This window comes from Bidens hawaiensis, unplaced genomic scaffold (genome assembly GCF_021521415.1).
Source record: "Bidens hawaiensis isolate Kalapana, Puna unplaced genomic scaffold, B.hawaiensis_p1.1 tig00004864_1, whole genome shotgun sequence".
Taxonomy (NCBI): domain Eukaryota; kingdom Viridiplantae; phylum Streptophyta; class Magnoliopsida; order Asterales; family Asteraceae; genus Bidens; species Bidens hawaiensis.
In genome coordinates, this window is record NW_027491306.1 from 156,680 (window position 1) to 228,768 (window position 72,089).

Below are 72,089 nucleotides of genomic sequence, written 5' to 3' on the forward strand. Positions count from 1 at the left end.
TGATTGAAGTAATTCGGGAACCACTTCATCCACCCATTCTACTTAAAACACAATACAGAAAACTGAGTTTAGCCACGTATCACCGTGAATTCGGTTATAAATTAAGGGTGTGATCGTCACATGGCCACGATTGATACAATGAGAGTATTTGATTTGTGAACGTTTTGGTGTGACACGCTTTGGCCTAATAGGTTTCACACCCACACCAAACCCTCCAGGAAGACAACCGGGCCTCGCAGTTGATCGAGATTTGTGCGCATTAGACTTCTTTAGGCTCGCAAGCCTTGGCGTCAAGAGTTCGGTGTACAAGTGTGTCTCCCTTCTGGTTACTACGTATCAGTCACACGAATCATCGTCAAGGAGAGGGGAAAATGTGGGATTTCTTAAGGAAATTCCCAATTAAAAATCGTTATAAAGTTTTGAAAATAACTTTGAGGGTGAGGAGTAGCCTCGGAATGAATGTGTGCTTTTGTGTACAATTATATATGATAAAAAATTAAAATAAGCTAAGCCATGTACAAAAATTTAAACAAGTAGGGTGCCCATATAGGAACACGCATAGGGATCCTAAGTATGCTACTAGGTCGTACCGTCTAACCACCTATCTTAAAGCCTTCATCTCTTATACCAATTTGTCACAACCCAACCTACGACGGAACATGCCGGGGCGTGACATAATTTGTATCATAACTCAAAGATACTAAATATAATAATATAAGTGTCAATATGAAAATTTATTTATTCACAAAAACCGTACACAAATATTTCAAAATTAAAGAATTTAATACAACATTTAAAGTTTATAATTTTTAGCATAAGGTCCAAGTCTATGTCTTCGCTTCAAATCACTTCTTATTACAACCTGCATTATGCGTAAAAATAATTTGTCAACAACACATGTTAAGCGAGTAACCACGGTTTAGTATAAATATAAGAATAATAATGAGAAATAAACAAATCCTTGCGTATGTGAATAGCATCAATTAATTTAAACAAGTATAAGTGTCTTTTCAATCATGCCTCTAGATTACGGACATGTCTACTCGAACGGATTCACTACCAATAAACAACATAAAAGTATAAACTTGTGTCTTTTCGAACATGCCACTAGATTCGGACATGTCTACTCGGACGGCGTATAATCATACTATGAGGATAAGATATCAACCAACCATAAAAGCAATAAACACGTAAGTCACATAGCAATCAGTAAGTAATCGAGCAACATCATAACCACGCAATTAATGGAATTGTGATTGAGTGAAATATTATAATATTAGTTGGTAGCTTAGTACGCATAGTGCCCCCCCCCCCCCCAAACAAAAATAGGAAAAAGGGGATGTGATTACTCATCTTGGATAAGGTGGACGGTAACGTGAAGATGGTAATGGTTAAAGCTAACAAGTTAGTTTCCACAGGGAGTCTGGATGATAAATCCTAAATATAACTGTACAACAAAATAAATAACCAATCATAAAAACGAACAAGACTCGATAACAAGGGTTTATAACAGATTTGGGATTGATCATGCGGTAATTAATTATATCTAATCAAATTATTATAGCGTGAGTTAAAAATGTGAACAATTTTATTAGTATTACAAGCTACATATAGATTTAAAATCAATAAACACTAATATTAATCTATCTACTCTAATAAAAGACTACTACTTTTTCCACTTGTCAATCTCATAGCTATCTTCACATTTTTTTCAACCAATTTTATATATGGTCCTTATCTTTTAAGCCATTTCAATACATGACTTCAATATGTTTATTAAATGTAAATTATAACCGATTCATTTATTAACATTAATGTTGAAATAAGAAAATAAGGAAATATAAAAATTGAATTTGCAGGTCTGCTAAAAAAATTTTTAAAGTCACGGTTAATTGCAAATAAAGAAAATAAAGGCGCATCATTGTCGAAGAATTTGGATTTTTATGATAAACTATAAATTGTTTTTAAACTGGGATTCGGGCAGTAGTCATAGTTTTTTATATAAGATTGGTTTCAAATTTTGATTTAATAATTTTCTCATATGCATTTGAACTCAAGAAAATGTGTATTTTCTTAATTTTCTTCAAACATCTATCTACTCTAATAAAAGACTACCATTTTTGTCACTTGTCAATCACATAGCCCTCCTCACATTTTTATTAAATGTAAATTCTAACCGATTCATTTATTAACATTAATGTTGACATAAGAAAATAAGGAAATATAAAAATTGAATTTGCAGGTCTTGTTATAATAAAAGTTTTAAGTTACGAGTAATTGCAAATAAAAAAAATAAAGGCGCATCATTGTCGAAGAATTTGGATTTGCATGGTAAACTACAAATTGTTTTTAAACCAAGATTCGAGCAACAGTGCATAGTTTTTTATATAAGATTGGTTTCAAATTTGGATTTAATAATTTTCTCATATGCATTTGAACTCAAGAAATTTGTATTTTCTTAATTTTCTCCAAACATTTTGTATAAATATTGCAAACATAGAGAATACCTATTATATATATCTTGGTGTTTAGATTTAAATCATTGAAGTTTATTAAAACTATAATCCATATGTATAACGATTTACTATATGAACTATTGTCATTTTGTAAGGATACATATGAAATTAATCCTTTATTTATATGACTTTTTTTGTGTAGTATAAAATGTTTTAGCAATAACAAGATCAATATTTAGCTTTCAATATTTTCTTCCATAACTCAGATCAAAATGCTTCATAAACATATATTTCATGACTTAATTTATACTTTTTTTATACACTTAAATATAGTTAATTTAATATGTCTTATATGACAAATTACTTAATTAAATAATTCAAAATTTTAAACCAAAAAATATGCTTTAATCCCATTCCACTATTTTCGCTTACCAAAATCATTTATGATATTGAAACCTAGGATATCGTTTTCATAAATTATTTACGTAAATTCAATATTATATTAACTTATTAATTTTATTTTTATACAAATACAACGAATTGGGTTTACGTTAGTGTTACATGTGGGTTAGTATATAATTAAAGTGTTTGAAAGAAAAAACTTGTAATTCAATAAACAATCATATATATTTATTACATTGAAGTTTGTTGAAATTTTAAATTGTAAGTTAAGCTTGCTATTCATATAATATTATTTCTTATAAAACATTAATATTAATTAACTAATATAATATATTTAAAACCTTAAAATTTTGGAATAATTATTCAAAATTAACGTGAAAATTGATTACTTATAAAAGCTTAACATTAATAACTAATACAATATATTTATGTAAAACAAAATAATATATTTATGTTGGTATTTAATTTTTTAAATTAGAAAATAATTATTAAAAAGAAAATCGATATATTAAAGACAAAAGAAATATAAAATAACAACCACTAGTTTGGTCTACTGGCAAATGTGTATGGCTTACAACCAAATGATTGTGAATTCTAGTATCACTTGAGATATGGGGTGAATGGTGGGGAAAAAAATAAAAAATTAGTTGTTCAAAAAAAATAAATATGAAATATAAAATTATTAATAAGAAAAAGAAATCTTACTACACTAATAAAAGAAAATGTTGAAGCTTAGGTATTAAGCTCACATTTCTTCTAATTTATAATCTCTCTTCTCATTCATTCTAGCTATTCATGGGTCATGGGTTATAACATAGTGTGTATTTTATTCATTGTTGAATTAAGTGTTATTTTCATACATGAGATTTGACCAACTACGCAACTTTAGCACATCTTTTAAATTTCTTGCAAATCAACACGTGGCGTTTCTAAAATTATGCTATTTTAGTACTTTCGTTAACCCCGTTTGTTTTTTCCAGCCATTAAGTCTACGTTAAATTAATTCATAATTATTTTGAGAATCACAACTGAAATAACGGACTTTATTTATCTTTATTATTTGACAAAACCCGTGTAATACACGGGTGCAAAAGCTAGTGTATTTAATATAAGAGAGAAAAGGAAAACTTTTGTAAGGATCAATCTAGTGTGATGGCATGCGAAATTTAAAAAACATTTATTTATCATACAGTGTAGATTAAGCTATTTAATTGTTTTTTTTAATTTATTAAATATATTTAACTAAAAAAATAAAATAACTAATTTGCCCTCATGTGCTTTGCACATAATCTAACTTAATAAGAAAAACTAACTGGGTTAGGTTCAAAAGACAAACGATGTAACATTTACAGACGTAAAGTACAAATCACGTCAGTTTTAAATATAATAAACAATTACTTAAATTAAGTATAATCAAAAAGGACAATATTTATAAGTTTCTCTACAACTTATTCTACTGAGAATTTCATTTTTTAATACTTCGACCATCCCTGGTCCTTTATTGGTATGCAAAGATTTGATAAAAGTCTTACTTTGAAATTTTGTTATTAAATAATCTTTTTTTTTCTTATTCAGAAACGACCAACTAAGTAATGCCGGGTATTTCATACGCGGCCTCCAATGACTAAAGGTAGCCCGAGCCGATCACGAGTCCGGACAGACGGAGCCCCTAGCGGTCCACCTATTGAGGGATTCCCTGAATAAAACCCGACCTCCACGACCGCCAAACGACACGACAGCGAGGAGCCGGTAAAACCAGGTGAGATCAGAACTCGAACCCTGGCAAGCCAGGGTCATCCCTCATATCTCCCATATAAATTGATGATAGTGAGGTTTGAACCACCTACCTCTCACTAGTAAAGTAAGTGCTTTACCATTGAGTCATATCCGATTTATTAAAAGCATATTTCTACGTGATAAAAAAATATTATATACTTATATAAACTTAGAAAATAGTAAAAGGTATTATGAAATGTGACGACAAAGAGTTTTGCTCTTGTGATGGCACAAAGACTGTCAAGTGTCATCCGGTGGCATGGTTTCTAGCCTCTAGAGAGAACACTCAAGTCAAACTCTGAAACCAGTGTGGGCTCGATTAAGACAACATAGTCTGGCCAGAGTGGGGCAACTAGGCTCTTCAAACTGGAGAGTGCGGTGACCTAACAAGCAAGAAAGTCGTCACTCTAAAAAAGGTGTTAAAGCTTAAATCAAGCATAGATCCGTAAACTAAACAAAATAGTCCATTTCATTATAAACTAAATAAACTACAATAATGGGAATTAATTTTCGGGGTGAGTTCATGTATAAAATTATCTTAACATGAGAACGTAAGAAACATATAAATTTACCAAAAATGAGAACGTAGGAAACAATACCAATCCACATTGCTTTATTATAACAAAGAAAAAAAAACTAATAATAACAATAAAAGAATCTTAAACAACAACAAATAATTATAACGTCAAAAGAAAAAAAATCAAATAAAATAACAACAAATACGAACACAAAATAACAACAAACACTTATAAAAACAAACCTAATAATAATAGCAAATTGGTTCACACTATTTTCATCTTAAGAAGTATTTGTATTTGATTCTGAAACTTCATTTTTGTTATAAAAAAATGGTTTATTGTATTATAATTTAAAAAAAATTGTCTCTCAGTGGTTCCTCATTAAAAATAACTTAACGATAAGTATTTTTCGAATTTCAAATTGATTCGAAAAACCAATTTGAATAAATTCCTTTAGAATTATTATCCGTCAATAATATTTAGTTGAGATTATTAAAATCCAATAAAAAAATAAAAGAAATAGCGTCTTCCTTTTCTTCATTTCACAAGCGGAGGTGAGGTTAATAGTCGGCCGAAAAATCTTTTATTGGGTTAAGTTAAAATAATAAGTATGATATTTGTAGAAAGGATAAGAAACAATCTAGTCTATTGATTTTGAGTTTGGAGTGTGGAGATAAGTTTGGGAGAACTAAAGATAAAATAAGGGGAAAGACATAAAAGGAATAATACATGTTGTTGACTTTCTCTCTCCACTTGCAAGACACATGATAATTTTTCCCATCATTTTAAGTTGTACATAACTTTTTTATACGACGTTTTTTTTTTCAAAAATGAAAATCACCATAATAACGAGTGTTCTTTTATTTTTAATATGTGTACCGTTTTGATAGATAAAAATATAAAAAAAATAGTGAGCTTTTTATACATTATGTCATTGTGTTTTTTCTCTATTATGTTTTACCAAAATTGTGTTAGTATAGTGTTTTTTTACTATTGTGTTTTTTATAGTGTGTTTTCAATATGCTTTTTTAAAATTGTCAATTTGTATTGTGTTTTTTTTCATTGGGTCATTTAATATTATGTTTTTTATTGTATATTTTCTTAGTGTTTTTTATGTTGTCTTTTATCATTGTGTTTTGTGAATAAACACAATCCAAGCCTGCCAACAATTATCTAATTGAGTTTATCAAAAAACTGAAAAATGTAAGCTTAGAGACTAGGTCAATTATGGGTACAAAATTTTTTATCCAAAAATTGAAAAACGCAAGCTTAGAGACGAGGTCAATTATGAGTATAAAATGTTTCTTTCAAAAAAGATAAAAAGGAAATTATTTTTAATATGATAACACCAAAATAAGTGATGGAGGTGACTGACTTTGTGGATGGCCATGTACCATTCGTTTCAGTAACCACTTTTCCAATCTAACTACTTCCTCACATTTTTGTTCCTTTCACCTAAACATAAATTGAATCAATTTTGACCTAATTTTGATCTAGATTGTGTTTGTTAACAAAAATTAGTTCAACATTAGCCGCCGGAGGCTACTAAGATCGCGGCTTTCAGATGCATAGAGGAAGTAGAGAGAGAGTAGGAGCGGTTGTGGTGGCAGTGGAAGGTGTTTCCAATTGAACGGAAGGCGGAGGAGATGCCGTTGTGGGATCAACAGTAAGAGATGATCGGAGACGGATCGCACGATGACGACGGCCACGGAGACATATCGGAAGGTGGCGGCGGTGGCAGAGACAAATAGGCGGTAGCGATGGATCAGACGGTGGCGGCAAGGGAGACAGATCTGAATAAGTGGCGGACCCAAAAAAAATTTTCACAGTGATCAGAAATTTTGAGGGTTCGGTTGTTTATCGCAATATTTTTTTTTTTTCTCACACCGAGGCGATAGGGCCCAATCGGGGCATAAAAACGCGCTAGTTGTGATAAAATATAAATAAACTTGATATGGCTTTATATATAATTCACCTCTATGTATAAATGTATAGACTATATATGCAACTTGTGTGTAGCAAATTTTTTAACTAAATAAAGTTTGCAATGACGGAATAATAAACTTTCAATTGGAGATCACAAGATATAACTTTTGAATGTTTTCATAATATTTTTTTTACTGAGTTTAAAATAAATAACTATATTAGAGAAGTAAAATGCTATAGAAATAAAAATTAGTTAAATTATATAAAACTAAAAGAATACAAATAAATCATAAGCAAAAACCGAAACTGAATAAAAAGAAATGAAACTTTTAAGTGTTTTCATTATCAACTAAAATATTATTTTATCTTGAAAAGAAAGAACATATGTAGATTTTAGTGCTTGAACCAAGGATCTTTTACTTTCTATCTTTCAGTGGGTGAAAACAATTTTTTATAGCACCTATCATCTTCTACATTTCATCTCACACCACGCCCGCAACTACTAATTTAGTCGGAAAAACATTTCGGTGAACCTTTCTCATTTCTGTTTGTTTATTTCAACTTCTTTCCTTCTCTTTTCTTAATATTACAGGGTCGGTATCAAAATTTCACAGGAGTCGGGTGGGATTTTAACACAAGTACTAATAGAAAACAATTCACAAGGGACGGCTGACCCCGTACCTTTATAGTGCGTCCACCCCTGATCTAAATGAAGCTTGGTGGTGGTGCCATGGTTGATGACCTAGAAGTTTAGGATGAATAATGATGATCAGTATCACACTGAGTTATAATCTTATAGAATCAAATTAAAAATTAAAAAAACAATACGGAGAAAAACGCCTTTTTTCCTAGCCTTTTTAGAAAGCCCAACTCATCTTTTATAATATACTAGGTTAAGGACCCGTGTGTTACACAGGTTGATCAATTTAAATTGTATAAGTCATAGCTATATAAATTAAAAAAAATGATAAATAAAGTCGTCTAATTCATTTACAAGGCGAGGTGTTATCTTAAAAATGATTTTTAAGGGGAAAAAAGGCAATATAGGCAATAACAGAACAATTTACCCTTTAAGGTGTGGAGCCAACGAACTGAAAAGCTTGCTAAATTTTATCTTATTCATTATCCAGTTGAGCATGATTTACTTTAAAACTGTAAATGTTACACATTAACAAACATATACCTATTGCATATTTGAATCAACTATAGTATGGCGAAAGTAAATGAAATATACAAACATTATAATGTAGACTTTAAGTATTCGATTCAAATCAAAACAATGATATACCAATCAAACTACTCTTGCAGCAAAGGCGTCTGTTAACTCTTAATTCTTTTTGTAGTCTTCAACTATATGATCTGCAATGCAAATACAGATCCCACTATTGCACTTGTATTATTTGTTGCCTTGACCTAACCCAAATTTATTGAATAGTTTGAACCGTATAATTCAAAATGCTCCAAGTATAATTTGAAGATGACCAATGTGCGTTGTGAAACTTGCAACCATCAATTTTCACATTCCCATCTAATTTTCAATTAAGTGTGCATGATTTTGCACACTCTTTTTTATATATATAAGTTGGTTTATATATAAATCTTTTCATTATTATTTTGACCTTAATGATTCCTACTATAAATCATTATACTGGGTACCACCACCACAAGCATCTGGAATAGAAGATGTTTAAAAGCATTCGAAAGCTTTTTACCTTTATATAAGGCTTTACAAGCAGAAACAAATATTCACCTCCAAAGCAAACCGATTGAAAGAAAGAACAGTCAAGAAGCTACAATAATGATCTGTGACCAAATTATGCATCTTGATTCTAAGAAAGAAGGCATGCATGGACTATTAGTAATTTAGTATATAGTTCTTTTTTATAAAACGGCAAATTTCAGCTTCTTCCTTGTGCCTATGATCTAGCAACATGATTAACTCCAATCCATATATTTACTATATTTCTAGTAGAATTCCTTATATTCATTTCAAAGAGCACAAATTATGAACATTTAGACTTTTATCAATTTGTCCTTTATCCCCAAAGTAAACTGTTGTTTTGACATTTTATTTCTACCTCAGTTGACCTGTTAGTCAAAACAGTTTTGTGAGTCAATATGTAATTATACTATATAATTCTGGTAATTTTAGAAAATTCCCTGATAATTTCAAAGAGCTCAAATTAAGGATAAAATGAAATGCATATAAAATATAGAAAAAAAAAACGCTCACAGTTCAACCCAAAGCAGCCCACTTGCTACCCAACCTGGCTTAACTTGTGACCCATCTAGTATGTCAAGACTAAGAGGCTAAATAAATTAAATTAGTTATAATAATGAAACACACATCCATGTTGAAAGAAATTAAACTTTTGTTTTGCAAACATAATAATGTAAATTAAATAGCCTAACCTTAGCAAATTCGGTTGTTGATATTCAACAATTTCTTCAGATCTTCAGCTTGTTTTTTGTAAAATTGATCCTGAAATCCTGCAAATAAAACATAACTTGTAAAAGATATTAGGTAAAATTGAAATGCATATAATATCATTATGTCGTCTAACGCAAATAACTTGTCACCGATTAATGCATAATTTAATTGTTTTAATTTTCATATTAAATGGAAGTTAGATCACAAAAGAAGCAAATCAATTTTGCAATAAAAATTTGACTTTTAAAACAATCAAATTCACAATGAACACATATATAAAAATAATTAAAAAAAAAAACACAAAAACAAACCTCAATGGCAACATTTTTCAATTTCCAGCATAGCTTATCGGAGTTGGCCCCAATTTCTTTTCAGATTGAAGTCTTCACCATCATTACCGATCACCACCATATATAACAATTGAAAAATCGAAAACCTTCACCAAATTGTCCAAACATTTTGTTTGAGAGAGAAATCGATTGATCAATTGTATAATATCGATTAAGAGGTGGTTTGATATTATTCGTTATCAATCGAAACCCTTCACCAAATCAACCAAACAAAACATTTGTATGAAAAAGAAATAGCATATAGGACATAGCCTTCTGAGATGCAAGCCAGAGATGGAAAATCCGTAGATTGTGTATTGTTTGTTTTGTGAATAAACCCTAAAAAATACATGGGCGGGAAAATAAGAAGTTAGATGATCATTAGAATGACAGGTGGATACGGAAGAGAGGCGGCGACGGCGGTGGCGATGAAGGAGGCTACGGCGGTGGCTGTTCAGCAGAATACGGCGATGGTGGTGGCTGTTCAGCAGAATGAAGGCGATGGCAATGGCGATGGCACACAAAGAACCAGATCCGATTTTGATTTTGATAAAATCAAACTGGAATTAAGGTAGGTGATGGCGTAGATGCTAGAAGGAGAGAGGAACTGGAATTAGGATCGATAGAAAACGAAAAAAAGAACGAAAAAACTGGATCTGGTTATTTCTATCAGAGCAGGTTAAACCGAATGAGATACCATTTAATGAAAATGAGTTACAATTGATGAAAATAGCTAAGAAGATGACAAGTGGCATATTAAAGTACTTATTTATTAGTATAGATAGATTATTATTATTATTATAATAGTAAAGAAGACGTAAATGATCAAAACTTTGTGTTTGTTTTGACTTTTGACCACTTCTTTGAGAAATATAACTTCAAAACATTGGATGTGATTTTAACATGAAAATTAGTGTTAGTGCCTGAATAATAAGTTTTACTTCAAAAGGCACGTAATAAACTTCCAAATTTTAAATACGTCCTGTTAAACATCTTTTTGTTAAAAAGTCTTCCAACTTCTATGTAATACCAGCTAGTCGTCTAACTTTTTCTTTTTTTAAAATCCAACAAGTTTTATAAATAGTTTCAATATATTTGATCCATGGAGACTCGACCATTTTAGGACCTAAAGTGATTAAAAACTTCGAGGCCTTTAAAAAAAATTGATCTGTGCTTTCAAAGTCTACATTTTCATGAGACACAAGAAAAAATAAAATTGGGATGCTGTAAGGATTCAAACATACGCTCCCCCCACAAGAGCGGAAGTGAAGTTTTAGCATTATACTAGAGTTGTGTTTTAGTTTGTAACTCTCAAAGTAACACTAACATGCATTAGTTACTCATTAATATTTCATAAAAATGTGGCCTTATTCATGCAGGGCTAAAGTCCTTAGCAGCGGAGGAGCACGCGCTTTTCGGTGGGGTTGTAAGAGACTGTTAGAAATAACGTATTTGTTACCTAGCATATCCATGGAACCAGTTGATCCTGTCAAAACCAGAATCAAGAACTGAGTAACCTACAAAATATTTGTGGTTATTTATTTAGTATACAAATAAATATCGATGAACTGCTAACTTAAAGAATATTTAAATTTGTTAATCTTAAATAAGGGAAAACCAAAAAAGAGATTCATGTTTTAACTTAAACAGGTCCAATTGGTGAAAACATGTAATAACTGTCTCAAATGGGTCTATTGAAAGTTTTCAAAGTTAAAATCAATTTAATAGCCTCAACAATAACACTAATCAATTTTAACATCAAATTTGTTCGGAAGTGAATAAATGTTTTGACTTACAAAACTCAAAACTGATGAATAAGATGTTTTCAATTTGACTTTTCAAAGTCAGACCGTCATAAAACAATATATCTAGACGTCATGTTATAAACGAATAACGGGTCAATCTGCTAAATAATACAATACGATTGAAAGCTTAGACTTTGTAACGGACAAGATTGGTCACACTGTACTCGTTTAAAACCGGAACGAAGCGCTAGATCTGCATTAGCATCATGTATATTCACATCAAACATCTTCATATTCAAGAAGGCTAGCAGGGACATAATTCTTTTTGAACCATTCATGGCTCTTAATTTCTTTAATACAAATACGCTGCATATCCACATACAACAAAAGTTATAAGAGGTTTGCAACATAATATAAGCCATATACAGTCACCAACATGGATTATACTGTTTCAGGATTTGGATCCAAAATTCGATGAATTAACAATTTTGCTCCTATCGGAAACCATGATGTGCATGAAAAATCATCTTTATTAATCTGCATAAAGCAATAAAAAAATAAGTTAGTACTTTTTTAGCATGTACATAACCACCTGCTTGAAACAAAGGAACTCAAACTCAAAATGTTGTTAAAACACAAATAGTTATTCCTAATAAGCCATAAACCAAATTAGTCAAAATTAACAAAAACTGATTGTAATATGTATAACAATTAACTAGAGATGTAAAAATAAAAAAAAATAAAATAAATGAGCCAACTCGAACGCGAAACATGTAAGGGATTCAAGGCGGCATACCAGAAGATAAATATAAATCAGACGAAAATCTCATCTCGTTTTTCATTCTCTTCGTTGAAGTCAGCATTGAACTTGAAACAATCATCGATCCCATCATCGGATAACCACCTGTCAATAACTACTTTGAAATGGTTAAGAACCAACAAATGGCAAATGGGGTCAAGTATTAATTTAGTTGTTCCATCATTCATGACTCATGAGACCATACGTAGTGAGCGCTTTGAAGGGGGACAAAACATCCCATAGCTCCGGGAACACCGTCCCTGGGGCGCTATGGGGGGAAGGCGGCGGGCGGGAGAGAGCTTGGCCAATCATATGCTTTCCTTCACATTTATTGTTTTATTTATATTAGAAAATTAGGGGGAAATTTTTAAAAAGTCATAATTACGTAATGATTGAAAGAGGGTTATGGGGCTTTATGCCACTACAACACTTTTTGCATAAAGCACCTTTAGACGCGTACGCCACGTGTCGTATAACGTCCTAAGTGGGGCTTTACCACTACACATGGTTTGATACTCGGTAGATCTTTCACTACCCGTCGGACAAGCTCAGCATGCAGTCGCTATCAATTTCATAATCAACGGGTTCAAAATCGATATCGATATCATAATCATTGGATTCAAAAAAACAGTTTGTTACATAAATTAAAACGTGAAAATAAGTTGCATTTAGTTGTAATAAGTTTGAAAACCGAGATTATAACTAAAATGGCATAATATTAAAAATCATATCTAACACGTAAATTAGATATAAAATATATAAGTATAAAGACATTAAGCGTTTTTGGTCAACCCAACATGACCCATTTCATGTTTTGAACTAATACCCAATCAGCCCGTTTAAATAATACACACACACATGTCAAATAAATCACAATCACGCTTACTTGATTACATGCATATGATTAAGATTTAATAAACATAACCTACTTGACCAACATCTGTAGTTTTGATCAGAACACTGTCATTGTCAGTTTTGTAAGACTCCACAATGTCCGGAAGGTCCAATAAAGACACTGGAAAATGGTCATCGCTAATAACAAACGTGCCATTTCTGCCATCATTTGCATTAAATAAAATAACAAATATGTAAATTAACAAAAAAAAAAAGTTTAATAACGAAGTAACACACACAATGCTGCCATACCAGAAAATATCAAATCCAATGACTTGTCATTCGAAGCACCCTCGTTTAAAAGGTTCTTTATACACTCAGCAACAGAGGGTGGGGCTCGATATAGTGTTCCTCCATTCTTTTACCAAAATGATAAGATCTTTACAGCGTCAAGTTTCATCTTATGCACGTGCAGGAACCGCCTTTATGATGATATCAAATTATAATTTATGTATAGCAATAACATATAATTCAGCTTCTTTGAACTTAGAACTTTAGTCAATGCAATGAGAAGCATATACTAATATTGATAGCAGCCAAAATATCCACTAACCCAAAATCAGTCTGATTTCATGGTCTCCTACAACAAATAGTTTCTAAAAGAATATTAAAGAGCGTGCTCTATAAAACCGCTAGCCCTTTGTTGAAAGAAGTATTACCTGTTAGGATTAAACGCACACACGAACTGAACAAACACTCGAAAGAAATAATCGAACACGAGGATTTAACGTGGTTTGGTCTAAACTGATCTACGTCCACGGGTGGCAACTAGGTATTCTTTATTGAGTGACAATGATTACAAGTACATAATGTGGTTTAAATAGAGATTGAACTAGTTAATAAATTATTAAGCAAGAAATCTAAACCGGGCTGGGCTTGGGCCCGACCGCCCACACCCGTCTCCTCTTTTGACTTCATATAATAAACCGGGCCAACAAGGCCTACGAACCTAACAATCTCCCACTCGAAGGCCTTGAGTACTCTCGTCTGCACTCCTAATCGTACTTATGTAATCTAAACATTAAACTTCTTCTAGCTGCCACCGTCTTCTCATCAATGAACCTGAAGGCCCGTTGAAGCTCCCCGGAGCTCCAACATATCAGTCACGGCTAAAACTGCCCCTGACCCGTCCTCTGTCCCTACTGGCTCCCACTGTAACGAACTACCGGATCCTAAGATAACCTGAGAACAAACACTCTCCATATTCAGCAAGTAATTCACCGGAGAGACTTTTACAGCTGGAATACTGGTTTTCTTAATCCGCTGTCGACTTGGAACTGTAACTGAAACACGACCTGTGCTCCCACTGTCACGATGTCCTCTGACTGATTTAACCTTCTTAGCTCATTCATCCTGAATCTTCACTTTAGCTCTGGTTTGTTACTTGCAAAACGAACCTTCTTCTATCCACGAGATTTTGTGAACCGGATCTTGTCTTTCATCGGAACTGGATCAACTCCTTCCGGTGATACATCGACCATATACAACGATCCCTTTTTCTTGCCACGAGCAACCACGAGATTCCATTTGATTACCTTCCACTGTCCATTCCCGAACTTAACATCATGACCCTGGTCATCCAACTGCCCAACTGAAATTAAGCGTTTCTTCAAACTTGGAATAACCCTCATGTCTTTCAAAGTCCAAGAAGTACTGATTGAAGTTATCAAATCAACATCTCCCATACTCGTAACCTCTAGAATATTATCGTTTGCTAGTCTAACCTTTCCAAAATCCCCAAACTTTAGATTCTTCATCGTTTCACTACAGTGAGTGGCGTGAAACGATGCAGCAGAATCCATCACCCAAGCATCAACGTTACTCTCAACACTTCAAACCAAAGCCTCATCACTACTGACCCCATCATATGTGTCGTCTTCTGTAACGTTCACTTCTTTCTTACCATTCGGACACTAATTCCTGAAGTGTCCATTCTCTTTACAACTCCAGCCTTCTATATCTTTACGTGTCTTAGACTAACTCCTCTTCCTGCTCCCACTGCCTCGTTGTTTTCCCTACCTCTACCTTCTGTGACTAACATATTTCCTGATGATTCACCTGAACTTCTACGTCTTGAATCTTCTCCTAGAATCAGATCCCGAATTCCATCAAAGGTAATTTTTTTAGACGAACTACAAACTACAGTCACTGTTTGCGATCAACTGTCGGGTAAAGAGGATAATAACAAAAGGCCTTGAACTTCATTGTCAAACTTAATGTCGACTGACACTAAGCGGGACAGGATCGAATTAAGATTATTAATATACGTTGTAACTAACCCGCCCTCTTTCATTCTTGTTGTCACTAGCTCTTGGATAAGATAGACCTTATTCGCTGCCGAAGGCTTCTCATACATGTTGGATAGTGCCTCCATCATACTATGCGCTGTGGTTTCTTTCATGATATTAAACGCCAAGTCTTCCGACAACGACAAAGTAACACAAGCCCTAGCTTTCTTGTCTAACTTCTTCCGCTCTGCTTCTGACAACTTTTCTGGTTTTTCATCCTCAAGCACCACATCCAAATCTTTCTGACAAAGTAGCGCTTCAATCTGCATCTTCCACCAACCAAAGTTTTATCCATCAAACTTCTGTATCGAACCCTTTCCGTCTTCTGCCATGACAATAACCAAAACGAAAACCTGGATAAAAACAAAGACAGACACAGTAATGGCACGGGCCTGAACTTAATGGCAGTTCTACTGAACTCTGTTAAACAATCAACCTATTCAATGCAGCGGAATAACGAACTGAAAATCAGAAACTGAAACTTTAAACTAAAATGATAAAACCTGACAAACACGGTTGTCACTGGTTTTCGGTTTCGTTAAACTGTTTCTTCTGATATGACAACTGTTCTTCAAAAATAGGATCTTGATTCAACTGTTCTACTCGTTTTTTGCTTAATTGAAAACTGATAAAAATAATGATCTTCAAACCAAGCCCAAACTGTTTAAGCCCACTCAACCAAAGAAAATACAAACTGCTTGGGCCTGCTGCCCCTTTGTGTTCAAAGCCCAAAAGAGAGTTGTGTCTTGACAACTGGGCTTCTGCCCTAGTCACAGCCCAACAACAAAAGTTACTGTTGTTTGTATTCTGCTCAAACTCAAAGAACCCTTCACAATCAAGAAAAAAACAAAGTTTCCTATTGTTTCCTTGAATGGCACGACTTCCAATGAAACAATAATACAATTTCCCTTTCTCTCTCCAATTGCATACAATAAACGATGGTTCTTCGGGCAATAAAACGGTGGTGATTAACTTACTAAAAAACGGCGATGATTCTGGCAGTTGGTCTTTCTCTTTGATTTTGTCGGCTGAAATCTACCTGAAAAAACAAGCACACGACTGAAGCAGTGGTGACTTGATAAGCGGTCAAACGGTGGTGATGCGTTACTCGACTTTCGGAATCGAACCGATAAACCAGATTGTTGGTGGCGATTGACCGCGACGGCCGGCTGCTGTGGCGGTTAAAATCAGACGGCGACAATGGTGGAACCCTAGTGACTGCTAGCATTGACGTGGTGGTGTAAAAAACTGGTTCAAGTGTTCTTCGTGTGATCCCGATCGAGAGCCAAGAATCTGATACCACTTGTTAGGATTAACTCACACACGAACTGAACACACACGAACTGAACACACACTCAAAAGCAATAATCGAACACGAGGATTTAACGTGGTTCGGTCTAAACTGACCTACGTTCCCAGGTGGCAACTAGGTATTCTTTATTGAGTAACAATGATTACAAGTACATAATGTGGTTTAAATAGAGATTGAACTAAGGTTAAAAAATTATAAGGAAGAAATCTAAACCGAGCTGGACTTGGGCCCAGCCGCCCGCACCTGTCTCCTCTTTTGACTTCATATAATAAATCGGGCCAACAAGGCCTACGAACCCAACATTACCAATGTAGAATAGTAAATTCAGTTCAAAGATGAGAATTTTAGCTGATTGTCGTCGCATCAGGGCAATAGGTTGGTCCATGCCAAAAACCTCATCAGATGCAACTGCAATTAATTAACTTAGTAATCATAAACAAAGTAAACTGAAATAGCAAACAAACTATACAATTAATATGAAGTATAGATGATTATCAAAGCATGCAATCCGAATGCACAAAAAATTAAGAAAATAAAAGAGTAAACATTGAAGAGGAAAAGACAGGCGCGGAGGACTTGTTTCACACACCTTGTTGTCGATGTAGGAGGAGGTTTGTATTTCAATTGTAGGATGGTTGGGAAGGTAAGCGACGCAGTTGAAAGAGAAGATGAGACAGACGAGAATTGAAATTGAAGGCATTGTTACGGTTATGTGCTCATCAAAAGAATGTCACCTGGTCATCGGAGTTTGATATAATATAAATTATATCGAAGCTTACGTAGAAACATTGTCGCTTGTATTCAAATTTAGAGTAACTTTAAGTTTCGAACAAAAAGTTAATAGTATATAATATTTGACACATGTTGGTTTTGAACGGACCCAGATTGGTTTTGAATGGAACTTATGTGGAAACATAAATAAAAATAAGAGTTCACAATGATTCGGAATTTAAGAAAAGAAAGTATAAAAAAATATTAGAAAAACAAAATATGTCAATATCAAAAGTTAGTTATAAGTAATTTTTCCTTGCACACAGGTTAAAAGCAATTAGTTGTGCTTATGAATATTATAAGTGTTTGTGAGTAAACTAACACTTGAGAATTAATATATATGTATAATGACTAAACACTATTTAACAATTAAAATACTTGTCAATATTTTGTAACTTTTATTGATAAAATCTTAGAGCATGTTTGGGATTGAGTTTGAAAAATGCTTATTGACTTATTGGTGTCTTTAAAAAGCCAATAAATTAAAATGTGTTTGGCAATCACAAAAATGTTTCTTATTTTAGCCTTTTGAAAGTGTTAAAAAGCAGTTTTTCAAAAGACTCAAATCCTGGCTTTTTAAAAAAGCCAACAAGTCAATAAGCATTTTTCAAACTCAATCCCAAACATGCTCTTAATATGCTTATTTTATATTTAACTTTTTAATTTTTTTCTGGAGCACTGATTAATTTTTAGCTACACATATACCAATCAATTTTTTATAATATTTACACTTATGTACATTCTTTATTTAGCTATTGTTTATTACTTTTTCACATTTATATAAGAATAAATATATGGATTTATATATTTATATATGGCCATCAATATCATTTATATAATAACAGATCAAAATAATTAAATTATGCCTTAATATTTTATTAGCTAGGTAATTGTTGATGGACCATATTACCCTTACTTGCTACTTAAAGGTTTCCCCTTGGGTGTATATAAATATATGGAGAGAATTATTAACATCATAACATAACCCTAAACACACACATAAGAAAAATCATGTGCATCTCCCCCCTCCCCCCCCCCCTCTCTCTCTCTTTCTCTCTCTCCATATATTCAGTTTTTTCAAGAACCCTAATCCCCATCATTAACATAAATCCTAAAGGGGAACCCAACCAAGCTGACAATCATGTCGTGTGGATCATTCTCATTAGGCGTGGCTACTTTCTCTAGTCTCCTCGGTTGTTGTTGAGAATAATAACAAGCACTATCAAACTTATCATAATATTGAGAACTGTTGTTATATGAAGTATTTTGAGAAAATGAAGTTTTCTTTGGTGGTACATATTTACAGGAAGTACTAGGTTTTTCATTTACAAAACTTGATCTCTGTGAATACGTTATAAGGACGTTTACGAGCCAGGAATCTAGTCGCAAATCGATACGTTAACTCGTGTTCATTCAATACGTTAATGGAGATCAATACATTAAGACTGGAGAGAATCCGGCATGGTAACGGTACATAAACATAAATATGGCACAAATCTCTATGCACATTCATTAGGGAAGGCCTATTTATAGGCAGTCCTTCTCATTCGTTAACATCACTAACGAATGAGGCTTCCCATAGCGAATGACCTCCCATTCGCTAAACATCCTTAGCGAATGGGCATTACTTTAACGAATGAGCCTCCATTCGTTACACAGTAGTAACGAATGAGCTCTTACATTAACGAATATGTCTAGTCTTTAACGAATAAGGCCTCATTCGCTAAACAACCTTAGCGAAGGAGCCTTTATACATTATGTGTAAAGACTAAACTATCCCTAGTCTATTCGAACAGCTGCGGACACCAAATCCGTGCACTAACAATCTCTCTTTAGTTAAGTTCTCAAAATGATGATCAGTTGATGAGCAGCCAGGATTTTTCTGTTCATCAACCATTGCTTCGATTGTTTCATCAAAAATAGTTTCACATTCTGAATAAGAAGAAGAACATTCACTTTCATTACAAATATTTTTACAACAGTCATCACTAGATGTTTCACAAAATACAGCTTTTGATCCTGACATTAAGCTTCCTAACATTGATTCACACACTTTATTACAGACATGATTGTTAATCGTTTTTGTTAGACCCACACAAGATTCAAAATGGGGTTCTAACTCTCATTTTGGTTTACAACCCTGGTTAACCTTCCCACAATCACCACTTACATCACCTGCTACACAAGATATGTTGACGTTAGACTTATCAGATGATGGAATTTGAGCTTTTGATGGAGAGGCAACAGGAACAAATTTCACTGGTTTTGGTAGTTTACACATAAGCCATCTCTTCATCAGGAGAAGTATTATAGCTAAAATGGGGTAAGCAAGTGTAATTATCATTCATTGGTGGAGGCACCACTGAATAATCATAACCTAGCCCCGATTCGAACTTTAGCACTTCTCTGAGCTCCAATAAGATCATCTAATTGCTCAGATGATGCTTCAAATCTTTGAACTTGTTTTTCTTTTTCCTTCTTATTGGAGGCATCAGGTTTTAACTTTTCAATTTCATCTTTCAATTCATTAATTATATTTTTATAATAGATGACATCTTGCTCCTTAACAAAATTTTTAAGTTTAAGATTTGCTACATCATCATGGTGAGTTTTTATCTTTTCAACATAAATCTTGTCGGCTTTAACATACTCAGCATTTAATTGACGAAGTTTTGCATTCTCTTTCAAAACTTCGTCCTGAAGATATCTATAATACGTAACCTTTTTTATGCATGTTTTAGTGCAAAGATTGTGATTTACCTCATCAGCAGGTGATGCATCAGAACTTGCAACAGTGGATGAGGATGCTTCATCATTTGTCGTGAAAGCCATGCCTGCCATGTTTAGTGGATTTTGCAGCTCTTGAAATTGATCATCCCAATCCTCAGCAACTTGGACCTCCGATTGGGATACAAGGGCCTTTGAGTTTGTACTTGAATTGCCCTTGTGTGGATGATTCCCAACTCTTTGAGTTGAGCTACTTGCCTTCTGCACCTCATGCCTCTTTCCAGCAACTTTGCTGTTTTCTTCCTCTGTCACCTCGGTCACACGAATATCATTTGCCGGCTTTGAGGGATTCGTGCATTCTCGTGAAAAGTGACCCATCTCACCACAATTGTAGCATCGTAGCTTCGACTTGTCAAACCCAATCCTTTTCCTGTCAGAGTCATTGAAACTATCCTTCCCATACGTCTTCATGAAGTTTGTGACTCTTTGCACAACCATTGCCATTTGGTACTTGATATCCAACTTTTCAAGATCCTTTTGATTGATATCTCTCAAATCCCTAGCCTCAAACTGTGGTGGCAATAGATTTCCCTGCAATAATTCTTCATGACATGACAGAAAGGCATGAACTATTGAGACATTTGAATCATTCAACAACGGGAGAGCTTCACAGTAGCCTGAAGGTTTGCTAGGTTGAGGTTTTGAAGATGATGAAATTCCATGGGCTTTCAAAGTGTCACACCCCGACCAAAGGCGGCGGAACATGCCGAGGTGTAACGATTGTGCATAAGCACATGACACTAATTAAAGTGACAGTATTTAATAAACTCATTTCATTTCATAACATCGAAAATGTCACATAACAATTATCCATAAAATAACCATAAACAAGATATCACAAAATATGGCAAATTTGATATTGTTCATTTACTAATATCCTAAGGTCTTTGATGTCGTTTTCTTCACAATCATAAATCAACTAAGATGCAAACTTGCAACATTTCATAAAATAAAGTTTGTCAACACAAAGGTTGGTGAGCAATTCATAAGTTTAATCATATTAGTATATAATAAAGATAGCCACAAAACTTGCATACGAAACGATAAATAAAAGTGGTAATTTGGATAAATAGATATCGCTAAACACATTAGCTATAAGGGGATGCCAAATAGTCTAGGATTTTATAGTTATCGTTAATTGCATTACGTTAACGACACCTTGCTATAAGGGGATGCCAAATAGTCTAGGATTTTATAGTTCCACCAACCAAAAGCGATAAACACATAGGCATATAAGCATAAAACACCAAATCGAGCAATTATTTAGGTAAAGTATACAACTACGTTTGTGGTTTAAGAATCAAATACAAAGCATTTTGTTGAATAAATATGAAATGTCACCCCCAAAATAAAATATGGAAAATGGGGTATGAAGTACTCACCTTCAAGTAGTAAACTTGAAAGATGATAATTTGGAGATTTGTCGGAACGACGAGTTTAACGTGCAATGCCTAAAAAGAAAAGAAGTCTTGAATTTAGAAAGGTTGTCTTGAAGGTCTTTAAACAAAATAAATGTTGAGGAATGTAAATAATTAAAGTTCAAGGTTTAAAATGTAACTATTTAAAAATTTATAATAATAACCCTTTAAAAATGTAAGTCTGCTCGAAACCGGGTTAAAGTATCTAACCTTAATATTTACTCAACCTATGTTAAGTAATAAGGTGGGTAAAATGCAAGAATGCAAATCCCTTTGGAATAAAGATACTAAAACGGTTTTTTTTATCGAGTGTTCGGGTTGTCGGATCGGGTCTTGATAATTGGTCAAACCCAAAGTAAACTTTCCAAAATATTGAATGTTATGAGATAACTCAATAAAATTTAATAAGACTTAACCAAGATGTATTTCTATTGTTTTAGAACTAACAACGCACGTTAAGCGAGTGTTCGGTTTTGTCGGTCCAAACTTTGTTATAAGATCAAGTTGAATCCAACATTTCCAAGTACTTAAGAAAATATTTAAAAATCAATTTGTAACTATTTTTAAAGAAATATACAAGTCTTGATGGCTAAAAAAAACACACTTGTGTGTCTTAAGCGAGTAAGAATCGGTTTGGTTCGGTTTCCATCTCACAACAAGTTCATAGATGGTTTCCACATGTCCAAACACTAAAGAACTTGTATAATAATGTACAAATAAAAATACTTTAAGTTTTACAACCAAAAGTTAACAATAAAGTCTTTAAACAAAAGTTCGGTTTTCGGTTCGGATCGTGTTTCGGGTTAAGACCGAGGTAAGATTCTACAAACCCATAACCATAGAATTTGTAAAAATGATTTTAGAAATTTAGATCTAACAATAAGTATGTTTAAACAATTATTTAACAAAACTAGTAACAAAGTTCGGTTTACGGTTTAGAGCTATTTACGGTTAAACCGAAGCATAGACTCTTAAAAACCCATAACCATGGAACTTGTAAACATGACCAACAAACTAAAATAAGCAAGATTAATATGTATGAACAAGTTATATAGATGTATATATATATCAAGGACACGAAGTCCTCCATGAAGCCTTGCCTTATGAGGTCCGAAACCTCACCGACCGCAATCGGAGAAATAACTACCAAGGTAAACAAGGGGTGTATATTATATATATGTTGCACAACCATAAACAAGTATTAATAAGGCTACATAAACTAATTAAGATGAAAGACTAAAAACTTCAAGAACACTTAAGAAGATAACCTTGAATCTTTGATGTTTGAGAGAGTTTTTTTTTTGGAGTTGTAGCAAGGGAAAATAAAGAGGAAAGGTGGTGTATATATAGGGTAATGTTGGTGGTCAAATATGGGTGTGAGACACAAGAGTTTTCATGCAAAATGGATTAAGACAAAAACACAAAACAACAAAAATAAATAAATAAATAATAAATAAATAAATAAAAATAAAAATAGGATGTTTTCAAAACCCAACAAGTGTGAAACAATATTGTAACATAAATCCATCATTTTGATTATAACATAAGCTTCGGTTTACAAATCGGGTCGGTTTACATAATAAACAAATATAAAAACGAATACAAACAAGACCCGAAATTGACGAATGTCACACAAAGCTTGCTCAACAGCACTATCGACTGCCTTCTGAAATGAGCTAGACTCAGATGATCCAGATTGATTTCCCGTTGAGATAAAGGCAGTGGTTTGTTGAGGAACACTTGAAGAGTACTTTGGAGTGTTCATAGGGTACACATTCTGCTGGGTTTTGCTTAAGAAAGCGGTTAGAATTGTTGATGCATTTCTCATCCCAGCTTGATTCAAAGAACTCAGATGATTGTTCATTCTCATCTGTTCGTCCATTTCAAATGACTTGATGGTTGAGATCAAATCGGAGTTTGTCATGGCATTCAAATTTGTGGTTCTCTTGATTGTAATTGTGTTGGTACTCCAGCTGTATGGTAGAGAGTTTATCAACTTGTGATTGACTTCGGAGTTGGTGATGTTGACACTTGCAGCTCTGACTCTAACCCTTTTCAAACCTCTTCACCAAATCCAACACAGCTTCACCTTGACGATGATTGAACATGTTGAATTCCTCTTTCAATAGGGCTTTCTTATTTTCCCTAATTTCAGCATTTCCCTCCACCTTCTCAACAAGAGCATCCCAAAGACCCTTAGCAGTTGTATGTTCTTGTAGGGTCTCGGTAATCTCATTTGAAATACAAAATGTTAAAGTAAGATATGCCTTCTTATCTTGCTCCACCAAGGTCCTATCATTTTCGTCATAATTTTCAGGAGTTTTTAGTTGTTCCCCAACTTGATTGACAGTCACGGGAACATGAGGACCTTGTAAAACGCATCTCATTAGGTCAGAATCAGTCAATGAGATAAAGTTCATGAACCTCCATTTGAAGTGTGCAAAATTATCTTCTAAGGTCATGAATTTTGGAGGTTTTTGAGGCGTTCCCACTTGGTTTTCCAACAGCAAATACCCCTTCAACAACTCAGAATCAGTGCTCGTCATGGTCTTGGCAGTCTCAAATACTTAACAACCTTTAAACAGCTTAAAAATCAACACTGGCAACTTTTTCGCGCGAAATAGTTTTTTAGGCAAAGCGAAAAAGGTTGTCTGTGCAAAGCGAAAAAATTTGAACAGTAAAGCGAAGCGAAAAAGTTCCAAGCGAAGCGAAAAATGAAGCGAAGCGAAAAAGTTCCAAGTGAAGCGAAATTCTCAGCGAAGCGAAACACCAAGCGAAGTGAAAAAGTAGGCGATGCGAAACCCCAGGCGATGCGAAAAACTATGCGAAGCGAAAAAGTTCAGTTTTCTAGAAGAAATCTTTCTTGGGATCTGTTCCACCAAACTTATCAGTACTAGGTCAAAGGTTGATACACTGATTTTCATGCTATGAGAAGTGAAATTTTTGACTTGTTAAATTCAACACTTTTCACACCCGTAAACACCAACTTTAACACTTTCAAACCCAAAACCTTTGGATCTAAGTCTATTACACTTGTTGTTCTTCACCAAGAACACAATCTAAGACATTTTATGAAGATTTTGGCCGATTGTTTTTGTGGTTTTTGAGAATTTTTCTTTACAAGAACACTTGTTTTCTTCTTCTCAAGATCAAAACCCAAGGTTGTGATCCAAAACCCTCAACTAGTGAGCCGAAGCTCTGATACCAATTGTAGGTCCCAACGCGGGTGGATCTAACAATAATCTTGGATCAACCGAGCTTAGTGCTAGCAGAAATCACACTAAGCCACCTAAGCGGTCTCGGATCTTGAGAGGTTATTTTACTGGTAGAGAGAGAGAGCTGAGAGAAGGAAAGAAAGAGTTATCAAAAGACTTTCTATTAATGAACAACAACCATTCTCTCATGGCATGCTTCTCTATTTATAGAGAAGCATGCATGAGAAACGTGTCACATCAAATGCCCCATTGGCTTGTTTACATTATTTCCCTTGGGCCTATATATCCAAAACTAACAAGTAAAGCCCAAAACATATAATTACAATACAAAAGACTAAAACAAAATGGGACTAGCATTGGTATTCTAATATATTGAGGCCTTTAATTATATACGACCTATAGGCAAATTAACAAAATATAGTCATCACAATAACAATTACTAAAAAAACGTTCCTCTTTCTCACGGACACATCAATCTAATGCTTCATCTTGTATAAAAAAAATACACAATGTAGTTCAATACAACTTTCACATTACAAATTCTGTATAAATCCATGTAAACCACACTCAACACCTTAATCATGTAAAGACCATCATTAACACACTATTACTTTACCATCGTTGCAAATGAATTTCTAATGCTTGTTTCCAAAGAGGTTCTTAATCACATCTAGACTTAAATTGTTGCATGCAAAAAATGATATGCACATTCAGGAGGACTTATGTGTTGGCATACTTCTTTTATGCATCATAACATGCTTACCAACAAAGGTCATTGCAAAGTGTAAAGGAGTTTGCAAAGAGTTGCGTCAACTGTTTTCCACAACATATTTTGAAAAGCAACACTGTTCAATTCCTCTAGTTAAGATCAACTAAAAAATTGTTGTTGGTACGCTGGAATGATTGGTATGATTATCCGATTGAGGTCAAACGGCAGATTATGGCCCTCGATCTTCGCTTCCCCATCCAACCACTCACCATGGCCGTTAATATAATTGCACACTTGGATGGCCTGCTATGTCTTTTGTTGCGGCAAACTAAGGAGTTGTTTCTTTGAAATTCCACAACCATGGTATACAAACACCTACAAACAAATGAATCTCATGGCCTTTATAACACCATCATGGACACTACGGGATTATACAATGGCCCTTCAAATGACTACAGAGTTTTGCATATTAAACGTGCCGCAGGTTAATTATAGGACATATTTATTCAAGATAAACAACAATATGGACACAATTACTCTTCAACACAAAAATGATGTAAGAACGACTTCCATGTGGTCCAACGGAATTCTATGTCAACGTGCGTTGTACTTCGTCGTGTCGAAAGCTTGGTATGTGTTTACGAACGTTGTTATTAAACTTCACACGATAACGGAACATGTTAAAGAGATATTGTTCCCTCTTGTTCCATCAAAATCAATATTTAGGGCCCATTTGGGAAACATTGACAACTCCTTGCATCTTACACATGCTCCTAGCTCATGGAAGCCACAACATATCATACAGCCTATGGTACCTGCTCCAATATAAGTGGATCCCTATATTCACACCCCCCATAATCCCACCAATATCCTTGCACTAGTGGATCCCCGTTACGTTACAAACGAAAAATGGCTTGCTGTGGCTGGCACAACAACACTATATGAGATTGTGGTCGTCACAAACCATAAGGACATGCCTACCGCATTAATTGGTTTACCAGCAAAAAGGTTGTCTCTCCCGCTATTTAAGTATGTCAATGTCGTATCGTTTTTTTAATTCCCATCACATTCTTACTTGTTAGTTTATAATGCTCTAAATAAACATACTTTTGTTTCTGCAAGTTAAGTACATTATAACACTATCGATCCAATATATACACCGAGAAGCCATTACACGCCACACCAAACACTATAAACTTGTAGGAGTGAGTGCTTAGAAAGGGATGGTGTGAAAGTGCAATGATATTTGAGGGAGGCCGGATCCAAAGCAGGCGGCTCGTAATGACCCAAGCCTCTGGACCTAGGCTGGTTCATTCTCGTTTCATTCTACAACTACAACTACAGCTAGTGTGTGTTGGTTGAAGAACTCACTCAGTCGCACGATCGCTGCTTTATCTCTCCCTCCTTCATCTTCTCCGATTCAAGCCCTAAATCAAACCTCCGATTTCGATCTCAATGCTCTTCAGTAAGTAAGTTCCTTTTTCATATGCTCCAAACCCTAATATTTCAATTTCACTTTTTTAACCGTTCTTCTCTCCCGTTACGCTTATCTTCTTTCTTACTTTTCATTTGCAGTTAGTTGTTTACTGAAGCTGACCTGATTTTGCCTTTTGGTAAGAATTCTAGGGTTTTGTGGTGCCAACTGTCTGCAAGTACGTTTTTCATCAACCTAATTATCTGTTTCTATTCTAAACAAACATTAGGTTAACATCTAATAAGTTTCATTATCAATGTTTTCTTGAAATTGAAGATTCACTCGTCCATTTCTCATCAATCCAGCCGTTACTAAGGCCTCACAACTTAAGTTATTTATGATACATAGATAGATACATAGCAATCATACTCCTTTTTTTTCGCTGTTGCTGTCACAAACTCACTTGTAAGGGAGCCATATTATATCGTTTTGTATGTTTTACTTCACTTGTCATACTTTAATCCTGCCACTTTTTCTTTAGGTTATCGTCTCTGTGCTTTGGCAAGCACATTTGTTTCAGCGAATCATGTTTTATGATTCTAAATATTTTTTGCTGTTGCTTTAGCAGACATACTTGTTAGCCAGTCATGCTTTCATTTTGTGCATTTTCTGATATGAAACTTAATACTTCTTAATAGTCTAGCATGCCATTACCTTTGTTACCCTGGCTATAACGATGACTTTATTTTTCATTTCTGAAACAATAATTATTTTATTTAACGTTGGGTCTGTTGACCAGGTTGGGGGCTTGGTTCAAGTAACAGATCATGTTGAGTTTGAGCATAACCCTGTTCTGACCAAAGCGAGTCACTTTGAAAAAAAAAAACAAGTGACAAAAAAACAGTCATAGAAACTATAATTAAAATTGATATATAGTTGGTAAAGAGGTTGCACACGATGAGAAAAACAGACAACTATATGAATGTTTTCTTTTCGTCTCTGCCCGTTTTATTCTTTTCTTATGTTTTTTTTTCATACCTAGTAGTTTTACCTAAAGAACCTTCTGATTTTATATTAAAAGTAACGGATCTGTTCCTAGGTTAGAATTGGCAGTAATAATTAAGATCATATAATTAAAGAGTTATAGCATTTCTGGTTTTAGTGGTCGAATAATTTCTCTTGGATAATGTGATCACTGCTCACTCAACATGAACAAGTAACGGAGAACAATTTAGCGTATAATTAGAAATATTCAAAGGGACTTTTTGGGCTTAAGTATGCGTTAAGTAAATGCAATTTTTTTGGCAGCTACTTCATAGTTAACTGATATTTTTTATATTCAGAATTATGTAACAAGGTCGATTAGGTTAATGGAAGTGTGATAATATATTTCTGTTGTAGGCTGAAGCTACATACACTTTTGGGAGCTCAAATTACTGGATTTAGAGGTGGAGGAGGTTAAAACTTTATTTTGCATACTTTTTGAAGGTAAACCTACAGGACACTTTTAGTTTTCGCCTCAAATTGTGGGGCCTACATCATTAATGCCTGGTAACGGAGTTGGGGATAGGGTTCACAATTTCTTTGCACAAGAAAACTTGCGATCTCAGGATGAGAATTGGTCTTTAGATGACAATTTGTGGGTTGGTAATCAGAAACAGTTTGGTGTCTCAGATTCCAGTCCAAGAAACTACAACCCACAACAATCAGGTAACACTATTGGCTTTTAGTTGCAAGTTTTTTTGTTTTTTTTAATTGCATGTGGTGTTTTACTAGTTATTTTGTTTAGTTCTTTTTTAGTTGATCATGAACAATTGCAAGTTTTGATGTTGGTGTTTTTCTAGGTATTTTTTTAGTTTTATTGAGGTGATCTCACTTAATCATGAAAAGTTGATTGCTTTAGATTAGACGTGCCAAAATAGGGGCTCAACAGATTTAGTTACAGATTTGAAGGGGTTTAGGTTACTATTAAACATTTCACTCCCTTTTTAGGATTTTTAAGTGACTAATGACTTGATTGTTGAATACCATTAAAAAGTCTGTTTACATAAACTGCTAATATAGTTGGTTTGAATTACAAAGTTATTTAAGAGGCTGTAAGCATTAAAACACTTCACTTTCTGTCTGTTTAATTCATTTGTCGTGCTCCATCTTGGACCATGTTTTTTAAATTTATGTATTTGACCTGTTATAGGTCAATGGTTGAAATTACCACGTGCATTAGATTTTAACTTTTGACATATTTTATCTTCACCCAAGCAGAAATTGAGAGCGGACATGGTGGTCAACGTGTCCAAGACCAATATGCATTCAACATTACACAAACAAATGCAAGCTCTAATGGCTATATGTATGGAAGGCAGAATTTTCAAACGAGGCCAGATGAAGCCAATTTTATGGGAGTGAATACAGAATATGATCAGAATAATGTGAACCAAAGGGGTTTTCCGCTCCATGGATCCCAACAAGAACCTGGGCTTGAACAACCTCAAAAGAATCCTTTTAGATCAGAGAGTTCTGAGGCTCATGGTAGTTTTGACCTTTTTGGTGGTCAACATCAGACTAATGGTCAATATCCTGGTTTACTGCAACAACCATTACAACAACAATCAGGGTTTAGTGACCCTCAACATTTGCACCAACAACAGCAACTCATGCTCAGAAGAATGCAAGAGCTTCAAAAACAACAGGAGTTTCAAAAGCAACAAAATGCAGTAACTCAAGCTTCTCAATTTGCTAGACAACAAAATGCGTTAAATCAAGCTTCTTATTTTGCTAGACAAAACGAGATTCAAAAGCAACAAAACGCATTAAATCAAGCTTCTCAATTCGCTAGGAAACAGGAGATTCAAAGGCAACAAAACTCCTTAAATCAAGCTTCTCAGTTTGCTAGACAACAAGCGTCAGGAAGCCTTTCACACGGGCTCGCTAATGGCACTCGAACTTCTGATTCATCTGGTTATGGTTGGACTGAGCCTGCAGGGGCTAATCCAAACTGGCTGCACCGTGCTGAGCAGCAAGTTGAACCATCTTTACATGGGGTTCCTGTATCTAGCTCAAGAGGGCCTCTAAACCAGTTTCCTTCTTATAATTCATTTACCACTGGAAACACATTTGGTCAAGGGCCGAACAGCAAGATGAAAATGGACCACATTCAGAAAATAAATGCATCTGTGCAGGAATCCCCTGTAGAGTTGGTACAGAATAAATCCGCTACAGATGCAGCTCCTTTAGACCCTGAAGAGGAGAAAATCTTGTTTGGTTCTGATGTTAACATTTGGGAAGCGTTTGGAAGTAGCAAAAACATGACTGGAGGAATGTCTAGTTTGTTAGATGATAATGAATTTGCAAGTGGTTTGCCTTCTATGCAGAGTGGTAGTTGGAGTGCTCTTATGCAATCTGCAGTGGCAGAAACTACTAGTGATGGTGATGTAGGTGCACAAGAAACACAAACGGCTTTAACTGATATTAACTTGCCTAATATGAACGGTAAGCATCATACAAACACAGGATTTCATCATTCTTCAGGAAGAAGCAGCTGGTTACCCTGTGGAGATATTCAAAAGACGGACACCGAACAAAGACAAGTATATGAAAATTCTGTGCCAGGTCGTACACCTCAGCAGCATGTTCCGCCGTCTATGAACACGGGATTTAACATGAATGAGAATAATGATTGGAAGAGAGTGAACACTGTTGCTAACCATAATTTTAATTACTGGAAACATGTTGATTCCTCGGTGAAATCTAAAGGTAGTGAGAGTTCTGAGATTTCACAACGCCGTTTAAACAACAAGGGCCCACAAGTATCTGAGTCATCATTTAATAGCTCAGATAAGGAGGATCTAAATAGCAGTAGAAAGGAGAACTCTAATGACAGTTTCAGGTCAAGTTCATCTCACCTTCCTAATACAGTTGGTCAACGGGAACATTTATCATCAGATGCTGGTGACTCAAGATCAAAACAAATCGTATCTAATCAAACTGGTCGTAAGATTCCAGACTCGAGCCCAGGCCCAGGCCCAGGCTCGCATAAGTTTCAGTATCATCCAATGGGAAACCTGGATGAAGATGTTGGAGTGCCATATGGAACAAGGCAAGGTACCAATATAAAGCCTGTATCCCTGCAGCATTCTGGACTTCCCAAAAGCAGAAGCCAGGTTTGTATTTTTTTTATAAATAATGTTTTAACAATCATTACAAGTGTGATATTGTTAAATAACAGTTTAAATCTTTAAATAAAAATGATTTTCAGGTTGGATCCGATGATATGCGTTTCAAGGGCATGGTTCCTGGTCATCTGCCTAATATCTTTGCTTCTCATGACAGATCTGCAGGTTTATCCACATCAGAGGCATCTCAACCTAGGTATTATTTGAATTGTAAATTTATTATATTTTTGTTTTTTAATAATCACATAATATAAAATGTTGGCTTTCTGTTAACTTTAGCAGTCAAAATCAAAATATGTTGGAGCTTCTTCACAAGGTAGATCAATCAAGAGATGGTGGAATTGCAAGAAAAATGAACTCGTTGGAACAGAATATGTCATCCGAGATCCCTGAACCTGAAAATTCTGATGGGTCTTTTGGTGGTCACCAAAGAAGTCAGTCATCAAACTCTCAGGGTATTGGTTTACAACTGGGCCCACCATCACAACGGTTACCAATGGCTATGCAGGCAGTCAAACATAATTCTTTGAGTCAATCTCAGCCCTCCGCTAATTCAAGAGGAAAAAGTCATGCTGAGCTGTCTTCTTTTCCTACTTTCCAGGAAACATCACATGGAGAGTTTAAGAATGATAGAATGAGTGTATCGGGTCAAAGTGAAAGTCAAACTATGGGGAATAAGATGATGACCAACTTATCTTCAGCTTTAGGTGGTACGAATTTTCCTACTTCAAGAAATCAGCGTCAAAACCATTCGACGGCTCATAACGAATCTTTTGAGGAACTTGCCTCTCATCCTCATGTGTCTCAACAAGGTTCATTTCCAAAAATGTTGCCTAATGCATCGTTGAATCTCCAAAGTCAACAAGATTTTTCAGCAAGTCAACTTCGTAAAAGCCAATTTAATATTGTGGAGTCAACTTCTTTAGGTCAGCAGAACCTTGAGGTACAAGAATCCGAAAAGAAAGAGAATAAAAGTTCTTTGAATGAAAAACAGGGGATTATTACTTCTGAAAAGGTTGATCGAGGCCAAATGATGAATGGACCAACAGCAGGGAATGATTCATCTACTGCATTGCAGAAAGATCTAGAAGCATTTGGTCGTTCTTTAAAACCAAATAATTACCATCAACAAATTTCATTACTGAACCAAATGAAAGCTTACAAGCACACAGATAATGATCCCAACAACAGGCTATTAAAGAGATTAAACGATTCAGATAACTTATTACGTGGTCAACAAGTAGCCGTCCTTCTTGGAGATTCTGAAATACCAGGGTCAACAATTTCATCAGATAAGGTTGACCGAAGTTTAGTTTCTCCACCTGCCTACCCCCTTTCAAAAGACACACTTGCATCTAATCAAAATGGGCCTACTGCTAGAATTGAGAACTCTCACATAAGTCCTCAAATGGCCCCATCATGGTTTGATCATTATGGAACGTTTAAAAGGGGTAAAATATCTTTACAGCCACTTAAAGTTTCTGGTAGTTTGGAGACAACAGCACACGCTTCTAAGGAGCCGTCTGCAAGTGGTGCCGCTGATACCAGTCAGGATGGTTTTATCTGGAAACCCCCGGTCTCAGACCACCAGTTGACCTCTCAACCACTGCAACCTAACATTGCTGTTCAAAGTTTGGTTACAGTGAGACCAAAGAAACGCAAGTGGTCTAGACATGACATTTGTTCTTGGCTCAAGGAAGTGTCTGGGAGTTCTAAAAATCTTCAAGGCGTCTGGTACGTGCAAAAGAGCCCACAGTTCAATTTGTAGCGAGTAGAGGTCAAAATGGTCAGATTGACCTGAAACACTGTCCAAATATAAAACGTACATATATTTAGTGTGGCAAATATGGTTTCAAAGCTTATAGTTTGTTAATAATATAAATTAGGAGGCTTTATGCATTAAAAATTTAAAATTACACTTTGGCTGACTTTTGGCATGTTTCTCGTTATGCTAATGAACTTATATGTTTATTTTACACACCTGACCTTGAAGACTGTCCAAAGTTTGTACTTTAGTTCATATATGATCAGCGTGTCAAATATGACTACAAAAGTTTTGTTGCATATAACTTTTTGTTGGTCAATTCATGTTGATTTTATGCATTTAAGTTAAACTTTTGGGGGGTGGGGGTTACTTTTAATCAGTTTACCCATTTGACCGATTCTTTCAATGCTAAGTTTCACTTGGCCCATTTGACATGCCAGTAGTAAATGTAACCTGGGTCGGGCATTCTTTTGTTAGCCTAATGCTTAACTTTTTAACCTGCAGGACTGCTTCGAATGAATGGTGTGAAGCAACCAACCGGTTGATGGAAAAGGCGGGATACCTCACATTTCTTTACATTGAAGTTCTTTGTTTCTTTATTTTTTTAGTTTCTAATAAAAGTATGACGGTGACAGGTGGAAGATGATGGTGAGTTAATTGAAGAAGCACCAAGACCAAAAAGACGTATTATCTTGGCAACACAGTTAATGCAGCAACTGTTTCCACCTCCTCCATCTGGTCTTCTTTCGACAGAAGCTATTTTAAACCATGAAGCCGTGGCTTTTTATGCTGCTCGATTGGCACTTGGGGATGCATGTAATCTGGTATCTTGTGTGTCTCACAGGAAGTCAAATCTGTAAGAATGGTTCTACAAGTTCTAGTTTTTTTTTTTAATTGTTATCTTTTTATATATTTGAGAAATTTGTTTTTATTGTGTGGGGAAATGCAGAATATCCAATAACAGTAAAGAATCTGAGAAAATCGATGATAAAAGTAAGGAATCTGGGAAAATCGATGATAAAAGTAAAGAATATGAGAAATATGATGATAATCGTCTTTCAGAGGCAGTGGAAGACTGCGTGAGTAAAGGAAAAAGGGTAGAAAGTGATTTTTCGAGGTATTTTATGCTTCCTTGCATATTGTTGTTAGCTGCTAACACACGTTTCTGATTGCAAAGCGAGTTTCTTTAGGAAGTTAAATGAATATTCTAAAAGTTAGCCTCATAGTATAAACATGTCACTTTGATTACAAATTACAGTAAAGCCAGTTATACCAACCATACACATTCATGTGTGCAGCTGTTAGACTAAAAGCTTATAGGACACTGCGTAGCTGGTAATTTCATTTCAGAACCACTAGTATGTTGAGAATTGTGAGAACCACATAATTCATTTGTACTTATTGCTTTGAATGTGACACATCAAACAGTTAATTAACCGTTCATGTTTCCCTCTCCCACTAACTCTAAATTTCTTTTATGCATAATGTAGAAGTGTATTATGCAGTTCTCATGGTTCTCAGCATTATACTGGTTTTGTAAAGAATGCATTATATATGTATGTATGTGTGTATGTATAAAATATAGAACCAATATGAGTCATCGTATATGAATCATTCATTCATCATTAAAAATTAAATGAAAATAGTAGGTTTGGATCAAATACAAATTAAATTTATGTGCTAACTTTGCGATTTAAGTAGTGTAAATATATACACAACATAGTGTGATTATAATGTTTTGTAATTACACTACTTGTATATATAATTACACTACTTGATCGCACAATTAGCAAGCTTTTTTAGGTTGTACGTGAGCTTTGCCCGAAAATAGTATATATATATATGTGTGTGTGTGTTGTGTGTGTGTGTGTAAAAGATGAAATGATTTCTCTTTTAAGTATATTATTCCCTTTATCTCCGTTCTCTTCTTCACAGCAATTTCTTACACCTGTAAATTAGAGAATTATAGTGAATTTACACATGTAGATGTATACAATAAATGAATACACATAAATTTACACTCATGCATATATCTTTTCATTTACATTCGCATAACCATGATTTATTTTGTAGTCATGTTAGAACCTTTAGATAAACACACAAATAAATAAATGTTTACATTGGTTCTTGATCGAATCCCTCCACTATACATAATTTTCATCAAATTTTGGTTTCTTAATCTTGTTACTATGACAGACTGGATAAGAGAGCATCAATCTTGGATTTAAGACTGGAAATTCAAGATGTTGAGAAATTCTCAATGATTAATCGATTTGCTAAATATCATGGAAGAGGGCAAGCAGATGGCGAATCTTCATCATTATCGGATAAAACTCCAAATGCACCAAAATCATTTCCTCAAAGATATGTTATTGCAGTCCCATTGCCCAAAAATCTTCCTGAAAGGGTACAATGCTTGTCGCTATGATCTTTTGATTATTTCAGTCCCCTCATCAGTTTTGTTGTATGCCGTTGCTGCTAACGCGCACCATGGGACCCGCTGGTTATGAAAACCACAGGAGAAGGTGCTTATAACAAGCAAAACGAATGACGGTTTGGTGATGATGATGTTTTGCCTTTTGATTCCATATTCTTGAGATACAAGATCAGCTTCGTATGGGGGGTAAATTTGGAACTGAAAAGATTAGGCAATTAGTTAGCAACATTCCTTATAAGTAGATACAAATGCTGTGTTGAATCTGTAATGGATTAAATATGTGTATTTTGATGGTATATTGTTATCTGCCTGCAATATATTTGGCTTTGTGTTCAGTTTTGAACTGGGGTCTTAAGCCGAATCGAAAAAATCAAACTGGGGTTCTTCAGTTGAATCGAAAAAATCGAATTGTAGAAATCAGATTTGAACTAACAAAGTTCAAATCTGGTTTGGTTTGATAAATGCCTAGCTTGGTTGCTTTAGTATACCTAGTATTTAAAAGCGATAAGTATTATAAAATCTCAAGATGATATACAAAACATCTTTTTATGTTTGTCAGCGGGTTTCATTCTTAATGTTTATAAATCACTGCCATCGCTTACATTTCATTTGTGTTTCTGATGCGATCCCGGATCCGCCTATGACCCGACAGACTTCGCAAGCGGCTCGGACCCAAGACCCGGTTACCATTAAGTCTTCTGGATCAACCCATGACTCAGTCAAAGAGAATTAACTGCATATTAAATTAGTGGATTGGTGGTGGTTGTATTTTCTAGTTGCATGCATTTAGGAAGTAGTGGCCCATGTTTAATTATTGTTCATGCATTCACGTTTCCATTATTCATGCATTGTTCCTATTTAAGCACTTGTTTACATTAATAAAAAATACAGAAATTGTCCCAAGTTGTTACCTTCTTCCTTATTATTCTTTGGAGATTTGCCTACTCTACATGCTACTTATCAATTGGTGCTTTCATCTTGAACTCCCATGGCTCCACGAAAAGAAACATCCACTTCCGTCACAGATGAGAATTTGCCAACCATCCTTGATCGGCTTGATGCAAATTCCGCCCAGATGGCCGCCCACATCACCACCCAATTTGACGCTCTCGGGTGGTATAAGTACCTCGACAAAAACAACCTGTTGACCACTTGACCTGAGTTCTCACGTGCCATTGAACTCCGTTTCGGTCCTTCAACCTATGAGAATCACCAAGCGGCTTTGTTCAAGCTCAAACAAACCACTACTGTTATCGCGTATGTCGCGGAATTTGAACGCCTTAGCAACTTTGTTGTGGGCTTACCGCCGGAGGCTTTACTCAATTGCTTTATATCGGGACTCCATCTTGACATACAACAGGACCTCGTAGTCCTTAAACCCACATCTCTTCTACAAGCTGTCAGTCTTGCTAAACTACTAGAAGAGAAAACTGCTTCGGCTGCCGTCTCCCCGCCACCTACCTCTCAGTCCACTTCCACAAACCACCTGCCTCTCATTTCGTTGAAACCTTTAAATAAAAACCCGATTTGTAATCATTAGTCCAAGTTTTACGAACGTGCAAGCTTCGTATCCTTTCCGTTAAAATACTTCATAATAATAATCGAAATTTCGTCAAAGCATAAATATTAATAAAATAATCAAAAACTATACAATTAGCATTTAATTATAATAAAATGATAACTAACTACTAAATAGATTTATACAATAAATAACCCCGTTAGATTTGTTGTTAAGTTTCATATTTATTCTTATTATAGTTCGGTTGGATCGTTTGATCGGGTGTCTTTGACGCTTTCATTTATTCTTAGTCTTTCGCTTCAACTTCAAAGGTGAGTTTTCACAACCCCTTTTTAAACGCTTTCATATTTTGGGGTGGCATATGTATTTATTATCAAACTTCAAGATTTACAACTTTACTTACAAACTACAATTCATATCGTGGACTTGTGTGCTTACGTGCTTATTTGTTATATACGTGGAATTCAAATGGTTGCCTCAATAAGTATGATCATACGCCCCCCTTTGCACTCAGGTCCATTTGTATCGAGTGGAAAAAGGGACCTCATATCCAATTACGTTGGTAGCCCCAACTGGAAAGGACTTTCGTTTGTTCTTTACATTTAGGTCCATTGCATCGAGTGTAAAGAACCCTTATTTGCGCATTTTACGAGTTCATGGAATTGTATGGTTTTTACGTATTTATATAAACTGTGGAAATCTCACCAGCTATATTTATAGCTGACCGTATTTTATACATATGTTACAGGTATCGTGATTAGAGGATGAAGTATTGGCAGACACTTAGTTTACCTAGGGTATTCAAATAAACGGATTTCTATTGTGGTTGTTTGATTTGATTTGGTTATGCTTTATTTCATTAGAGCTTGTGTTACATGATGCTTTGAAATGAATTAATGTTATTATGGTCACCTAATAGTGTCACGTGTGTTTGAGAAATCTGTACGTCACACTCAGGCGTTTCCGCTTTAGCCGGGGTGATACAGATTGGTATCAGAGCCGTGGCTATAAGATAGGGCATTAGACGTAGTGTTCTAGGTAGCTATAGCTTAATTGTTTAATTGTTTAGGTTGCATGATTAGAAAAATTATGCGGGCCTATATTTGATTGTTTATACGCACTTACTATTATTATACTGCTAAATTCGTTTACACCTCATGTACACAATCACACACACAAGTCCAAGGCTTAGGCCTAAAAATAAAAATTTTTCAAAAGTTTTTTTTTTTTTCCAAAGATTTACAAACAAATTTTACTTGGGTTTTCCGATAATTTTCCTCATAAAGTTGGTTCTATGTGGCGGATATGTAGTAACTGGAAGGGGGACGTGCTTGTTTCCCGACTTGACACCAAGGTTCATGAAACCTAAGGATAAGCAATGCGCATATATCCCAATCAACCACGGGACCTGGTTGCTTACCTGGAGAGTTCGGGAAGGGCATGAAACTTATTAGGCCAAAGTGTACCACACCAAACGCCATATGAATCATAACTTTATGTTTTCAAACGTGACCATGTCCCCTTTGTGATAAGGATATGGTTACACTTCTTAGGACGTCATACAAGTCATGGTGGTTCATGCGACGTGTGACTCCCGACCCTCAATGTTTTACAATGTGTTTTAACCGAAAGTCTGTCAATTCGTGGTGATACACGAATACCTAGCTTTTGGTTCGATTTATTTTCGAAATTTCAAGTTTTGTGTTGGAACATGAGAGTCCATGGTGGTTCATGAAAACTCTAAGTTCCTCACAAAGCTTATTATTATCATGCTTTTCGTAGTTTAGCAAACTTTACTCAAATATTTCTTTTCGTTATATATCATGCACTATTCCAAGTCTCACGATATTCATCACCTCGTTCACAGAATGTCTTCCCGACACCCTAAGCGCCGTTCATCTGGAACTTCCAGCCACAAGATGACTGCTTAGATCACCAAACAACTGACTGCGGTCCTACCAAATATCATGACCCAGATGCACCAGAACATCATGGCTAACGCTAACCCTGATCCTCCCATGCCTTCAGCTTCCGTTGTGACCTATATGAACTTTACTAATGCCAAACCTACCATTTTTGACGGAACTCAAGGTGCCACTGCCCTACTTCAGTGGTATGAAAAGATGGAGAGCAAGTTTTTCCAAATCAAGCGTCTTGATGATAAACAAACCCGATTCGCTACAGGTGTTTTCGAGAAAGGCGCTCTTACATGGTGGGTCAAGGAAAAGTCGACCCGCGGTGCTGAAGCTGCCATGGCCTTGCCATGGAACAAACTGAAGGATCTCATGACCCGACAGTTTTGTCCTCCAAATGAGCTCATGAATTTAGAGAATGAGTTTTGGAACCTTAAGCAAGAGGGTGGTGAGCACTCCGCTTACACCTCCCGTTTCAATGAACTAAGTGTGTTGGTGCCGCATCTCATTACCCCTGATTCGCATGCCATTAAAAAGTATATTAGGGGACTACCGAGACAAATCCAAGACAGTGTTTTCAGTAGTTCGCCTAAAGAACTTCGCGACGCGATCAATCTGGCCGCTACATGAACCGACAACCATGTCAAAGCCGGGACTTTGGCATTGAAATCATCCAAGAAACCAGCTGATAACCTGCTGTAGAACCAAAAAAAACCAAGCCTGGATCATCCAAACCCGTTTACTCTTCCACCCACCACCAAGAAAGAAAGCGCAAGAACTACACGCTAACTCAACAAGCCGCACCTCACCCCAAACCAACCCTGCACCACCTTTCAAGAAACCCTACAATGGACCCCATCCTCTTTGCAACACTTGCCTTCGACACCACCCAGCTAATTCTGCTTGCCGTCAATGTAACCGTTGCCACCATTTCGGACATTTTAGTACCACTTGTCGTGAAACCTCCATAGCGGCTCCCCCGCGGGCTGCTCAACCGAATCCTCGACCCGTGCCGTATGTCCAACCCGTTAGCCAAATTCGGGCTTGTTATAATTGTGGTGAACCTGACCATTTCCGCAACGCGTGTCCACGACTCGCAAATGTGAACCCACTTCATCTGGCACCTGCTCCACAATTTCAGCTCCAAGCTTACCAAGCCTACCAATCTATCCAGCCACAAGTTCCTCTATTGTTGGCTAATCAAGCTCAAGCCCAGCCGATTCCAGCAATTAAAGCATCTGCACCCCAAGAGGGTCAAATCGCTCAAACCGTTGCAGCTCCTCAAGACAATCGTGGGCCCACCAAGCTCAACAAAACGGCGATGTGGTGAACGGTACATTTCTCGTAAACGACCTCTTTGCATCCATTTTATTTGATACTGGTGCCGATATGAGTTTTGTGTCTCTTAAATTTGAATCGTTGCTTGCTAAACCTCGGACTAAACTTAAGAGGTCGTACAATGTTGAAGTAGCGAATGGTAAATCCGTGTCGATCGATTCCGTTATTCGAAGTTGCAAGATGAATCTTAATGGCCACATGACGTGTGCGAATATATATATAAAATTTGAATAAAAGTTTCACACAAATCGGGTTTCAAAAATGGTTTTCACCAACAACCAAACCACACACGAAAGGCAAGTGTACCTATCATTTGTAGCAAAGTATCGGTAAGAACCGAGTGTCAATCCATGGACACGGCTAACTTTTGATACTAAATCTTTGTAATTAATTTAACCAAACAAACAATCCAAATAATTTTTCAAGTAACTAAACTATCATACAACAATAACAAAGCAAATAAAATAAAACTAACAATCAATCCAAACAAAGCTATAAGCATCAATATCAAATTCCAATCAAGGCAACCTAATACTAACAACAAAACATCATGATGGGTATTCAACAAGTTAATAACCATAGATTAGTAAGTTTGTCAAAACTACCTAATCTCACAATTAAAGGAAAGCTAGCATGAAAACAACAAACTAACCACCTAGAATCATGTAAAATAGACAAGTTCAAGAACACTAGTTAAACACATAAGTCTTTCAAATTAGCAAAATATAAACTAAGGATTATGGCCTTAATCTCTAGCAAACATAAACCAACTCAAAGAATCATATTATCACCATACAATTTTCCAATATCAAGTGATAGGTTTCATGCTTGTTAAAATTCATAACCAAGTTAATTTCCACTAGTCATTCCTAACTTAGTGATATAAACAAAGTATGCATACACAAACTAAGTTCATAAACAAATACTCAACACATAGTTTTCCAACATATTATGGCTAAGCATCTATCAAACTAACAAGACTAGGAATTAAAACAAGCATTCAACCATTAAAATCTATTCAAGAACATGTCATAAACTTGAAGAACACCAATTTACCAAAATCATGCATAGATAAATATCACATAAATAGAAGTTTCAACATAATCTAAGTAACAAGAGTATTTAGTGTTGATACACGTTTTGTACGTCTCAGTCTTTATCAGGGCATTAATGTAATTAGTTTAAAGTATAGGGGTCTTAATGTAAATATGGCTAAATGAGCCATTCGCTCTAATGTAATGTTACATTCGTTACCCTGTAACGAATTTAACACATTCGTCTAATTGTAAGCTCATTCGTTAACCCTGTTTAACGAATGAGATAACGAATGAGGGCTATTCGTTATAGGTTAAAGTATTAACGAATGAGGAGTTCATTCGTATGGTTTAATGTAACGAATGACACATTCGTTAACTGTTAAGTTAACGAATGTGGTCATCCCCTATATATATTCTGTAATTTATTCATTAATGTAAGTTTTTTTAAGTTTTTCAGTTCAGTAATCAATTCTCTCTCGTTACTCTGTCCGATTGTTCTCTCAATTCACACACTACACATACATAATGTATTCAAAGCCTAATCGTATAAGAATCAACATATGCATCATTGTTATCAAGATCTAGATCCATTCCCAAGCTCTTTCAAGTAGTATCAGAGCATAGGGATCTGATCTACGATGCAATTAGTTAATATAGTTGATCTAAGTGTGTTCAATTGATTCGTTTCATGATGAATTGATTGAGTTTTAAGGTAAATTGGAAATTGTAGAAACAGAGACTGTGTTTAATGAGGAATTAAATCAGTTTGTTCTGTGTTTGTGAGTTCGGATTAGGCAATTAAGGTTCGGATTTGGTTTTGGATTGTTTTGAAAGAAGTTTTAAGTAGTTTCAGTAAGATTCGGATGAGTTGGAAGTTGAAATTGGAAGTTTGAATCGTTGAAAACTGATTCGTTAAGATGAAGTCTTATTTGTTAGGATGAAGCCTGATTCGTTACACTCATTCGCTAAGACCTAACCACTCATTCGCTATAACTTCAATCTCATTCGTTCAATCTTATTCGTGAAGATCAAACCTTATTCGTTAAAGCCTGATTCGTTCAAGCTTATTCGTTAAGCCTGATTCGTTAGATAAATTTGTTAACGAATATCCCATTCGTTAAAGTAATCAATTTTTAACTAATATCCCATTCGTTACTGGTTCATTCGTGTGAACAGTAAACGAATAACCTTTGAAAGTTTGACAATTTTAATCCCTGAAGTTTATCATGGCTGCTCAGAATTCATCTTATTATGCTTTAGCATCACAGAATGTCTTATTGCAACAGATGCTGACGATGGATAACGAGATTGGCAGTCACAATAAGTGTCCCAAGCTGTTGAAACTATCGGACTTTGCCCGTTGGGAACCAAGATTCCGTGCACATCTGGGATCCGTTCATCCTAGCAGTGTTCATTTTCTTGATGATGTTTATGCTGCACCACTGATCGGTAATGACAATACAAGTTGGACTCCGAAACCTTTTAAGGATTATGAGACACATGAGTTGAAGGACTTTGAAAGTGAAACGAAAGCATATTCTACACTCACTATGGCTTTACCAGAACATATTTTTCATCAATATAGTACGATCAAAGTCTGTGCTTCACTGTTTACTACCTTGAAAATGAGAAGTTTGGGAAATACTCTCGAAAGCAAGAAGACTTTGGTGAAATTTCAATTCAGAAATTTTATCCTGATGAAAAATGAAACTGTAGAAGAAATGATCAACCGTTTCAGCCATTTGATTGTTGAGATGTCATATGTTGATCTTGAGCCAACTGAACAAGATAAGATTGATACTTTAAAGAATGCTTTACCTACAGATTATTCAACTTTTTTGTTCGTGCTTAAAGAGAACGGTTTCTTTCAGAAACCTGAACTGACTGCTGTACAATTCATTAACAAGATCGAAGAAAGGGAATTTGATCTTAAATGTCAATCTACCTTGAAAGAAAATCAAAATCAGCAGTCATCAACTCAGAATCCGTTACTTTATGGTGGTGCATTACCGGCAAACAGTGCGACAAGCTCAGTGCCTATTAATGCATTCTTTGCTCAATCTCAAGAGGGTCCTAACGTAAAAAATTCTCCTAATGTATGTTTCATGGCGAGTGGTGCAACTGGAAACTCAAATACTCATACTTCAAGCCTACCCAAGGTTAATTTACAAGAAGTTGAACAACAGTTCGCTTTTGTATGTGCGTTCATGACTTCATATGAACAACTGGTGGGAAGTAAGATTGCTACGGGTGATCTCACAGATGAGGACTATGATCAAATCGACCTAGATGATCTTGAGCTTATGGATTTAAAGTGGAACATGGCCATGATTGTTCGAAAGGTTAAAAAATTCATGCAACGAACGGGAAAAGATCTTCCCACGTTGAACAAAAGGGTTGGATTTGATAAATTAAAAGTCAAATGTTATAATTGCAGTGAATTTGGCCATTTTGTCAAAGAGTGTGACAAGCCAAAGAAAGATTTTTCTGGCTCACGCAATTCTAACCGTGCTTCTACAAAGTCTTCATCTGGAGGAGATAAAAATAACACTGCCGCCTCTGGTGATCAAGACAAATCTCCTGTTACTCAAGCTTTATTGGTAAATGATGGAGTTGATTGGTCTCAGCGTTTATTGGGAAACCAGGCAAACGTTGCTATCTTTGAGCCTGTTGAGAAGTTTGAGGATGCAAGTAGCGATAATGTATTAGAAGGTAGTGATTCTTCTGACTCGGAAACTGACAGTGATCAATCTCTATCATCTTCACAAGAATCATCTCCTGAAGAAACTGCATCTTATGCCTGCATGGCTAAGATTGATGAGGTATGTCCTACACCTCAAATTAATGTAAATTGTTCTGAGTGTGCTGTGTTAAAAGCCAAACTTGAAACAGCATTAACTCAAAACAATACATTTACTAATGATTACTTTACTATCAAGGAATGCTATAAGCAAAAGACAAAATTGCTTGAGCAAACGAATTTGAAAATTCAGAAATTATCAGATAGTAATCATGATCTTAAAGCTAAGATCCATTGTAAAATTATTGAAGTGGATCAACATTTAAAGAAGATTCTTCGTCTTCGAACTTGCATTTCCAAACTCGAACAAGAAAAAATGGAATTAAATCATAAACTCAGTAAAATCAGAGATTCTTCTTTTCTTTTGAATGAGATAATTGAGGTTAATCATTCACACAAAAAGAACGGAAAAGCAGGTTTGGGATACGTAGAAATTCCTCCTCCATTTAATCAGGATTACAGTAGCATTCCTAAGGCAGAAAATTCTTTAAATATGCCTACTGTTAAACCTGAAAATGTTGAGTCATGTGAACCAACTCGTGAACCAGCTATTATTGAAAGCAAAAAGGTGTTTACCAAAAATGAAATAGACGGTTCAATTGAGGAGTTGACTGAAACAGATGTGATTGTTAAAAATAAGGACATTCCAATTGATAATCACATTCTGTGTGAACCAGAAGATTTTGAAAAAGTTGTTTATGATGCAAAATCTTCAAATGTTTCTTTAAACAATTCAAGTGTTCCTAACGAGCTTCCTAAAGTAATTCAAAGGAACAAGTTAATGTAACTTCCACAGACAAGCTTTCGGTATCTGATGAGAAATTAATGCAATTTATTAATCCTCCACTGAAAACTTCAACTGGAAAAGTATTTAAATTAAAAGGTCTCTCAAAAGTGTTCTCAGACAAAGAAGTTCCATTGAATCTTCTTAAACCAGAATTGATTGAAAGTGTATTTCAAGATGAAACTACTCAAATGACTGAACTTGAGAGGAAATTTCTTCAATCAAAAACTAGTAATGTTCAAAAACAAAAAACAAATGTTTTTAAACCTATAAAATTCATCAAATCGTCAGGTTTGGAAAATTCATCGAACTTGACAAATCTTGAATTTTACAAAACGAAGAAGGGTTTAAAACATGAGTCATCAAAGAAGGTCACTTTTGAGACACCTAAATCTGATAATCTGAAAACTTTGTTATCACAATCGATCGGTACATCATCACAACGAAGTTTAGACTCTCGACTATGTTTCATGTGTGGTGAACCGGGTCACGTTTCAAGACGATGCAAAGCAAAGATCAAAAATATCAAAAATTATTCAACTTGCAAAAAGAATGATTTTTCTAAAATAAAAGAAAATCAAGTTGATGATTCTTTGATAATGTATTCAAACATCAATCCGAGGAAAGTTATTCGGATTGATGCACTTAATGTATTGAACACATGTGTTGACCGTGCTCAACCCATTTGTTCAAACACAGATTCGGGAAGAATCCATGATGGTTATCTTAAGAAGAAATCTAAGAAAACTGTCACTTATTCTGAAGTACCGAATATGTGTGTTAATTTATTAAGTTCTCCAAAGGTTTCAAAGGGATAGCCCAAGACTGAGGCTTGGGCTACCTTTTTGAACTAATCATTTTACTTGATTATGCAGGGTACATCTAGGTCCGTATCAACTCAAAAATGGATATTGGATAGCGGATGTTCTTGGCATATAACCGGTAACATAGACCTTCTACACAACATTAAAGATATTCAAGGGGGTTATGTGGCGTTTGCTGGTAATCAATGAGGGATGATTACAAAAGGAGAATTTTCAAACGGTAGAATTACGTTTGAAAAGGTTAATTATTGTGAAAAGGTGGATCACAATCTGTTGAGTGTTTCACAGATTTGCGATAAGAAGTTTACCACCATGTTTACCGACAAGGAATGTGTTATTCTTCAACCAGGATTCAAAATTCCAGAAGACATAGTTGTCATGCGATCACCTCGATCAAATGATATTTATGTACTTGACATGAGTTACGATGTCAAAGTTTCGCCCTCATCTACTTGCTTCATGTCTAAAGCAACAGAGAAATACTCTATTCTTTGGCATAGACGCATGGGACACATTCACTTAAGAAAAATGAACTTTTTGATGACAAATGATTTAGGGAATGGTGTGTCCCTCAAGAACTTTAAATTTTATGATCATTGCGTCGCATGAAAGAAGGGGAAACAAAAGAAGAAATCTCACCCGACCAAATCACTAAACGATATTGTTACTCCTCTGGAACGACTTCATATGGATCTCTTTGGTCCAGTGAACCGTGCTAGCATTGCTGGAGATTTTTATTGTTTAGTTGTGACGGATGATTTCTCTCGTTATTCGTGAGTGTTATTTATGGGATCGAAAGATCAAACTCCTGTGCTAATTCAGAACCTTATTACAAAGATCGAATCACTTTACAACCTGAAAGTGAGACGAATCCGTAGTGACAATGGAACTGAGTTCAGGAATAATGTATTGGATTTCTTCTGTATTCAGAAAGGAATTCATCGGGAATTCAATGCACCTTATGTTCCTCAACAGAATGGTGTGTCTGAACGAAAGAATCGTACGTTGATTGAAGCTGCACGTACAATGCTGGCTGATTCAAAGCTACCTGTTCAATTCTGGAACGAAGCTGTGAATACTGCTTGCTACACATTGAATCGCGTACTAACGGTAAAGAAGCTCAAGAAGACTAGTTATGAGCTTCTACATAATTGTAAACCAAACTTAAAGTATTTGGAACCATTTGGGTGTCCATGTACTGTGTTGAAGAAAGATGTTGGAAAGTTCGATGAGAAAGCTTTTGAGGGTTATTTCCTGGGTTATAATTCTCTGAAGAAACGGGTTTTCAATCTTTCTTCTGGTTGCGTAGAGGAATGGTATCACGTTGATTGTCAAAGTTATACTACTCCACCAACTGGTACAGGACCCGATTGGATGTTCGATTACGAACGATTATTTAATTCATTTACATCAACAGTTACTGATATACCTGAAGATCTCGTTAGATCGTATTTGGAGGATCAATGTCTTCCAAGTCCAAGGTTTTCCTCGGTTGATGCAAGTAACTCTCCTAATGTATCTGAAACGTCAAACGATGTTTTTGAATTTTCCGATGATGCTGATTTTGTTGATTCATCGTCTGTACTGGTAGATGATGCTCAAGAACCAATCGAGCCTATTCTAATCAGTGATGATTCATCATCTGTCTCTTTAGACAATGCGGAGGAAAATAGTACTAATTTAGGTAGTAATGTATCTGTTCCTGCGAATCCTACTTTACGGATTCATTCGCAACATCCACAGGATCAGATAATTGGTTATGTGAACGACGGGGTTCGCACAAGGCACCAATTGGCTAACATATGTGATGATCAATCTGATCATAATGTATCTCCTACTGAGGATTCGATTGTTTGTGCTTATGCGGATTTGCACTCTTCGGGTATCCTTAGTATCGCACAATACACCTGCTTTTTATCACAGATAGAACCAACAAGTGTCACAATGGCACTCAAGGAACCATCATGGGTTGAAGCTATGCAGGAGGAGCTGCAACAGTTTGTAAGACTGGGTGTATGGGACTTAATCGACAAACCCGATCGCGTTAAAAAGACGATTCCTACAAAATGGGTTTTTAAGTGCAAAAAGAACGATCGTGGGGTTATCGTGCGAAATAAGGCGCGTTTGGTTGTTCTTGGTTACAATCAACAGGAAGGCATAGATTATACAGAAGTGTATGCTCCGGTGGCACGACTGGAGACTATACGAATATTTCTTGCCTATGCAGCCTATAAAAACTTCAAAATTTATCAAATGGATGTAAAATCGGCATTTTTGAACGGAGCAATTCATGAAGAAGTGTACATGAAACAGCCTCCTGGTTTCGAGGATCTAGACTTTCCTGAGCGTGTTTATCGTTTAAACAAAGCTCTATATGGTTTGCATCAGGCCCCGAGATCCTGTTACAGCACGTTGGCTGATCATCTGATTGAAAGTGGATTCAAAAGGGGAACTGTGGATTGTACGTTATTTTACAAGAATATGGGTGCTGATCTGCTCCTCGTCCAAATTTACGTGGACGATATTATTTTTGGTTCGACAAATGATAGTTTATGCAAAGACTTCGAGAAAACTATGCAGACAAAATTCTAGATGAGTTCGATGGGAGAAATGAGTTTCTTTCTGGGATTGCAAGTTCATCAGTCTAATGCTGGGATCTTTATCCATCAGACAAAATATGTGAACGATGTCTTGAGACGATTCAAGATATCCGATGGCAAAATTCCCTCTATTCCTCTTCTTGTGGGTCACAATTTATCACCGGATGAATTGGAGGATACTGTAGATCCGACCCTATATCGAGCTATGATTGGATCACTCATGTATTTGACTGCTTCTCAACCGGATATTATGTTTGCTGTCTGTTTGTGTGCTAGGTATCAATCGAGTCCCCGAGTGACTCACCTGGCAGCAGTAAGGCGTATCTTACATTATCTGCGGGGAACTCCAGACATCGGGTTATGGTACCCCAAAGACGACAAATTTGAGCTCACCGCCTTTATTGACTCGGACTATGGAGGTTGCAAGATCAATTTCAAATCGACCACGGCGGGATGTCAATTCTTAGGAAACCGGCTTGTTTCCTGGCAATGTAAGAAGCAGACAACGGTCTCAACTTCAACAGCCGAAGCGGAGTATGTGGCGGCCTCGAGTTGCTGTTCACAGGTTCTCTGGATCCAGCAACATTTGCGGGATTACGGTTTGAAGTTTCTTACTACTCCTATTTTTATTGATAATTCTGCTGCAATTTCTATCACCAAAAATCCGGTTCAACATTCAAAAACAAAACATATTGAAATCCGTTATCACTTTATTCGTGATTGTTATGAAAAGAAATTAATATCAATTGATAAAATTCATACGTATTTTCAAAAGGCTGACCTTTATATTAAAGCTTTTGACAAAACGCGTTTTCAATACTTGCTTGGTATAAAGGGTTTAAAATCTTTCACAGAAATTCAAAAGCTTGGTTAGATCATTTTTTTTTTGTTATTTCATTTTTTACTGTTTTTAGGGGGAGAAAATAGAAAAATACAAAAATAGTGTGGTTTCGTTTGTACAGAAAAATTCTATAAAATCCAAAAACATTCAAATATTGAAAAATCCAAAAACATTGAAAAATGCTCCTCAAAATTGAGTTTTGAAGCAAAAAAAAAAGGGAAACTGATAGTACATTGACTTAGCGGACCTAACACATGAATAAACTAAACTAAAAAATGTCGTAAGATCAATTGTATGATGTGTATGATAGGCTTAACAGATCGCATATGTGCTGAAAAGATATATATACCTAAATGCTTGTCAAATCTAGTGGTGTTACATCTTGATGTATAGTTAATATCTGTATTAAGTATCAAAAAGCTTTAAAGATTGCTGTGTGTGCATACATTCATTTTTTGAAGAAAATTCTGTTTTGTTTTATCTTTAATTTTGCAAAGAAATTCAACTTCATTTTTTCTTTATTTTTATTCAAATCTTGGATCATCTCCTGCGCGATAAGATTATCCGACCTGAGGGTTAAAATTTGGATATTCTGCTTTATTTTCTTGGTGTTTCGTATAAAATCTTGGACTTTCTCTGCGCGATAATACGGGATTATCCGAATTGAGAGTTAAGATTTTATGCAACTTCAACTTATTTTATCTTTTTATTTTTTGTTAAAATGGAACCTTATCTGCATGTAGTAATACCGATCTTAAGGGAAAATTTTAACTTTCTGTTTTATTTTCTTTTTATTATTTTTGTATGAGTCACAGCTAATCAATTCAAAGAATAAAAACGTACATGTGAAATTCAATGTATAAGAGATATGAAACTGTGTCTGACAGGTGGGTTCCACATAAGATTTGTGCTTAATTGAACTTTAAAATGTATCATAAAGTTACGGACGAATCTGTCTAAAGTTTAACGTGAACAATTATATCTGCAATCATCTTTGGTTTACGTGCATAATAATGTCAAAATTGAAGTGTAGTCTACGACGTTATTAGTCAATATGATTCCCTGCTCAACTCACAAAAATACGTACTGCTTTTCATTTTCTGTATTTAGTTCTTTGCTACTTGAAAATTTTCAAAATATACAAAAAGAGTTTATATTCTTCTGCGTTAGTTTTGATTTGCCAAGCTAGCGAATTTATCATTGAAAAAATTAAAAAAATGTTTAAGTTAAATCAAGCTCAACATATTTTCAATTGGTAACAATTGATGTTTTTAATGTAAAAATCTGTTTAAGTTAAGTAGTACCGATCCACGGTGATCAGGCATTTTAATGTATGCAATTAAAACCTAACTTGGATTTAATTGATTATTTAATTCCTTAAAATGAGAATCTTGTCTTATTCGCTAAGGAACTTGGTGATTCGTTAACATGTTTAACAAATGTAAAGCCATTCGTTATTTAAACATAACGAATGAGTTTCTCATTCGTTATAAAGACATTCGCTTCCGTTGTACTTAACGAATGGAAGACATTCATTTAAACACTTAACGAATAAGAATGGTTAATGTATTATTCGTTAAAGATTAACGAATGACTTAGTTATTCGTTAACAATTTAACGAATGAGAGAAGATTCGTTAAAATTTTTAACGAATGAGATTCAAAAGTTAACGAATGAGGCCATTTGTTAGTTCAAATTTTGAATGAATGACCTCGATTCGTGTGAAATTATTGGATATAATCCCTAGGTTAGACGAATGACGGTTCATTCGCCTAATTCCTATTACATTGTCTTCTCTAACGAAACTCTGCCAAAATTTTATCAGAATCCATTGCTTGCATATTAGATTCATTAATTGATCTATTTGTCTTCAACAGGTAATGGCGATCATAACCATACCATTCTCATGGAATTTCATCGGTGTTTGAGTATTAATTGCCTTAATCAAGCTATGAATATTCAATGATGAATTAACTGTGACTGAAATTCTTAATTAAATCAACATTAGACCAAAAATCATTGGTTTACATACATACATCTGATTTCCGAACATGTTTAGTCTGATTATTTGTTAAAATGTTTGGAATGTTTGGAATATCAGAAGTTTAATCGATGCATATCGTCGGTTTTGACTTTTATTAGTCAAAATTGATTATAATTTGACTCCTGGGTTAGTCAAATTGATAATTGAGTCTGATTCGTCATCTTTATACCGAATGTCACATGATTCGTTATTGGTGTAACAAATGATAGTCTGATTCGTTAATGGGTTAAAGAATAACTATTTGATTCGTTAAAATAACGAATGGATAGGTAAATTTCATAACGAATCAGATTTGATTCGTTAAATGATTCTAATGAATCTGAGTTATTCGTTAAACTTGATTCGTTACTTGTAACGACTAGGTTAATGATTAACGAATGCCTCTTTTAAATGTATAACGAATGTCACATTCGTTTAAAGTTTTTAGCGAATGTGATAGTCATTCGTTAATATGTTGATTATTTTGGAATATTTTAATAATGTATGTTTGTTCTTCAACAGATATGGCACTGTCTTGGAATAAGAGCCACAACATATGTGCATTTGTAGAGCCGAATTTTGAAGATACTCCTATCTTTGGGGGTATGATTCGTTTTCTCATCCGCTCGAGAATCTACAAGGCCATCTCTACCCGAATAGTTGTATATCAGAAGATTATTAGGGAATTCTGGAATACTGCCAGCTTTAATGAAGCAGAAAATCAGATTGAAGCAGTTGTTCAGAATAAGCGGGTTGTGATAGATGTTGGATTTATTCGAGACTCACAGGGTTTTCATGATACTATTGATGATAGGTGTGAGTTCGATCGAGTATTGATAAGAGGATTATTCGGCCGAGTAAAGTATAATGGAGATTTAGGTAAATCAATGTATAACAAAGCGAACTTGTGTGAACAATACAAGTATCTGCTTCATGTTCTTATACATTGTCTGGGTGGTCGGAAAGGAGGTTTCGACGAGTGTAGGGTGATGTTACAATCTGCTTTCGTAGCCCTAGTGCTGAATAAACCATTCAATTTCTCTGAATTGGTTTACTATCATCTGAAGGAGAATATCACCAGCAGACACAAATTCTTAATGTATCCTCGTTTTCTGCAAATGATGATCAACGACTTGGTGCCAGGCTTGGTGAAAGATCAAGCTGATGTTATGAAGCTAGAACATATGAACGAAGAAACTATGAGACGGTTGAGATCTTATAGAGGTCAGAGTTTGGAAGATCGACCAAGGTATAAACGTTTGATTGGACATTTAGCAGATGTTGATAATGTCGCGCCATCTAATGATCGTTGGATTCATGACGATTTAGATTCGGAACGTGAAGATGGTGATGGTAATGATAATGGTGGTGATAGTGGTCCAGGACCACAAGCTGAGTTAAGTTATGAACAGAAGCGTAAGCGTAAAGGTAAAGAACCGATGACAGAAGAAGGGGAGAAAGTCAAGAAACAAAGAGTTAGAAGGGGTTCGGGAATTGAGATACCAAGCCAGCCTTTTGTACCTTCTACTGCTGTTTCTACTCCTATTATTTCTTCTACTGCTTCTCCAGTTCCAGGTGCACAGTTTCCACCTACTCCTAATATTATATCAGATTTTCCTCGTTCTCCTACACCTGTGCAAATGCCTACGTCTCCAATGCCTCCAACTCTTACTACTATGAGGCCTGATATTCAGTTTGGAGATATATTACATAATGTATTGACACAGATGCCTACACCGCAGCCAACTACACCTGTTACTCCTGTTACACCTATACCGTTGCCAAGGCCTGAGCATTCCTTTATGACATTCAGTCGTCCTCAGGGTCCTATGCAACCAATACATCCTAATTTTTATCTTATGGCTCCTCACGCTCAATGGTTTCATATGATGAATCTGTTGCATTTACAACGCACACAAATGCAAGCAGATCGAGCTGCACATGAGCTAGCGCAATGAAACTTACTGAGACATCTTCTTACAGCTCAGCGTGATAATAAAGAATTTTGAGCCCTTGTTACTGCTCAGGGGGAGAGGTTAGACAAACAAGAGGAGATTATTCTTCAACTAACATGCAAAGAAGATGAATTGAAGAAGTTGAAAAATAATGAAGATGACCAGGATGGTGCAGGGGGTGGGGTAGATCAGCAACCGGGCGAAAGTTCTACACCGTCGGCGGGTAATAAGACTGATGCTGGTGTTGGTGGTGGATCAGAAGCGAATAATCTACAAATTGTTCCATATAAAGATTACACGAGAGCCAAGCCAATAGAGGTTATTCCGGCTAATATGCTTCTGTTTGTAGGATTGGATGGGATTGTTTACAGTATGGTGAATGCTGATGAGATCGAAGAAGGTGAATTTGTTGATCATTCGTTAACAAAAGAACAAATTGCCTTACTTCCGGATCTAAATGATGATGAGATTGAGGAATTGGGTAAAAATATGGATATGGAAATGGAAGATCGTACTGATACAGGTATTCCTCATGGGAATGTACCTGATTTTGAAGAAGTGGAAGTGGAAGATGTTACTGCTGAAGAATATCCGGAGTTTTACACAGATAATAACAATGATTCGGGTATTCCATTCTTTACAACTGAGCATTTCAATGCAGCAGAGCATCGATTACAAAAAGAAAAAGTTAAGTTAAAAGCTGCTGAATCGAGCTATGTGTCCACTACAGAGAAGAAGAGGAAACGTGCTTTTGATGGTATGTTTGAGCATAACGTTGAAAAGATGAATAAGATGATCGAGACTTTCAGATATTATGACCGAGAAGATGTGAAAGTTGAGAAAGCTCGAGAATCTGCATACCAGATGAAGAAGTATAAACCTGCTAAAGACGTTAAAGGTGATATGGTGGCCTGGCAGTACGATTCAGATCTTAAGGTATATATCATCAAGTGGGAGCACGGTATTTATTATTTCAAATGCTCACACGATATTGTATTTATGACTCGATGGGATTTACGAACCTTAACTAACGTCCATTTGTTAATCGTGGAGACGATAAATGGGCTAGCTGGTTCTACCGGCAGTTATTGCATGAAACCCGCTTTGGTTTCAAATTCTTCCAGCCCCAGGTGCCGAAACACAAATATATTGACGAGATAGATGCACGCATAGGACGGAGGAAGTTAATTTTAATAGTGAAACCGCCAAAGACGATGAAGAGGGTTCCGATGAAGATATTCCCTCAGAGTTTTTTCACCTCATTTAATTATTGGTATTATGATAATCGTACAGGTGAAGCGGTTATTGTTTATGGCCAGGGGTCACACGCGAAGACGTTACGTGTAATTGATCCAATGTGGCTGGTCAATCTATCTGAGTCTGACAACGACGCGTTATTCACAAGTCAGATCAGATTCGCTAATGTAAAGGATTATGATCTTGCAATGCAGCTTCAGAGGGTTGTTCGTGTCTGCTACGCATACAAGATTCATAGCTGCGTTGATTGGAAGACAAAGATGTTTCAACGCTAAAGTATGATAAAGAGCTAGAGACGAGGGGGAGTTTGTTGATACACGTTTTGTACGTCTCAGTCTTTATCAGGGCATTAATGTAATTAGTTTAAAGTATAGGGGTCTTAATGTAAATATGGCTAAATGAGCCATTTGCTCTAATGTAATGTTACATTCGTTACCCTGTAACGAATGTAACACATTCGTCTAATTGTAAGCTCATTCGTTAACCCTGTTTAACGAATGAGATAACGAATGAGGGCTATTCGTTATAGGTTAAAGTATTAACGAATGAGGAGTTCATTCGTATGGTTTAATGTAACGAATGACACATTCGTTAACTGTTAAGTTAACGAATGTGGTCATCCCCTATATATATTCTGTAATTTATTCATTAATGTAAGTTTTTTTAAGTTTTTCAGTTCAGTAATCAATTCTCTCTCGTTACTCTGTCCGATTGTTCTCTCAATTCACACACTACACATACATAATGTATTCAAAGCCTAATCGTATAAGAATCAACATGTGCATCGTTGTTATCAAGATCTAGATCCATTCCCAAGCTCTTTCATTTAGACCATAAGGCTTAATACAACAACCAAAATCAAAGTAATCTTACAAATCATTGTCACGAACAAAAGATTGCAAAATAAGATGAATGATGATTGCTACTTGAAAGGATGATCACACAAATATAAAAGTCTTGAATTCTCTCTAACACACACACAATAATTTTTCCAGCAATTCAGAGAATTCCCCTAAGGCTCCACACTATAAATGAAGAGAATTGAAGGCTTATAAACTATCTGGTCACTTGGCACGGTCGTGCCCAGGTATAGTAAGTCAATGTTTTGCTTTCTCCCGACCAATCTTGCAATTTTCTCTGATTTGGCACGGTCATGCCAAAAAGTGGCACGGTCGTGCGGCTCGGCACTGGCAAGTGCACTGGCAAGCATGGTCGTGCAGGTCGGCACTGGCAAATGCACTGGCAAGCATGGTCGTGCAGGTCTGGCAGAATGTTGATTTTGTCCACGAAACGCCCTCTTTTCTTGTTTTCTTTGTCGGGCGGCGCCCGGACCTGCAAATTCACAAATAACTCAAATAAGTACCAAAAACAAATGAATTTGCATGGAGTTCGGCTAAAATATGAGGAAAACTTGGTGTAATAAGATGTACACTTTGTGTTACATCACCATACGTTCTCATTCGACCTCATTCCGATGCAATTGGGAAGTTTTGACATCATAGTAGGCATGGATTGGTTATCTCTTCATCGTGCCGAAGTCGTTTGTTTCGAGAAGTTCATTCGTATTCCGCTAGCCGACGGTAAAACCCTTCGTGTCCTTGGTGAAAAGCCTTCTCCTTCGAGTCTTAACCTCATAACTTGCTCTCAAGCCCATACGTACTTACGCAAGAAGTATGTAGGATTCGTGGCTCAAGTTGTGGAAAAGAAAGAGCAAAAGATTGAAGACATTCCGGTTGTTCGTGAGTATCCTGAAGTGTTTCCCGATGACATTTCAGGTCTTCCTCCCGTTCGTGAAGTTGAATTCCGCATTGATCTCGTGCCTGGTGCAACTCCGATTGCAAAGGCTCCATACCGTCTTGCACCCTCCGAAATGCAAGAATTATCCAACCAGCTCCAAGAACTTTCAGACAAAGGGTTCATCCGTCCTAGTTCGTCTCCATGGGGCGCACCTGTTTTATTTGTCAAGAAGAAATACGATTCCTTTCGTATGTGTATCGACTACCGCAAGCTCAACAAGCTTACGGTCAAGAATCATTACCCCTTACCCCGCATCGATGATCTCTTTGATCAACTTCAAGGAGCCTCTTGCTCTTCCAAGATTGATTTTCGCTCGGTTGATCATCAACTACGTGTGCATGAAGATGATGTACCCAAAACCGCCTTTCGGACTCGATATGGACATTATGAGTTTAGGTTATGCCCTTTGGGTTAACCAATGCACCCGCGGTATTCATGGACCTCATGAATCGCGTCTGCAAGCCGTAGATAAATTCGTGATTGTCTTTATTGTTGACATTCTCATTTATTCCAAGTCCAAATTTGAGCATGCGAAACACCTTCATTCCGTCCTTAATCTTTTAAGGAAGTAACAGCTTTACGCGAAGTTCTCAAAGTGTGAATTCTGGTTGAATGAAATTTCATTCTTAGGGCACATAGTAAACGACAAGGGTATTCATGTAGACCCAGCTAAAGTCGAAGCCATTAAGAATTGGAAAACTCCAACCTCTCCCACCGAAGTTCGTTCGTTTCTTGGTCTTGCGGGTTATTATCGTCACTTCATCCTTAATTTTTCGAAGATCGCTTTGCCCCTAACCGCGTTAACTCACAAGGATAAACCTTATGAGTGGGGACCAAAGCAAGATGAAGCATTCCAAACTCTCAAACATATGCTTTGCGATTCGCCGATCCTTGCTCTCCCCGAGGGCAATGAGGACTTTGTTATCTATTGCGATGCTTCCAACCAATGCCTCAGTTGTGTCCTTATGCAACGAGGTAAAAGTCATCGCTTACGCTTCATGACAACTTAAGGTTCATGAAAGGAATTACACGATGCATGATCTCGAACTCGGTGCTGTCATTTTTGCGTTGAAAATTTGGAGACATTACCTTTATGGCACAAAATATGTGGTATTCACCGACCACAAGAGTCTTCAGCACATTTTCGACCAAAAAGATCTAAACATGCGGCAACGACGATGGGCCGAATTACTTAGTGATTACGATTGTGAGATTTGCTGTCACCCTGGTAAAGCGAATGTTGTAGCCGACACCCTTAGTTGAAAGTCTCATGTGAAGTCAATTTTGCTCCATAGTGTGACTTCAAACCAATCTCCAACTTCGTATCCTTGAAGCCCAGCATATCTCTGTCACCGAGGGTAATATGTACGACGAAATGTCCTGTGGCGCTGAGCATCAACTCGGAACTAAGCGTGATGGGTTGCTGTATTACCTTAATCGTTTGTGGGTTCCCAATCGTGACGATCTTCGTACATTCATCATGGACGAAGCTCATAAGTCCCGATATTCCATTCATCCCGGTGCGGATAAGATGTATTTCGACTTACAGTCCACATTCTGGTAGCCTGGTATGAAGAAAGACATTGTGTTGTACATCGCAAAGTGCCTTACTTGCGCAAAAGCTAAGGCCGAGCATCAGCGACCATCTAGTTTACTTGTGAAACCGCACATCCCGATTTGGAAATGGGAAGATGTAACCATGGATTTCGTGTTCAAACTTCCAACCACTCGAAACCGCCACGATGGTATTTGGGTTATTGTCGACCGTTTGACTAAGTCTGCTCACTTCATTCCGATCAACGAAAAGTTCTCTATTGATCAACTCGCTCGGATCTATGTTCAACGTATCGTTTGTCATCATGGTGTACCTTTGCGTATCATTTCCGACCGTGATAGCCGTTTTACTTCGCATTTTTGGTCATTTATTCAAACCGCGTTGGAACTCGATTGGACCTTAGCACCGCTTATCACCCTCAAACTGATGGGCAATCCGAGCGAACAATTCAAACGCTTGAGGATACGCTTAGGTCATGTGTTTTGGATTTTGGTGGAAACTGGGATTCTCATCTTCGTTTGATCGAGTTTTCCTACAATAACAGTTTTCATACGAGCATCGGTATGGCTCCATTCGAAGCACTTTATGGTTGTAAGTGTCGTTCTCCTATTTGTTGGAATGAGATTGGTGAAACCCAAATCACCGGCCCCTAACTTTTCCAAGAGACTACCGATCTAATCACGCAAATTCGACAAAACCTCTTAACCGCTCGTAGTCATCAAAAGAGCTACACTGATAACCGTCGATGACCTCTCGAGTTCAACGTTGGTGATCGTGTCCTTCTCAAGGTATCCCCTTGGAAAGGCGTTGTTCGTTTTGGTAAGAAAGGTAAACTATCTCCTCGATATGTTGGACCTTTCAAAATTCTCGATCGTGTTGGTAGCGTGGCCTATACTCTTGAACTTCCGCAGGACTCTCGAATGTTCACTTGACATTTCATGTTTCTAATTTGAAGAAGTGTTTAGCCGAAGGAAATCTCCACATACCACTTGACGAAGTGCGCATCGATGAATCTATGCACTTTGTTGAGAAACCGGTGGAAATTATGGACCGCAAGGACAAAGAAACCAAACGTAGCCGTATACCTTTGGTAAAGGTTCGTTAGGAATCTAAACGTGGTGCTGAATTCACTTGGGAGCGGGAAGACCAAATGCGAACTAAGTATCCCCATCTTTTTTATACGGATTCTTCTACTTAATTTCGGGACGAAATTTTCAAAAGTAGGGAATGCTGTGACATTCGTCGATTTTTGTTCGTATTTGTATTTGGATTTGTTAACCCGACCCGTTGGGTCATTTCGTTGTATTATTGATTATCATGAATAAAATATTTCAGACGTTTGATGTTCGTTCGATCGTTATTATGTTTGGTTTATTTACAAAACCCCGAGCTTTATCGTTAAACGAACTTATGGGTTAAATGCGTATATATAATTGCTAACAATATTTTAATAATATTTATTAATCCAAGGATTAGTTATACAATTAATATATTTATAAAGTTGAGGGACCAAAAGTGTAACTTCAATTTAAATTGTAATATTTTATAAAATAAAAAAAGAAAAAATGTCAACCCAACCCTCACCACCCCCCCCCCCCCCCCCCCGTTTTTCCAGCCTCACCTCCGGCCGTCGGAATCCAGCGCCAGAATACTCGTTCTCACCATTTAAACCATTTTGACCAATTTAAATTATGTTAACTATATTAATCACGTTTTTTAAATGTTAATCAACAAATTATTTGAATAAGCACGACCTTAATGGACGAATTCAACCCGTAATACTCGCCGGATTTCGGCCAAACTAAGTACACTCATTCCACGCTAACACGCTCCAATTACAACTATAAATAGGACCCTAACATACGATTAAACTCGCTCACACCTCTCTCTCGCTCTCAAACTCTCTAAACTAATAATAATTTTAAGGTTTAAAGCTCGGTTGGCGAACTGGTTACTTTCGGGTAATTAGTATATGCATTTTATTAGTTTTGATCCAACAAGCAAAACCCCCGTGTTTATTTCATCATACATAGAACAGATTCCTGCAGTTGGAAACCTAGGGTTTCCAAATGAAAAAGATGAAGTCTGGGTTTATTATATAAATAAAAGTTTCATGTATTAACTGAATATCATAGATGGTCCACTGGTTAACTCCTTCATCTAGTAATCATCCAAACCGGGTTCAAAACCCGGGTCAAGCATCTTCTATTTTTTTAAAAACTGTTATTATTATTATTAGTAATGATGATTTGGGTCTGCTATATCACAAATTAAAACCGTAAATTTCATGAAGATCCATCCTAGATCAACTGGTTAGTCCCTTAAGCTTGTAACATGGAGACCCGGATTCGTAACCCTGGTTAGACCCTTATTTTTTGAATATAAGCTTTATTAAGTTAATTGTCCTTTATTAATCTATTTTATCATTTAAAAATCATAATAAAATCATAAAAACCTTTTTAAATATAATAAAAATTATATATATTAAATATAAAATATATTTCACCTTTATACACTTAAAACCCAAATTTTCGTTTTTGTAAACCATAAATTAAAAATCGTTGTTAATATTAAACGAAAACCGTAATTAGTTAAAAATCATTTCGTTGAAACCTTTAAATAAAAACCCGATTTGTAATCATTAGTCCAAGTTTTACGAACGTGCAAGCTTCCTTTAAAATACTTACTTCATAATAATAATCGAAATTTCGTCAAAGCATAAATATTAATAAAATAATCAAAAACTATACAATTAGCATTTAATTATAATAAAATGATAACTAACTACTAAATAAATTTATACAATAAATAATCCCGTTAGATTTGTTGTTAAGTTTCGTATTTATTCTTATTATAGTTCGGTTGGATCGTTTGCTCGGGTATCTTTGACGCTTTCGTTTATTCTTTGTAACACCCCAACCCGGAACAGGCTAACGTGTCACTATTACAGATATCATAAACCAAACACAATCCATTTAAGAGGAATAAAAATAATCCAAATGCAACCAAGGAGTTAAAACCAAAACGAAATAAATTCCCAAGTTCAATTTATTAAATGCGAAAATAAATAAAAGTCTTTATTCTTGAGCTTCATTTTACTCTCACCACTGATTTCCCCGTTTTCCTGGATTACCTGCCGACAAAATAAGACAAACACAAACAAGAAAATACGGTTGAGCCAAAAATTGCCCAGTAACAGATAGAACAATTGTAACACGCGGGCCCGGTTAGGGTTGACGTGTCACTCAATACGGTAATTATAGACATTAAAAACGTTTTCATTAAAGTCTTAACCCTAATTTTAAAATCGCATAACGGTCCAAAAACATTCAAATAAAGTGCTCGACAAAATGACAATAAGATAAAGTTGTTTAGCTCAAAAGAAATTTTATTAAGTTCCTCGATTTCCAACTTCTAGTCTTTTACTTTTACTCTCTTATCACACATTCCCCTGATTCCCATGAGTACCTATAACAAATAAAAGAAAACACAAAACAAAGAAACACGGCTGAGCCAAAAATTGCCTAGTAACGGAGAAAACAATAGCAACAACAATAACAATGAAAAGCAATACGATACAATGAGCGATCAAATAAGAAACCAATAAAGTATGCGATCCTATAACGGTAACAATATGCTGAACGATCAGTTATGAGTCAGTTACAATAACAATCTATCATTGGAAATACCCGTATGAGCCAATAACAGTAACAGTACAGTATGTACATTAGCTGCAGACTAATGCACCAATAATTTAAGTGAGATAGGAATGTGGGCACACACACCTAACCATCTCACTCCAGTAATAGTTTACCTAGGATCGATCCATACGCCTCTCAGTAATCAGTAAATCAATAAGTGCTCTCGTAGCACAATAATATAGAGATGCTGTGGACTAATCGCTCCGCCACAGATAAAGCACATCAAAGGTGCCTCGATTAACGCCCTATATCCCCATAGGTGGATAAATGCTTGGATATTGAGGTCAAATAAAAGTCAATAACAATAGTCAATATAGATATAATATGTCTCAATAACAACAAGTCAATGTTCAATGTTCTATTTGGAACATGCGATAATGATTGCAATAAAATATATTCTATCGCATGCATTTCAGTTATCAATTTAACAATAGCAATCTAACAATTTGCAATATATAAAGAACAGACTTAATAAAGATGACAGTGACACGATACTATGAAACGGATCAAAAACTATGAAACAACAACTCAAGAAATGATATATTACGAAAACAAGGACATAATATGACGCTACCCGTGTAAGACCACGAAACCCATACACTATGAGATTGATAAACAACAATATTTATGCTATAATTTAAATACCAAAGAATCCGTATCTTATTAGTGATAGCAATAGCAATATAATTGTATCAATCCTTAAGCTTTGAATGAAACGTCCTCAAAACCTTAGGTGGTGGCAGATTCGTGACGGTGGTTCTTAAACCAAGTTCCCGATGGCAGCGGCTTGACACGGCGAAGCAGAGCGCACTCGGGGATGGTGGCATTTCCAATAATTGGCAGTGCTAGTCAAGATGGGTGGCCGGAACAGCGGCGTATGGCTATGGCGGCGTCGGTGACGGCGGCAACAGGGGCGATAGTCGAAGCCGGCGGTTTGTATGGAGGGTGATAGCTGTCTCGTTGATAATAGAATGCGGCGGTGGTTTCCGGTCATTTACAAGGCAGCGGCGTTGATAAATAAGGGCATGCGGTGGTGGTTGTGGATGTGTACAATAGAGAGAAACATAAATTTAGGTTTTTCGTGATTATGGAATCGTTCGCATATTTTTAACAAGTGCCAATCACCCAAAATTTTCGATTAATTGATTTCTTTCTTTTTTTTTATATATTAACTTTACAATTATAGCTTTGGTAACTTCCACCGGAAAATCGGGATAAGATGAACCCATGATTTCTTCAAATTAAGTTTCAGTATATGGCAAAACTGACCCCTCCACTTTGTATGTTAATTAAATTAAACTTTACACTTTACACTTATTAATTATGTGAAATAAAGGTACAAAAGGTTTAAAGGTTTACACTTTAAACCTTTAAGTAACATTCACTATTCAAAAATGTTCAGTTAAAGTTATTGACGGTTCGGTCGGTTGAACGAGGTATTAACTCTTTTAATAATCGAAATTACAGTTCGACATGCAAAGTTTTATTATTTTATCGCATTCAGTTAGTCGACATCTTTATTCGATCGATTCTACTTATCATAATTATTCAACACATTAATTAGATATTTAATATTTTTTTTTGAGTTAATGTCCATTTTCGTCCCTGTGGTTTGCTGCTTTCGCCACTTCAGTCCAAAGTTTGAAATTTTGTCAATTTAGTCCTTATGGTTTTAAACATTTGCCAATTACGTCCTCTTGTCTAACGGCATCCAACTATGCCGTTAGTTTAAGGGGTATTTTTGTCTTTCTCCTGTTTATGTTTAGTTAATGGCCAGTTTCGTCCCTGTGGTTTGATACTTTTGCTACTTCAGTCCAAAGTTTGAAATTTTTTCAATTTTATTTTTAATTTATTCAGTTTTTTTTCTTTTTTTTGTCTATAGCCCTTAAGAGCATAATCCAAGCCCAAAACCATCGAGCATCGACCAAACAGGTTTACGTTTACTCTGTCGATAACAATAATCATACCCTCCTCGTATTTAGTTTCTAGACATTTTCTAAACTCTCTCCCATGGTGGAATTCATTGGTAAAGTGGTCAAGGTAATTCCCTAAAACCGTACTATACCGATAAATTAAAATCGTTTATTTGGTTAATGCATAATAGTTACGGTTTAGAGATTAACATATTGTAGCAAAAATCTTGGTCGAAATCACATCAGGAGGTGGAATATCCAGCATTTCCATGTTTGCTCTAGAAATCGATACACTAGATCGTATGTGTGTTCTTTAAATTGTGGTGTTGTTCTTGAATTCTTTATATCGACTACAATTCTAGGGTTGAATTCGACGAATTCAAGAACAATACCAAGATTTGAAGAACACACATGCGATTTAGTGCATCGATTTCTTGAGTAAACATGGAAATGCGGGATATTCGACCTCTTGATGTTGATTTCGACCCTGATGTTTGCTACGATATGTTAATCTCTAAACCCTAACTATTATGCATTAATCAGAGAAACGATTTTAGTTTTTTCGTATAGTTCGGTTTTAGGAAATTACCGCTGACCACTTTGCCAATGAACTCCATTATGGACTGATGTAGCAAAAAAAAATACTGAATAAATTAAACATAAAATTGAAAATTTTTCAAACTTTGGACTGAAGTAGCAAAAGTATCAAACCACAGGGATGAAACTGGCCATTAACTAAACATAAACAGGAGAAAGACAAAAATACCCCTAAAACTAACGGCATAGTTGGATGTCGTTAAACGGGAGGACGTAATTGGCTAATGTTTAAAACTATAAGGACTAAATTGACAAAATTTCAAACTTTGGACTGAAGTGGCGAAAGTAGCAAACCACAGGGACGAAAATGGCTATCAACTCTTTTTTTTTAGGGTTTTCGAATTTTCGTATATTACAACAATAGTACATGTAAAGACGAACTTACGAGAAGCAAAAGGAAATAGAACTGACATTAAAACCATAACTAAGGCTAATTGAAAATAATACGGATATTGAAGAAAAACTGATGCAGACGCTAATACATAATATAACCAAATTACTACATAAACCATATCAGATACTTAACTATAATCAGAAACATATGCAGAAACATATATCAAACTACACGACAATCATATATTAACAAAAATAAGTCATGTACATAGAAGCACCCAGAGCCAGAAACAGAGGGATACATAGCTAGCTAGTCCATGCACCTATGAGATGGTATGTGTGGCGTACACGCATTGTTCCGTCCCCCCAGAAGTCAGAAATCAGAACAGAACTAGGATCGATCCATACGCCCCTAAGTGGCCCTAGTTAGAAACGCCGTGAACTTTAATTACGCACTGTCACGACAAGTACCATGTCTTTGACGCCCCAACGACAGGTCAGAAAATGCTCGGGTAACAGAGTACTAAAGCTAAAAGCATATAATTACATATGTTTAAACGGGAACATGCAACAAAGAGTACAAAATATATGATCTATTGCATGCTACAAAAATATATTATATAAAATAATTAAACTCAAAATGTAACTGACGTATAACAAAAATCCGTACTACAAAGTAATGGAATAGAGTCAATACTAAAAGTGAACGAAAACAGAGACCGTACTACGAAGTAACGGAATATAATTCATACTATGAGTGAAAGAAACCAGAAACCGTACTACAAAATAACGGAATATAATTATACTATGAATGAAAGAAACCAGAAACCGTACCTTAGTTAATTAAGCAAAGCAAACCACAAAACAATAGTTCGTCTTTAACCGATACGAGCACCTATAGTTTAATTAGGTTGTGAATTAGATTTGCAAAATTTCCATGCATGTTAACTGAATTGTGTAGTGGTTGATTTTCCGGCGACGACGACATTTAGGATTATTAATTAATTGTTAAAACACTTATCGTCGTATGTTCATTCTATTAATGAACTCTTACATTTTCGACATATAATAAGTATTCCAAAATATTAAATTCTAAATCAACTTTTTACAACTTTTCTTATTTATTACAAACCCATGTTCATATTTAAATTTCTTATCCATGTTTTCAAGAGCCAAAAAATTAACCTTTTATGTTAACATATTACAAGATAATCATATTATTAGCTATGTGAAAACCAAAATCTGATTACTACTGATGCCCAGCATGTTCAAAATTTCTTGTCAAGTTGAGTTAGCCTCTAAAAGTAAGTAATAATAAAATTGTGGCCCACCTAAGAGTTTGTTTAACCAATCACTTAACCATTGCAGGAATACTTAATATGAGTATGTATATTATAATAAGCAGGGAAGCAAACGAAAGAAGGAAGTTTTATCACTTTTATTAGTATTCTTCAACGAAATAATTTCTATGTTGGAAACGATAAAATCGCCGGAAACCAATTAGAACCCGAACAACCATATAAAACCACGCCGGCTAAACAACAAACGATTAACAAAGACGACCATTACCTTCGTAACCAAACAGCACCGAACGGATCGAGAGCGGCGGCGGGAGTAAGCGAACTCGTGCCGATAACCTTCTCCACTAAAACAGGGAGGACGATTCTGGTGTATCGCCGGAAGTTTGCAGAACGGTGGTGGCGTCCGTCGTTGGTATCTGAAACTAATACGGCGAAACGGAACAACTCGGATTTGCTAGGTGGTCGGTTCGAGACGGTGGCCATCTCTTTGCTAAATCAAAGAGATCGATATGGCAGCGGGGCAACTGGCGCCTGGTGGTGAGGAGGGTGGCGGAGGTCGCCGTTTATATACATGTCATATAAATTTGAATATGAATTGGGTTTTGATGAATGAAAAGTTTATATACATAAACGAGTCGTACATAAGAAGTTAACTTAAAATTTGAATTTATTTGGTGATAACTGATAAGAATTGGAGATTCAGATAATGGTCGTGGAGTTAATATACATGTCATATAAATTCTTTTATAATTAAATGGATAAATAAGCCGTTTTTCTTTTTTTTTTTTTAAATTGTAGAAGCCCACTTAGTGGATTTTATTCTCATCTTGTATTCTATGTAGTTGTTTATATATATATATATATTAACTTTTAGCCCGCGTGTTACGCGAGTTTTATTATGTTTTTGTTTTAATAATTTTGTTATTTTATTTTTGCTAATGATATTTTTTTATATTTTAATGGAGTTGTGTATGAGATTTAATACTTTAATTTAATTTGATTTATTTTTATTTAATTTTTTATAAAGATTTTATTTAAACAGGGGTCTGATAAACTATCCACTGCCCAACAACTCCAGTCTTTTCACACGCATGCCATGTCAACAAAAATAAATAAATAAATATATATATAAACAGTCAATTATATTTCAAGAACCAAGAAATAATTAAATTTTTATAATTAACTTGAAATAATTAAATTTTTATAATTAACGGTGTTATTACATAAAGCGGCTTGCCTTTGTATAGAAATCTGGAGGCAATTAGGCATAGAAATGAGCATGTGAAAAATCATAATACCATCCTTCACTCGTATAAACGGTTACCTAAGAAGCGTCAAAAAAGGTAATATTATAAATTAAAAACTTGTGCAAAATGAAGTAGTAAAATGATAATATTTACCTTGAGTGTTATTTTGACATGCAAAGTAACTCTATGATCAAATATAGAATCTTTTTTCATCAAGATATTAGGTTTTCTAAGGTATCCACAACCAAAATTGCTTGCATCACCCAAAGTGATCCACTAACCAAACTTTGGATTATCAAATGTCTAACCTGCATGTTAAATACCACCATTCGAGCTCCATGCTTCCATCCAATCAACAGGTTATAATTAGATGAGTCGAACCATATAACCTAAACCAAGTTAACTCTTAGAATGAATATATTTGTGAAGAAAATAAAACATTTATGAAAAATTAGATAATAACTTGACAATTTGTGGCCATGAGTTTTTCTGCATTTTCAAGCTCTTGCTCACTTTAACTAAGACGTCTGACTTTATATGAGTTAACTCTCAGCCAATCGTCAAAACCGCCCTTTCCCTTTTCTAGCAAGAATTGCAATTAAGCTTCTGCATTCAAGTTTCTGTATTCAAGGACACAATGGTCATCTTGAAGATCCTCTGCTTAATCTTCCAAATCATCGTGCTGGACCTGCAAGACAATAGTCAAATGTAGGATTGTGCGTAAAGTTAAAAAAAAAACAAACCGAAATAACTTACCCAAACAAAAACCAAAGGTTTGGTTTTATGTTTACATAAAACTTGAACTTTTCGTTCAGTTTCAGCTTTGCATGTAATTAAAACTGGAAAAACCGACCCGGAACTGAAAAACCAAATCTGGTATGTTCGTAAAGCCGCATACCAAAAACAACATCCATTTACCGAACCGATTTGGTTTGGGTTTTATAGTAATAATAACAAAAACATTGACTGTGTTCTGTGTGTTCTTGATGTTCTAGCTTGAGACCATGTACTACACGAGCAGTTCATTAAAAAATAATATTTAATAAATATCATTAATACAATTTAACAATCGATTTATTAAACACTTTTAACACAAAGTCATCGTAAAGTATATGTTACACCCGCTGATTTGGATTTGCAAGAAGGTAAGGCATTTGTTCAGTATAAGATCCCCACAATTGCACAGTAAATTCCTTCTTTCTGTATGGCATTAGAAATTAGTGTATGTTAATTCTGTTTGATAACCTTCCATCATTTCTTTTGATATCGTCAATCTTTTAATAATTATAAGTTGTGAGCATACCAATAACATCTAAATATACAAAGTAAACATATATAAGTTAAATATAAATTTGATTTTAAAATATAAACAAAAACCAAAAGAAAGTTTCAAATCTTCAAAAGCTCTAAAAGCAAAAACATCCCTATTACAGTTGCAATAACCACATATAAAACTTTAAACATATAATCGTCTGGTTCTAAACCACTCTGTTTAACCATCACAAACAGGCTCTAAACCATTTTACCATCCCCCGAACCGCAAAATGATGCATCCACAAACCAAAAGTATTAATATCCGATGTGATCACTCTGAGGTAAAACCTAAGTGTTAACTCCACCTCACATGCCTATAAATTAGTCCATTTAAGTTATATTTTTTATCATAAGTTTTACCCGTGAAGAATCATTACTTTGAACAGTAAGTGAATCTTATACAGTGAGTTAAAACCAATAAATGGCTAATATTATTGTTTCTCATGTAATTATAATTATGGTGTGCCATATATAATAAAAATGCATATAGAATCTATACACAATTTAGCCTAACTAAAACCTCCAATTAGTACAGTAACAATGCAGATGGTATACAAATAAAGTGAGTAAACAAAGTACCTATAACATTGAAGATATATATCTACTTGAAGCAAAAAAGCTTTTATATCTTGCCAAAATCTTTGCAAAATTTCTTTCTTGGGTTCTCAAACTGTCAGATGAAATTTTTGTTCAATCTAAATTCACTTAGATTAGGGTTTCACCGTCGAGATTTTTTCATTCAGAACCACATTAACAATAGTGCCATCGTTATCTTCGCCATGGACGTCTCCGATGCAACGGATGTGGACTTGACTGAATCAAACATCAAACAGAACAATACAATCACACTCTCAACAATATAAATGATACCTGGCTCATAAAACAACATTAAATTACAATAAGATGATTTAATTTAGTTTATATCTATATTAAACTATTTCATGAATTGAATTTACTATTGAGACAACAGCTCAAACATAATCAGAAAGATGCAATTATGCAATTATACCACAAATTAACATTGCTAAGAAGCCTAATATTTCAAACGATTCAAACATAATCTGAAACAGGCAATCAGGCCTGTATACCTTGATTTGCATATGAACGACGATAAAAAAATATCATACCTGTTGATAGTAAATGAAATGATGCAGCGGGGATAGATATCTGGTATCAACAGCATAACTCTAAAATTTCAAACGATTTGAAAATATTAGGGAAAAAATAACAACAAAAATTATAAAAATCAAGATATGAAAACGATTATCAACGTTCTAACATGTTGAATCTGATTTAAAAGATCGAGCAATTAACCATGCCTGCACAATTAAAAACAGAGATTAGTTTAAAGAAAACACAAATAACTGATGCTCAAAAATTAAAAAATGAACTAACATATATTCTAAATACATTCTGAATGTCAAAACTGCATCTCCATTTTGTAACAACAAATGGAATAATAAATCATGTTCATTATACAACAATACCGAAATCTTGGTAGGTTATCGTTAACGTAGTTTCGTTAACTTGGCAACAAAAAGACAACTTATTCTAGAAGTTAAGTAGTTAACAAGTGGGTCAAACCGCAATGTTTTCGGTATCTATCCACTCTTGCAGGGCCAACATTTCAAACCATCTATTTCCAACAACTCTGCACAACCAATAAAAGCCTGACAATCTAATTCAAAACAATCATCAGAATATTAACAACCAGACCAGTCAGTTGTCACAACTATTGGAAATTATTGTCAAGGCAAGGATCAAAGACACATAATCCTCACCTATTAAGTCCCACTCAAAAAATAAACTGGATCTGGGGCCTAATTATATCAAATGATATTAAAGAGACAAAAGATTTCAACACATAATTTCATAACATGTTAAGGAATAGAAACATATGTGAGAATCTTGCATTATAAAAGTCTGGATAGCAAACTTGACGGATGCATAACACTTCCATGATATTCACACACAATATCCAAATATGTTGATTCTTAACTTGGGAACAATGCACAATTCCTTTTCGTTGTCACAGATTCTAACATCTTGACTCTATTGATCCAACCCAAACTAATTCAAAGTTTGAAAACTATATTTTGATACACCTATATTCAACATTGCAGAAGATAATCAACAATTAATGGCTAATCACAGTTGCAATAGGGGCATATGTTATACCAATGCATTAATGGCCATTAGTTATAGCCTAGTATCATAAACCCTAAACGATTTAGAGATTAGGGCTGCCAAAATTAACAGGAAGAATGAAACACGAACCTATTGATTGAGGTCGACATTAATTTGCCAGCAGTTAGATCTATCAGTACCATAAGATTTAGCGATTTTGGTGGCTGATTATAATCTGCCGTAATAATAAAAAATTTGGGATGTAAGGTTTGTAATTGAAGATGGAGATGATGAGAGAGCAAAGAGAAGTCATGGAGAATTGGCAGACAGTATGAAGTTTTGGTTAAACGAATATAGGGTTTCATAGAATTGTGGAAGACGAACATAAATTATTGGTTGACCCGAACCCAGTACCCATACCCGCGAATTTTAAAGTAACGGGTTAAACCAATGTGAGCTCACAATTTGCAAATGAAACAATTTGGTGGCTTCAAAGGTGGTAGGAGCAATCTGAGAGCGACACGTAGAATTTTTTGTGGTAGGCAATTATATAGATAGTTAGATATATATATAGGGTAAGGATCCTAAGAGAACCATTGGCAAATTGAGAACTTTAAGAACCATTTTATACCACTAAAAAAACCCTCTAAAAAATATTTAAAAAATTATAAAACAAATAAAACCGAAAATTTTAAAAAAGTAAAAAAACCAAAATTCTTATATTTCATTCCGGTTTCATTAAAAAAAACCAAATTTTTTTTTTCTTTTTAATTCGTATTATACCTATACACATATGTATACTTTCATTTAATCTCTAGTTACATAATGTGCACATATGGACATTATCATTTACCTTAAATTATACATGTGTATAGGAAAAAACATGTGTGTACATAAACTGATTTTTTTTCTTTTTAATTCGTATTATACCTATACACATATGTATACTTTCATTTAATCTCTAGTTATGTAATGTACACATATGTACATTATCATTTACCTTAAATTATACATATGTGTATAGGAAAAAAACATGTGTGTACATATATGTACATATTATACATATATGTATATGCATAATTTAGCTAAACCGAGAATTTTTTTTTTTAGAAACCGGGATGAAAAATAAGAACTTTGGTTTTTTCCTTTTTGTTTTATGATTTTTTTTATTTTTGGGTTTTTTTGTGGTCCAAAATGGTTCTCATAGTTCTCAATTCTCAAAAAGTTCTCAGATGATCCTGATCCTATATATATATATATATATATATATTTCAAATTTGGGTATATTACATTCTTAGTCTTTCGCTTCAACTTCAAAGGTGAGTTTTCACAACCCCTTTTAAAAAGCTTTTATATTTTGGGGTGGCATATGTATTTATTATCAAACTTCAAGATTTACAACTTTGCTTACAAACTACAATTCACATCGTGGACTTATGTGCTTACGTGCTTATTTGTTATATACGTGGAATTCAAATGGTTGCCTCAATAAGTATGATCATACGCCCCCCTTTGCACTCAGGTCCATTTGTATCGAGTGAAAAAAGGGACCTCATATCCAAGTACGTTGGTAGCCCCAACTGGAAAGGACCTTCGTTTGTTCTTTACATTTAGGTCCATTGCATCGAGTGTAAAGAACCCTTATTTGCGCATTTTATGAGTTCATGGAATTGTATGGTTTTTACGTATTTATATAAACTGTGGAAATCTCACCAGCTATACTTATAGCTGACCGTATTTTATACATAT

The 72,089-nt window shown here is 35.4% G+C and overlaps 1 protein-coding gene across 1 annotated transcript; it reads left to right on the plus strand.

Annotated features, from left to right (window-relative positions):
• Positions 1-27,991: 27,991 nt before the first annotated feature.
• Positions 27,992-35,785, plus strand: LOC143628259 (uncharacterized). Its single transcript, XM_077097895.1, has 8 exons — positions 27,992-28,900; positions 29,453-31,350; positions 31,446-31,558; positions 31,642-33,096; positions 33,632-33,710; positions 33,763-33,983; positions 34,077-34,244; positions 35,324-35,785. The coding sequence occupies exons 1-8, from the start codon at positions 28,735-28,737 to the stop codon at positions 35,553-35,555; spliced, it is 4,332 nt and encodes a 1,443-aa protein (XP_076954010.1). The 5' UTR covers positions 27,992-28,734; the 3' UTR covers positions 35,556-35,785.
• Positions 35,786-72,089: the final 36,304 nt, after the last annotated feature.

Coding starts and splice junctions, on each gene's coding strand:
- LOC143628259 (XM_077097895.1), top strand. CDS start 28,735: ATGCCTGGTAACGGAGTTGGGGATAGGGTTCACAATTTCTTTGCACAA. Junction 28,901..29,452: donor CTACAACCCACAACAATCAG/GTAACACTATTG, acceptor TCACCCAAGCAG/AAATTGAGAGCGGACATGGT. Junction 31,351..31,445: donor TTCCCAAAAGCAGAAGCCAG/GTTTGTATTTTT, acceptor AATGATTTTCAG/GTTGGATCCGATGATATGCG.